The sequence below is a fragment of the Triticum aestivum genome, chromosome 4D (assembly GCF_018294505.1).
Source record: "Triticum aestivum cultivar Chinese Spring chromosome 4D, IWGSC CS RefSeq v2.1, whole genome shotgun sequence".
NCBI classification, from domain to species: domain Eukaryota; kingdom Viridiplantae; phylum Streptophyta; class Magnoliopsida; order Poales; family Poaceae; genus Triticum; species Triticum aestivum.
This window is the reverse complement of record NC_057805.1, coordinates 103,156,591-103,228,679: the sequence shown is the minus strand read 5'-3', so window position 1 is coordinate 103,228,679 and position 72,089 is coordinate 103,156,591. Positions and strand designations below refer to the sequence as shown.

At 45.1% G+C, this 72,089-nt stretch overlaps 1 protein-coding gene across 1 annotated transcript; it reads left to right on the top strand.

Annotated features, from left to right (window-relative positions):
- Nucleotides 1-40,932: 40,932 nt before the first annotated feature.
- LOC123096753 (probable protein S-acyltransferase 6) lies at nt 40,933-44,598 on the top strand. The gene is made up of 4 exons (XM_044518522.1): nt 40,933-41,202; nt 41,289-41,471; nt 41,567-41,869; nt 43,495-44,598. The coding sequence occupies exons 1-4, from the start codon at nt 40,933-40,935 to the stop codon at nt 44,215-44,217; spliced, it is 1,479 nt and encodes a 492-aa protein (XP_044374457.1). The 3' UTR covers nt 44,218-44,598.
- Nucleotides 44,599-72,089: the final 27,491 nt, after the last annotated feature.

The window sequence follows — 72,089 nt, the reverse complement described above, 5'->3', positions numbered from 1 at the left end:
CTTTCCTGTACGTCCTGTATAGCCCTTCTGTTAAGTTGCTTACAGAGGAAGACTTGGCTGTCCCAGACCCGGAGGCACGACCGGTGGCGGCTCTCCACATCATACCGGACTGGACAGTACCTTATTTGGCTTAGATGACCCGGGGAGAACTGCCTGAGGATGAAACTTTGGCCAGACAAATAACCCGGCGGGCTAAGTCAATGATTGTTATCAATGGCGAGTTGCATCACCGCAGTGTTAGGGAACATTCCAGCGTTGTGTCTCCCCTGAGGAAGGTCGAGAGATCTTGCGTGAGATTCATGAAGGGGATTGTGGCCATCACGCCGGCTCAAAGTATATTGTGGCCAAGGCCTTTCGCCATGGTTTTTATTGGCTGACGGCTCATGCTGATGCGGAGGACTTGGTCAGTAAATGTGATGGTTGCCAAAGGTTCTCGCGACGGGCTCATGTGCCGGCTCAGGAGCTGAGGATGATCCCAATTACTTGGCCCTTTGCGGTCTGGGGGCTTGATATGGTGGGGCCTTTTAAGAGGTCCAAGGATAAGAAGACCCACCTCTTGGTGGCAGTTGACAAATTCACAAAGTGGGTGGAAGCTGAACCAGTTAGCAAGTGTGATGCAGCCACGGCGGTTCAATTTATGAAAAAGGTGATTTTTCGCTTTGGCTTTCCGCACAGCATTATAACTGACAATGGCACTAATCTATCCAAAGGCTCCATGGAAGAGTTTTGTCAACAAGAGCATATCCGACTTGATGTTTCCTCAGTTGCTCATCCTCAATCCAATGGTCAAGCTGAGAGAGCTAATCAGGAGATTCTGAAGGGCATCAAGCCCCGGCTTTTGGTCCCTTTGCAATGGACGCCGGGTTGTTGGGTGGAGGAGTTGCCCTCCGTGTTATGGAGCATCAACACTACTCCTAACAGGTCTACAGGGTTCACGCCTTTCTTCATGGTTTATGGGGCAGAAGCAGTCCTCCCCAGTGACATCCGTCATGACTCACCTCGAGTGGTGGCTTATGTTGAGGCGGACAATGAACAGGTGCGCCAAGATGCTCTTGACTTGTTGGACGAACAGCGTGATGTGGCAGCGGCTCGCTCAGCGATTTACCAACAAGACCTGCGCCGTTATCATAGTCGCCGGGTTAAAACCCGGGTCTTCCAGGAAGGCGATCTGGTTCTCCGGCTCATCCAAGATCAAACTGATGCGCACAAGTTATCCCCGCCTTGGGAAGGGCCCTTTGTGGTCAGCAAGAATTTGCACAACGGGTCATATTACCTCATTGACATTCGGGAGCATAAAGATTCACGTAAGTCGGAGGAAGAGACCCGTCGGCCGTGGAACATAGCTCAGCTTCGGCCTTACTACACTTGAGCCACCGGCTCTCCCAATGTACATATTTCTCTACGCCATGTATATATTATGATAAGCAATAAAGCAGGACCTCTATCCTTTTTTCTCCTCCAAAAGTGCATGTGTTGTTTTCATTGCAAGATTACATGATAACTTGAAGGAGGATCCGGCTTATGATCGTATTCGAATCTAGCCGTAAGCAATGAAGTCACTTGGGGGCTTCCTGTTCAAACATAGGTCGTATTCAAACCAAAGAGAACATAGCTTTCGATACCCATTTGATTGGCAAAGTGCCGAGCTCATTGGGGGGTTTTCTTTGATCATATTTGAATCTTAGTTTAACCCCTTTGAGAACCGACGTGGATCGTATTCGAATCAGCGTCGTTAAACAATTCTTAAAATCACTTGGGGGCTTCCTGTTCAAACATGGGTCGTATTCGAACCAAAGAGAACATAGCTGTCAGTACCCTCTTGATTGGCATCGCCACACCCACTGGGGAGCTATATGATCGTATTCGAATCCTAGCATAACCCCTTTGGGCCGGGTCTCTGATCGTATTCGAACGGGAAGCCCCTAAGTTCTTCTGCTTCATAGTAAGTTTCTTCTGATCATTTCAAAGTGTGTACGGCCGGGTCTCACTTTGCTGGCTTAACTTTGGTTTACAGTATTAGTTGAACACAATGGGTGTTATTAAGACAGGTAAACCGGAATTGAGGTACCAACCTTATTACCCGGGTTATCTAAACCGGAAGTATGCTTGCAGGCTGCTAAGTGTGTTATTACGACTGTATTAAGGATATAATTGAGGACCAGTCTTTTTTGATTCATATTCCGGGTTATATATCTAAAACATATGATTCTCAGGGCCGTAAGCCGCCTAGAGACTTGTGATTTGTCCTTTTATGCAGGATAGTTAAAGGCAATTATTTTGAGCTTAAGGAAAATGAATGATCAATTATGACCCGGAGACATATAAAGGAGACAACTTCAATAGACTTCAAGCATTCAAGGCGTGCACGATGGCACGGCAAAGATAAAGTGTTGGTCCTACTCTATTACAAGACTCGTTGAGTCCAAAAGGGTGAGGCATTGTTTGATAAACCGCCAGCAGAGTCACGACGCTTGCTGGGTTGAAGTCTCCGGCTCGTCCCTCTCTTCTCCTCCGACTGTTCCCAAGGTCTGGAAAGTCGACGACTTCCAATCGATGCCGCTCAGAGCTTCGAATTGAGCTTCCTCGTCAATTAACCCGGCCGGGTCAATCTCCGGGGCGAAGGTGTGCTGACGAGCCGGCGGAATTAAGCTGAGGGCTTCATAGCGCGGGGTCGGGATCCTCTGATTTTCCGCATTGTAACCCGGCTGGTACTTGGTCAGATCTGTGTCGTTTCCAATGAGAGTGGCCACCGGGCGCACGACCTTCACGCAGGCAGCAAAGTCCCTTTGGTCGAAGGCTGTGCCGTCTTCCTTCAAACTTGGATAGCCGAGGGTGGTGTCCGCCGGGTCTAACTCTGGAAGGAACGCCTTGGCCCGGCTCAGCGCGGCGATCGCTCCGGCTCTTGCGGAGGCCCGTCGCAGCTCTTGGATCCGTTGAGGCAGAACGGCGAGCCGGCAAAGAACTTCCGCCAGGTGAGTCGGCACCTTGTTGGATAAGGCCACCACAGCCAAGGCACGCTGTGACCCGGTGTAGAGCTGCTCCACCAGGGTGTACACGGCCTTTAGCTTGGTTACCACACTCTGGTTGAGGTTGGCACTTCTGGGACCTATTTAACAGAGTCAGATAAGCCGCCGGCAAGGATGAGTTAGGAGATATAAAAATTCTAAACTTGATGAAAGCCGGTGAGATGACTTACCGAAGATTGCGGCAACCATCTGGGACACCTGGCGTTTTAAGCCGGAGAGTTCGGTGGTCTTCTCTGAGAGAGCCTTCTCTGCCTGTTCGGCCCGGTTCACCAGAGTGGCCTTCTCTTCGGCCCAGGCTCTCCGTTCAGCATCAAAGTTTGTCTTCAGCTGTTCTTGTGCAGCAATACTGGACACAAACTTAGCATTTGCTTTCCGGGTCTCCATTTCTTGCATCTTCAGCCGGTTCTTGAGATCAGAGATGTCAGCCTCAAACTTCTTGCCAGCAGCCTGCATAAATTTCCGGGTTATGGCATGAACAGTTAGTATGCAAATTTAAAGTCCCAAGCGTTTTCCAAGCAAAGACACTTGGCACTTGGGGGCTAATGCATATCGAACGTTCCTATCTACAAACTACTGGCTCATGGAAATAAGCCGGAACCTAAGTCTACAACATACTCAATCATAAGTCGTCGACTTGGGGGCTAGCATGGTAAAGGTAACTATACAGTAAGTAAGAGGACAGAAGAATAATACCTCAGATTTCTGCTGGATCTGGTTCACCATGGCAATCTCTGCGTCCCGGCTCTTGTGCACTTGGCTGACGAAGCCGGAGACGATCTCTCCAATGTTCAAATTGGTGTATTCGGTGAGGTCCAGGTTAACCCGGCGGGACTCTAGCAGCTCCCCTTTGGCGGAGCACTTGGCCAGCACAGTAGGTCTACCCGGCTCAACAAACTCCGTCCGGGTGATTACCACGTCCGGGTCATCTGTTGGTTGAGCCGAGCTGGAGGCCTCCGGGTTAACAGAAGCTTCTGTTACGGGCTTGTTGGTTGGAGCAGCGGCCTCAGGAGCAGAGGCAGCTGGCGGTTCTTGAGCGGCTGCCTCTGTCTCAGGCAAGTCCGGCTCTTCGACCGGCTTGGTCTTCTTCGCCCTCTTGGTGAGCTTGGCCTGGGCACTGAAAGGACAGAAAGGTTAAGCACAATAGTGTAAGTAAAGACAAAGTACAGCATGAGATGATTATCGTTACCCGGGCATGGTCTTGAAGGCCGGCAGGCTTGACTGCATAGAGTCGCCAGAAGAGGGGGAAGTTTCCTGATAATTTGAGTCAGAAGAGTTGAGCGGTTGACGTATAACACCTGCCAAAGGATGAAAAGGGTACAATTTTGAGATCACCTCGGTCCGGCGTTTCCTCGATGCGTCAGGTAACCCGGAGGATAGGTCAGTGCTTTTGTCGGTCCGGGTGTGCCGCCGGCTCTCATGCACCTGTCGCTTCAAAATAAATTGAGGGTCTTGATAAGCTAAAGGATGTGAAAAGCTTACTTTCCGGGTTACCCTTCGGATTTTCAGCCTTGGCAAGGGCTCCGAGTCGGAGGAAAGTATCGTTACCTCTTCAACCACCGGGTTACTTGCTCCGGTGTCGTCCTATTGATGAACAAGTATTGATAAGGCGGCCAAAAATAAACAACAAATACAACAAGGACTTACAGGTTCAGGGGTTACCTCTGACTCGGAGCTGTCGCTTAGTTGCATCAGCTCTGAAGCAGTAGGCCTACTTCCTTTCTTGCGAGGGGCGGCTTTCTTGGCGGCTTTCTTCGCCTTTCTGGCCTTCTTGGCCGCCTCATGGTCATATTTGACCCGCCAGAACTTATCATCAGCCTGAAAAATACAATGATGATTTCTTAAAACGATTCAGATGAAAGTTATATACAGAAGAAGATGTTCAGATCAGCGGCTTACCGCTGGGGCTGGGTTGGTCTTGCAAAAGGGGGCTAACCCGGTCCTCCCGCAGTCTGCCAGGCTCTCGTTCAAAAGAGCCTTGGTCATATCCTCTGCAACATCTTCAGGAAGATCGTTGCGGCTGTGTCTCTGGGGGTCATCCTTTCAGCCCGTGTACTCGCACATTAAGCCGGGGCGGCGGCTCAATGGGATCACCCGCCAGGAGATCCAGACCCGGACCAGATCGATTCCGTTGAGACCATTGCCCAGGAGAGGTTTGATCTTGTTGATGGTGGGGAGCAGAGGTTGGTGTTCCGCCTGGGTTAACTTGTCAGACAGCGGGTGAGTCGGCTCCAGACGCGAGGGGCGAAAGCCGGGCAACGGACTCTCATCAGCCGGCGACGTGTCTTGGCAATAGAACCACGTCAGATTCCAGTCTTTGGGGTGGCTTGGCGGCTCTGCGTAAGGGAAAAGGCAGTCCCTCCGCCGCTGAATGGAGATGCCACCTAGCTCCAGACTTGGCCCATTGGCGCACTCATTCTGACGGTTCAGGTAGAAGAGCTCTCTGAGGAGCAGCAGACTGGGTTCTTCTCCAAGGTAAACCTCGCAGAACACTTGGAAGTTGCAGATATTGGACACTGAGTTGGGTCCTATGTCCTGAGGCCGCAGATCGAAGAAATTCAGAACGTCTCTGAAAAACTTTGAGCCGGGCGGTGCGAAGCCCCGGCTCATGTGATCTGCAAAAATGACCACCTCCCCGTCCTTTGGCTGTGGTCTCTCTTCTGATGGGTCGGGGGCACGGTAGGACATGACGTCCTTCTTAGGCAGGTAGCCTGACTTGACAAAATCTACTAACGTTTCGTTGGTGACATTGGACCTTATACAATTGCAAGTGATGGAGGCTTTAGGAGCCTTGGGAGGCATGGTGAAGGTCGGCAGCCTATGATAAAAGGAAATATCCGGTTTAATTATAAGCCGGAGGAAATTTACAGTTCAATGTTAAGGTGGCGGCTTATGAAGGGGACTAATGACATATATCTAAGTGCACCGGGTTATTTAAGCCGCCCGAGGTATCAAGAGTAATTTGATTGTCTACGGCCTTATCACAGATGAGCCGGAAAATTCTATGGCGCATGATCTCTTTTGAACCGGGAGGGCCTACGGCGCGTGGTCTCTTTAAACCGGAATTGTAAACCGCCATGACTCAACAACTGCAGTTTTTTACTAAGTGTGGTGAAAACAGGTTTCACACATGGCAGTAAATAATTTGGATCAAAATAATCGGTCAAAAAGAAAGTTTCTAGACCTAAAAATAGATGCAGGAGAAGTTCTTGGGCTTGAACAAGGCTCTTATGCAGTAAAAAGAGGGCTGCTTGCATGTGAAATGGGTGCTAAACAGTTACCGCATTGGTTCTACACAAGGCTACGATCAAAAACGGGCAGTAAAAATGAAAACTACCAAGGGGTCGTAGGCGACGGCGAAGAACACGGACGAACTGCTCGAGCCCTACCGCAGATCTGTTCTATAAGGCAGCTAGGACTTACAGGGGCTGGGGAGTCGCGGAGATCGTCGCGTTTCTCTGGTCAAATCAGGGTGATGCAGCGGCCTGAGATGGTGACGACGAGAAGACCCGCGGCGGCGACGGCGGCGGAGCTCGAGCAGCACGGGAACAGTGAGAGGAAAGAGACGACAGAGGAAGGAGAGTGAGAAAGGCCCGTCGGACCGTCCTATTTATAAGGGCGAGCTCATAAGTGGGCACGAGAAACGAGGAGACCGCGGCGTGGTTATCTCCCCACGAAAAGCCTCGATTTTCGGGATGGCAGTAAAGATAAGATCCGTTGCGGATCTGGTGGAGTGAAAAACGGGCTTAATGGAAGATTATGTCACGGCGGATTACCCGGAGTCCAGAGAATGACGTCACGCCGGGTTATGGCCTTCACACAAATGGTAAGCCGGAGATTTTTTCTGACGAAAGAATTGAAGATTGACATGAGCCGGCTCAAATCAATCTGGGGCCTAATGTTGAGGATATAGACCTTAGAGTCACCCGCCAGGAGGGGCCGGGTTACTCATATGGTCATTGCCAGAAGCCCGGTGCCAAGCTTGAAGACGGTGGGCCAAAGATGGGCTTAAGACCCGGATATGGCTTAAGGCCCGTAGTTACAATCATTATCATGGTAGAACTTGTAGTGTAAGGCAAGAATAGTTGAGAGTCCGAGCCGGACACTCTTATGAGCCGGCCGGGACTCCGAGAGCTACTGGGCGTCAGCCTCCCCATATAAAGGGACGACCCGACAGTGGTTTGGGGACAAGAAAGATCTCATCGAGAGCCAGGCATAGCAGTTAAGCTCCCTGGTCATCGAAACCCTAATCAATACCACCTCAAACTGGATGTAGGCTTTTACCTTCACCGTAAGGGGCCGAACCAGTATAAACCCTCGTGTTCCTTGTCCCACTTAACCCCTTCAAGCTTCCTAGTTGCGATGGCTCCACGACTAAGTCCTAGTTCGAGGGCATCTGCCGTGACAATTCCACGACACGTACACAATCAGGAGATTATTGTACGTGGAGAGGATGACAGCAGGGACCCACCAAGGTCATGGCAGTACGCAAGCAAGTGCCTCCTTATTTCAAGCCAATAAAAAATGGCCCCCTCCTAATGGATTTCCGACATCTGGGTCCCATGCCATTTTTAACATAGTCAATAAACAAGAGAATTGCACAACGAACGGCTGACACCAGGGACCCAGTAGCTCGCCTAGTTATTTTTGTTTTGCAAAAATTGCAGTGGCGTTTTTTGAAGTTTGCAAAAATTGGAGTGGCATTTTTCAAAGTTTGGAAATTGCAGTGTCATTTTTATGAATTGCCATAATTGGAGTGGCATTTATTAATTTGTTTTTGAGACGGAAGCAGGGTGTCAACTGGGTTGTGCGGGGCACTCTGGCCTGTCTAGACCAGCCCAGTAGTTTTTTTTTCTGAAAATGGCTAGCCCAGTTTTTTTGTGCTTTGTCAAATAAGTAGCTTTGTCAGGCCTGTTGGGCTGCAAATCTTTCAAGACGAGGAGAGCTTCATTCGGCTGGCCCAGAAAATGGCCTATCAATAATGAGAAATGGGCTATACATTTTTCAAACACATCAAATCGGCAATTAGTTTCAAATTTCTTTTTTTATGCGTGGACAATTTGTTGGATTTTACATTGATATACATTAAATTTTAAAATCAGTTTGAATGTGACTCGAAATTTCGGGATTAAAAACAGTTCGGACCGCACCGAAATATGCAAAATTTCACATAATTTTTTAACCATGGCCACAATATGGGTTGTAATGCTAACAAAAAGAATATGGGCTCCACCTTAAGAATTAGCAAATGGGCTGTAAATTATTAGAAATAATGGCAGATGGGCTGTATGCTGTTTTCCACAGATTTGAGGCTTTCCTAAAGAAAAGGTTGACGCACAAGCAGTGATTGTTGGATGTCCATCCAACGGCCGGCGTGCTTCTTCAATCTCTGCTCTTCCTGCTCTAGCCGCTCAAACAAGCGCCGGCGGGAGTTCCTGCTCCCTCGTCCCGCGGCCGGCTGTGCTGTCGTGCAGGCCTCACCGCCCCACCGTACTCCCATCGCTGGCCTAGCCATCCTTCTACTCACCCACACATGCTGTTATTCTCCGGCAACGGCAGATGGACCAGTAAACCCTCCTACACCTCTCCGTCTGCGACTCCACTCCCGCGTCTTCCCATCTTCGTGTCGTTCCCTTCCTAGGGCTCACCATCATTCACCTCCATGGTGCTCTCGGCGTGGCGTGGTCAACGTGGTCAACGAACAACATCCATCGGAAGTGGACTGTACGTGGAGAGGCTGACAGCTGGGTCCACGGCCGCACGCAAGGAAATGCCTCCTTATTACGCGCAAAATAATGATTCTTCCACCTGACAGCTGGGACCCACCTGAACGGCCTTTGTATTTCGTGAAAAAAACTTTCCCCCGCTGACAGGTCGGACCCACCAGCTATATTTTCGCACGCAAGGAAGTGCCTCCTTATTACGCACAAAAAAAATGAATACTCCCCTGCTAGCTGGGACCCACCATAGTGGGAGGCTGACTTGTGGGCCTACTAAGATGACGGGGTCGGAGGGCTTTGTCAACTAAGTCAATATGAACGATTCTAGCTCCAGTGACCCTACGATGTCCATCCAACGGCCGTAGTGCTTCTTCAACCTCTTGTCTTCTTGCTCCAGCTGCCCAAACCAGCGCTGGTCGTGCCGCGTGCTCCTGCGTCCCGTGGCCGGCTGTGGTGCCGCGGAGGCCTCATCGCCCCCTACTACTCCCACCGCTGGCCAGGCCCTGCGGCGACGGCAGCCTCACATCAAAGCCGAACCAGTGAACCCTCCTACTCCTCTCTGTGTGGGCATCCACTGCCGCGTCTTCCCTGGCTCCGCGTCGTCCCCTTCCTAGGCCTCGCCGTCGTCCACCGCCCTAGTGCTCTCGGCGCGGCATGGTCAACGTGGTCAAGGAACGACTTCTATCGGAAGAGTACTGTACGTGGAGAGGCTGACAGCTGGATCCACGGCTGCAACAAGGAAGTGCCTCCTTATTATGCGGAAAATAATGATTCCTCCACCTGACAGCAGGGACCCATCGGACGGGCCACCGTATTTCGCAAAAAAAATGTTTTCCCCCTGACTGCTGGGATCCACCACCTACATCTTCGCACGCAAGGAAGTGTGTCCATATTACGGGCAAAAAAATGATTCGCCCCCTAACTGCTGGGACCCACCAGCTACATCTTCACACGCAAGGAAGTGCCTGACAGTCAGGACCCACCTGGTTGAAGCATACGTAGCGTTGTCATTCTAGTCGCGAACGTGTACGTACATACTGGTCGATCAGTTTCTCTGCAAATATGAACCGTGGCTGTGTAAGTAGCGACACGTGTCGTTGTAGAGCACCCGACATAGCAGTTCACGCAGTCCCGTCTAAGTCCTGTACACGTACGTACATCCACAGGGCAAAAAATACGGCCACGTACGTACATACGGGCGGGGTCTCGAGCGCGTACTCGCGCATATATATACAGACGGCTAGGGCTTGTGTACATGGAGAGGCAACGGACGGCAGCAACGGCGTCCTGTGCATCAGGCAGCGAACCGGCTGGGTAGGAACGGAGAAACAACGTCCTGTTCATCGGGAGGCAACCGAATGGGTCGGAATACGTCGTGTTCATCGGGAGCCAACCGGCTTGGATGGAATAGCCGATCGAAATGAGGCCTGGCGTACCATAGAAAAGAGGAAACAGCCTTGTGTTCGATCGCCCACGGTCGAAATGGAATCCTGTTCATTGGGAGGGGTCTGGCGTACCACAAAACGGAGGAAACAGACTTCTCTTGGACCTCCTACAGTCGAAACGGGGTCCTGTTGATCGGGAGGGGTGTGGCGTACCGCAAAACAGAGGAAACGGACTTGTGTTGGAGCGCTACGGTCGAAACAGGGGTCCTGTTCATCGGGAGGGGTGTGGCGTACCGCAAAACGGGACTCCACGGGATACCGTTCATCTCCACCGTCGACCTCCTCCAACCTCCACGGGCTACTATTCATCTACCGTCGACCTCCTCCAGCCTCCACCTGCGACTGTTCATCCATGGGCTCTTTTTCATCCAACCTCCACTGCTCCTCCACCGGCTACTGTTCAACCAGCCCTCTCCACGGAGTCTTGTTCAACCACCCCTCCACGGGATAATGTTCATCCAGCCCTCCACCGACTACTGTTCAACCAGCCCTCCACGGGGTCGTCCTGTTCATCCAGCCCTCCACGTGGTCCTGTTCATCCACCCCCCAACCAGCTCGATCGATCGTTGTCCTGTTCATCCAGCGGCAACCAACTCTACTACCACCGGATCCTGTTCATCCAACCCCCACCGGGAACTATTCATCCAAACCCCCCCAACAATGCTCACTGTTCGTCCAGAGGCAGCATCGATCGGCTTCAGTTAGCAGCAGTAGCGAAGGAACCACTCGCTCGGGTTCAGTAACGCGTAGCCTGCAGTGCAATCGCTCGGGTTCAGTTAGAGCCGAACGCCTCGCTCGGGTTCAGTTAGAGCCCAACGCCTCGCACCCACACGCGTACATGTATGAGAGAAACACGCATCGCTCGGCGCCCGACAACCCACCGTAACCGAGAACTCCCTGATATTTTCCTCGCCCTTGCTTCTACCACGGTTTTTCCATCATGGACGGCACAAAGAATGTCATGCAGCTGTGTCTCCGGCCCGCCTAGGACGAAAAGCCCATTTTCTGTCATGATTTTTTGTCATAGAAGTAGGATCCCACCACATCTATGATGATACCGGCTTTTGTCACAATTATCGTCATAGAAGTGTCATAAGCATGATAGGAAAAAAATTCATTCGGCCCAAAATGTCACGGATGTGTCTTTTTTGTGTAGTGCATCTAGTTCGTCGTGATCAGAATTATATATATAATTGTTGGCCTCGTGAAGGAGAAAGTATCGCTCTAGCTTGGGGGAGGCTTAAGTCAATGTTATATTCATGCCCCAATCATGAGCTCTCAAGAGAAATCATTATCCAAAAATTTTATGCTCGGCTTTCTCATAATGGTCGATCCATGCTTGATACTTCTTGTGCTAGTTCTTTTATGAAGAAGACTATTGAATTCTGGGGGGATCTTTTGGAAAGAATTAAATGCAACTCTGAAGATTAAGAACTCGACGAAGGTAAAGAGTGAGGTATTAAGATTAAATATGATTGTGTTAAATCTTTTATCAATACCGATGCTTTTCAAAAGTTTAGCACTAATTATGGACTTGACTCCAAGATAGTAGCCTCCTTTTGTGAATCATTTGCTACTCATGTTGATCTCCCTAAGGAGAAGTGGTTTAAATATCGCCCACCTATTAAAGAAGTTATTAAAGAACTGGTACCAGCTAAAGAGGAAAGTATTATTTATAATGTTGATCCAGTTATTCCTACTGCTTATATTGAGAAACCACCTTTCCCTGTTAGGATAAAGGAACATGCTAAAGTTTCAACTGGGGTCAACAAAAGTTATATTAGAACACCTAAACCTGATGAACAAATCAAAGTAGAACCTAGTGTTGCTATGGTTAAGGATCTCCTGGAAGAAAATATAGATGGGCATGTTATTTACTTATGTAATGAAGCTACTAGAATTGTCAAACCTGATAAACAGATAATCATAGACCCGTTGTTGGCATGCCCGTTGTCTCAGTTAAAATAGGAGATCACTGTTATCATGGGTTATGTGACATAGGTGCTAGCGTAAGTGCTATTCCCTTTACCTTATATCAAGAAATTATGACATAGCACCCGCAGAGATAGAAGACATATATGTTACTATTAAACTTGATAATAGAGATACCATATCACCAATTGGGATTGTTAGAGATGTTGAAATCTTGTGTAGGAAAATAAAATATCCTACTGATTTTCTTGTTCTTGGTTCCCCATAAGATGATTTTTGTCCCATTATCTTTGGTAGACCTTTCTTGAACACCGTTAATGCTAAAATAGATTGTGAGAAACAAACTATCTATGTTAGCTTTGGTGATGAGTCTCATGAATTTAATTTTTCCAAGTTTAGTAGAAAACCTCATAGAAAAGAATTGCCTAGTAAGGATGAAATAATTGTTCTTGCTTCTATTGTTGTGCCTCCTGATGATCCTTTAGAGCAATATCTGCTAGACCATGAAAATGACTTACATATGCATGAAAGAACTGAAATAGATAAGATTTTCCTTGAACAACGTCCTCTACTTAAACACAATTTGCCTATTGAAACTCTGGGAGGTCCTCCTCCACCTAAAGGTGATCCTTTGTTTGAATTAAAACAATTGCCAGACACTTTGAAATATGCTTATCTTGATGAGAAGAAGATATATCCTGTTATTATTAGTTCTAACCTTTGAGAACATGATGAAGAAAGATTATTGAAAGTTCTAAGGAAGCACCGAGCTGCTATTGGATATACTCTTGATGATTTAAAGGGCATTAGTCCCACTCTATGTCAGCATAAAATTAATATGGAACCTGATGCTAAACCCATTGTTGATCACCAACGTCGGTTAAACCCGAAGATGAAAGAAGTGGTAAGAACGGAAATATTAAAACTTCTGGAAGCAAGTATAATCTCCTATAGCTGATAGTAGATGGGCAAGTCTTGTTCATTGTGTCCCTAAGAACGGAGGTATTACTGTTGTTCCTAATGATAAGAACGAACTTATTCCATAAAGAATTGTTACATGCTATAGAATGGTAATTGATTTTAGAAAACTAAACAAGGCAACTAGAAAATATCATTACCTCTACCTTTTATTGATCAAATGCTAGAAAGATTATCTAAGCACACACATTTTTGCTTCCTTGATGGATATTCTGGTTTTTCACAAATACCTGTTTCTCAACCTGATCAAGAAAATACCACTTTCACTTGTCCCTTTGGAACTTATGCTTATAGACGTATGCCTTTTGGTTTATGCAATGCACCTGCTACCTTTCAAAGATGTATGACTGCTATATTCTCTGACTTATGTGAAAAGATTGTTGAGGTTTTTATGGATGACATTTCTGTTTATGGGAAGTCTTTTGATGATTGTTTAAGCAATCTTGATCGAGTTTTGCAGAGATGCGAGCAAACAAATCTTGTCTTGAATTGGGAGAAGTGTAATTTATGGTTAATGAAGGTATTCTTGGCCATAAAATTTCTGAAAGATGTATTGAAGTGGACAAAGCTAAGGTTGATGCAATCGAGAAAATGCCATGTCCTAAAGATATCAAAGGTATTCGTAGTTTCTCAGGTCATGCTGGTTTCTATAGGAGATTTATCAAAGACTTTTCTAAAAATTCTAGCCCACTTACAAATCTTTTGCAAAAGGATGTTCCTTTTGTTTTTGATGATGATTGTTTTGAAGCCTTCGAAACACTCAAGAAAGCCTTAATTTCTGCACCTATTGTTCAACCACCTGACTGGAACTTGCCTTTTGAAATTATGTGTGATGCTAGTGATTATGTTGTTGGTGCTGTTCTAGGACAAAGAGTTGATAAGAAACTAAATGTTATTCATTATTCTAGTAAAACTCTAGACAGTGCTCAAAGAAATTATGCTACTACTGAAAAAGAATTTCTAGCAGTGGTGTTTGCTTGTGATAAGCTTAGATCTTACATTGTTGATTCTAAAGTAATTGTTCACACCGACCATGCTGCTATTAAATATCTTATCAAAAAGAAAGATGCTAAACCTAGGCTTATTCGATGGGTTCTCTTACTACAAGAATTTGATTTACATATTACTGATAGAAAAGGAGCAGAGAACCCCGTAGCTGATAACTTGTCTAGGTTGGAAAATGTCCTTGATGACCCACTACCTATTGATGAGTAGTTAGCTACAATAAATGTTTCTCATAACACTCCTTGGTATGCTGACTATTCTAATTACATTGTTGCTAAATATTTACCACCTAGTTTCACATACCAACAAAAGAAAAAATTCTTCTATGATTTAAGACATTACTTCTGGGATGACCCACATCTTTATAAGGAAGGAGTAGATTGTATTATTAGACATTGTGTACCTGAGCACGAACAGGGACAAATCCTACGGAAATGTCACTCTGAAGCTTATGGAGGGCATCATGCGGGGGACAGAACTGCTCACAAGGTATTGCAGTATGGATTTTATTGGCCTACTCTCTTCAAGGACGCTCTTAAGTTTGTCTGATCTTGTGATGAATGTCAAATAATAGGTAATATCGGTAAGCGTCAAGAAATGCCTATGAATTATTCACTTGCTGTTGAACCATTTGATGTTTGGGGATTTGTACATGGGACCTTTTCCTTCCTCTAATGGGTATACTCATATTTTGGTTGCTCTTGATTATGTTACTAAGTGGGTAGAAGCTATTCCAACTAGTAGTGTTGATCACGACACCTCTATTAAAATGCTTAAGGAAGTTATTTTCCCAAGGTTTGGAGTCCCTAGATATTTAATGACTGATGGTGGTTCACACTTTATCCATGGTGGTTTTCGTAAAATGCTTGCTAAATATGTTGTTAACAATATAATTGCATCACCTTATCATCCTCAGTCTAGTGGTCAAGTTGAACTTAGCAATAGAGAAATAAAATTAATTTTGCAAAAGAATATCAGTAGGTCTCAGAAGAATTGGTCCAAGAAATTAGATGATGCACTTTGGGCTTATAGAACGGCATATAAAACTCCTATGGGTATGTCTCCTTATAAAATGGTTTATGGAAAAGCTTGTCATTTGCCTCTTGAGTTAGAACATAAAGCATATTGGGCAATCAAAGAACTCAACTATGATTTTAAACTTGCCGGTGAAAAGCAGTTATTTCATATTAGCTCACTAGATGAATGGAGAACCCAAGCTTATGAAAATGCCAAGTTGTTTAAAGAAAAAGTTAAAAGATGGCATGATAAAAGAATCCAAAAGCGTGAGTTCAAAGTTGGAGAATATGTTCTTTTGTACAACTCTCGTTTCAGATTCTTTGCAGGAAAACTCCTCTCCAAATGGGAAGGACCCTATGTTATCGAGGAGGTTTATCGGTCTGGAGCTATCAAAATAACTAATTCTGAAGGTACTAACCCGAAGGTTGTTAATGGGCAACGAATAAAGCACTATATCTCAGGTACGCCCATTAATGTTGAAAGTAATATTATCCAAACAATGACACCCGAAGAACACATAAAAGAAACCTTCCGGAACACTCCAAAATCGTGAAAAAGAGGAGGTACGTGATACGGTAAGTAAACGGACTCCGAAAATCCTCAAAAATATTTTTTGTTAGTTTTGGAATATAACAAAAATTAGGAAAATAAGCAACAACCAGGAAGGTCACCCTGGTGGGCACAAGACACCAGGGTGCACCTGGCTTGCCAGGCGCGCCAAGGTGGGTTGTGCCCACCTCGGGTACCTTCCGGACTCTGTTTTTCTCCCGTTTGCTTGTTTCCCAAGATAAAAAATCTTTATATACCCCGAACCTATTGACCACCGTATCGCGGAGAAATCTTCTGTTTTCTTTTCTTGCTGCTTACCTGATAGATCTAAAAATATGTCATCCCAAGTCTCGAAGGGTGAGAGCTATGTTGCTGATTTTGTCGCAAACCCCAAGTCTTATGGGGATGTGGAGCATTATGGCTGGACCTTGGAGGAAGAGGAAGACTATTATCCTAGGGAGAAGGAGGTGACGAGCTCAGACAAGGACGAAGCCCCATTGCCTCAACCTGGGGACATGCATGTGGAGTTCAAGAAGTCAAGCCTCCCCAACAAAGCAAAGAGGCCTAAGGTTCAGTTTATACCCTTCCGCCTTTTGTAGGAAACAACCAAGATTTATGCAAAAGGTACTAGAGCTTGAGCAGGAGATCGGTGAATTGAAGGAGGAAAATCCCATCCTCAAGCGTAAGCTGAGGAAGAAGGACAAACCCTCTACTTCATCATCACCACCACCTTCTTCATCACCAAAAGAAAACTGAGTATCGGGTATGGGCACTCCCCTTGGCGTCCGCCAAGCTTGGGGGAGGTGCCCCGGTTGTAACGCCCGGATAATCATGCTACAGTAATCTCACGTTAATGATGGCACGTCACCTCTGTCACTGTAATTAATCTCGGGTTAAATCAAAACCGTTTCAAATTTAAAATCCTAGATAAGTCAAACGACAAAAGTTTTCAAATATTAAAATAAAAATGTTCGGACTATGTCAATTATTGCAACGGTAATTATGGTGAAGTAAACACATTTTTATAAAATGCCTAAATACTTTTAAATGAATTAAAACAGAAAAGAAATAATGAAAGAAAATACAAAAGAGAAAACAAACAGAAAGAAAAAAAAGGTAGAAGAATAGAACCCCCCCCCCACTGGGCCAACCGGCCCAGTTCCTAGCCAGGCCGCCCACCAGGCCGGCCCACCCCTGCCCTACACCTAACCACCCCACACCCGAAACCCTAGCCCCCGCACCCACTCTCCACTCCCCACTCGCCCTCCCCCACGTTCACTCCCCTCTCCCCTCGATCTGGATCGGGGAGGGCTCGACCCCGCCGCCGCTGCCTCACCTCGCCCCCGAATCGCCCCCGTCGCCGCGACGACCGCGTCGCCCGTCGCCACCACCACCTCGCTGAAGCCCCTTGCCTCCTCACCTCCTCGTCGTCCCGAGCCGAGGCCGCCGTTCCGGCGCCGCGCCCTCGACCCCGTCACCCCGCCGCACTCGTCGCCGACGACCCGAACGCTGCCCCTTCCTCGTCCCCCTCTCCGAGCCCGCTGCCCAGACCCCACGAACGCTGGTGAGGCCCCGGGCCTCTTCTCTCCCCTCGTCCCCGTACGCGCTCGCACGCCCTTGACCATCGCCTGTACGCGCACCGACCGCGCTCACCGCGGCCTCGCCTTGCCCGGCGTGCCGTCGCGTGCGCCCACAGCCGCCTGCCCGCGGTGGCCTCGCACGCCGTCCGTTCGCCCCGCACCCTCGCCCCCGCACGCGCCCGTGGCCGCGCGATGCCGCCGCTGCCCGTCCCCTGCTGCGGCTCTCCTCCGGCCAAGCCGCCGCACGCCGTCGCTCACCCCCCCCCCCCCGCTTCCGCCTGCCGCGGCCGGCCGGCGAGCCTCGCCCCGCCATGCCGGGCTACGCCCTCTGCCGGTGCTGGCGCCCACGCGCCCTGCGCCCGTTAACCACTAGCACCCGCCCCGCGGTGGCCCTCTGGGCCACTGACTAAGGGCCCCACACCCCCTGAGAACGTTAAAAAAATAACAATAATAAAAATAATAAAAATTAATACATAAATAAATAAATAAAATAAAAATAAAAATAAATTTAATTAATTAACTAAATTAATTAAGTTAATTAATCCTGTTTAAAATAATCTAATTAGTTAATTAATTTAACTAAACAGTAGTTTATTAACTAACAGTCACTAACAGGTGGGACCCACCTGTCAGGTTGACCAGGTCAACGGTCAACGTTGACTGCTGACGTCAGCATGACATCATGCTGATGTCATAAATCCATTTTCGAATTAAATTAAATAATTAATTAAATTCCAGAAATTAATAAAATCTTTAGAAAATCATATCTTTTAATCCGTAACTCGGATTAAAATATTTTCAACATGAAAGTTGCTCAGAACGACGAGACGAATCCGGATACGCAGTCAGTTCGTCCACCACACCTCCCTAACCTATCGAACTCGCAACTTTCCCCCTCCGGTCCGTTTGTCTGAAAACGCGAAACATCGGGAATACTTTCCCGGATGTTTCCCCTTCGCCGGTACCACCTACTGTCGCGTTAGGACACACCTCGCACTGTTCATTGTCATGTCACGCATCGTCATGCTTATGTTTGCATTGTATTTACTGTTTCTTCCCCCCTCTTCTCTCCGGTAGACTACGAGACCGACACTGGTGCTGCCCAGTTCGACTACGGAGTTGACGACCCCTCCTACTTGCCAGAGCAACCAGGCAAGCCCTCCCCCCCTTGATCACCAGATATCGCCCATTCTTCTCTATACTGCTTCCATTAGAGTAGTGTAGCATGTTACTGCTTTCCGATATCCTATCATGATGCATAGCCTATCCTTGCTACTATTGTTGTTACCTTTACCTGCAATCCTACATGCTTAGTATAGGATGCTAGTTTTTCATCAGTGGCCCTACATTCTTGTCCGTCTGCTGTGCTATACTATCGGGCCGTGATCACCTGGGCGGTGATCACGGGTATATACTTATATACTATATACATGACACATGTGATGACTAAAGTCGGGTCGGCTCGTAGGAGTACCCGCAAGTGGATCTTTGTGGCGGAGCGACAGGGCAGGTTGAGACCGCCTAGGTGAGAGGTGGGCCTGGCCCTGGACGGCGTCCATGGTTACTTCGACATAACACGCTTAACGAGTTCTTGGTATTTGATCTGAGTCTGGCCATTTGGTCTATACGCACTAACCATCTACGCGGGAGTAGTTATGGGTATCCCGGCGTCGTGGTATCAGCCGAAGCCTTCGTGACGTCAGCGACTGAGTGGCGCGCGCCGGATTGGACTGGAACGCCACTAGGCTAGGTCTGCTTCCGGCCGCGTACGCAACGTGCAGGTGTGCATGGGGCGATGGGCCCAGACCCCTGCGCGCATAGGGTTAGACCGGCGTGCTGACCTCTCTGTTGTGCCTAGGTGGGGCTGCGACGCATTGATCTTACGAGGCCGGGCATGACCCAGAAAAGTGTGTCCGGCCAAATGGGATCGAGCATGTTGGGTTATGTGGTGCACCCCTGCAGGGAAGTTTATCTATTCGAATAGCCGTGTCCCTCGGTAAAAGGACGACCCGGAGTTGTACCTTGACCTTATGACAACTAGAACCGGATACTGAATAAAATACACCCTTCCAAGTGCCAGATACAACCCGGTGATCGCTCTCTAACAGGGCGATGAGGAGGGGATCGCCGGGTAGGATTATGCTATGCGATGCTACTTGGAGGACTTCAATCTACTCTCTTCTACATACTGCAAGATGGAGATGGCCAGAAGCGTAGTCTTCGACAGGACTAGCTATCCCCCTTTTATTCTGGCATTCTGCAGTTCAGTCCACTGATATGCCCCTTTACACATATACCCATGCATATGTAGTGTAGCTCCTTGCTTGCGAGTACTTTGGATGAGTACTCACGGTTGCTTCTCTCCCTCTTTTCCCCCTTTCCTTTCTATCTGGTTGTCGCAACCAGATGTTGGAGTCCAGGAGCAAGACGCCACCGTCGACGACGACACCTACGACACTGGAGGTGCCTACTACTACGTGCAGCCTGCTGACGACGACCAGGAGTAGTTAGGAGGATCCCAGGCAGGAGGCCTGCGCCTCGTTTGATCTGTATCCCAGTTTGTGCTAGCCTTCTTAAGGCAAACTTGTTTAACTTATGTCTGTACTCAGATATTGTTGCTTCCGCTGACTCGTCTGTGATCGAGCACTTGTATTCAAGCCCTCGAGGCCCCTGGCTTGTACTATGATGCTTGTATGACTTATTTATGTTTTAGAGTTGTGTTGTGATATCTTCCCGTGAGTCCCTGACCTTGATCGTACACATTTGCGTGCATGATTAGTGTACGGTCAAATCGGGAGCGTCACAAGTTGGTATCAGAGCCGACTGCCTGTAGGAACCCCCCTTTCCACACTACTTGGCCGAAGTCGAGTCTAGACATTACAAAAACTTTTACTAACATGGCTGTGTGTCTTACGGGCCCACATCGCATTTGGGTGGTACTAGGATCTTTTACTCCTCGACCTTTACTCTGGGACTCTGAACTCTCTTCTACTCGGGTTAAACGAATTTACTAACTCTAACACTAGGATCCCGTGACCGCATTCACCCCAAAGTTGGATAAGCCATAGTTGTTTCTTGGAATAGTATTTTGAACAATTCACACACTGTCATTTGACTCCTTTGAAACGTCTTTGCTTTCAGATGGAACCCACGAGGCAGGTCGTGCGCCACACGACGGCCATTGGTGCCTCGGGATCACCTGCGGTGCTAGCTGAGATGATGACCTATCTGGGTTATCGCTGGCACCCTGAGTACACCGTCTACGAGGAGTACCAGGACTTTAACCAGGAGCAGTACTGTGCCATCGTCCACCTCTACTCGCGGGAGTATGACTCCACTACTGTGCTGCACACCACACATGGTGTTGGTGTGACCATCGATATGGCTGTCCACGATGCTGCCTATGCTGCTCTGACACGTCTTCGTGGAGAGTATCGGGAGTTGGACACCTCCCCTTTCAGGCACATTGCTATCGCATCTGATGTTGGTGCGGAGGGATACTATACTGCTGCCTACTCCACGGTCACCCGAGAGCCCTTCTACCATCAGAACCTGGTTCTGCATGCTGATGGGCTAGATCGAGCTAACCGAGCTCTTCGCCACGAGATGTACACCACCCGTCAGCACCTTTACCGTGCTCTGACGCTGCTGCACCTCTTTGTCCGATCTGGACAGCTACCGCGTACTGCGATCTACCCAGCCAGGACCGTGATGCCCCACGGTGTCGGTTGGCCAAAGGTGGGAGGCTACTCTCCCGCACTTAGTCCTCTTCTGCCACCTGAGCGTCGGGCTCTACACCTGAGTATCCGCGGCCCCCAGTCTGCTGACGTGGAGGGCTATCCGTTGCCTCACTACCAGCTGTCGGGCTACGATTACCTCCACAGTACCTCTTGGGACTGATGTAGGCTTGCTTGTAGTGTTAGATGCATTCGTCGCGAGCCTGTGTGCCGCCTATGATGTTTTAGTCTATGTACTGAACTCTATGTACTGAACTCTATGCATGACCCCTTTTGTAAGTTATGCCGACTACTATGTAGTAGCTATCGTGCTCCTTTCATTATGCATGTTTCATCATGAATGATTCTTGTCTTTGCAAATTTCTCAATGCTGAACTACCCCTGTTATATATTAGCAGGATGGTTAGACCAGGTGGTCGTGGTCGTGGTGGCAATGGCCCACCACCACCTGAGTACATGGCTGGTATGATCCAACAGTTTGAACTGAACCGCCAATTCATGGAAAATATGATGGCTCAGTTTCCTCACCCCAATATGGACCAGCAACCAACCCCAGTAACTCTGCAGGATTTCATGCGCCTGAATCCAACTGTGTACCGCAGCTCAACTCAGCCTCTGGATGCTGATGACTAGCTCCGTGACATCACCTATGAGATGGAGTCTGTCAATGTAGCCCCTGCCAGCTACGTCAACTTTGCTTCCTTCTTTCTGAAGGGACCCGCAGCTCAATGGTGGGACAGCCACAGGCGTACTCTGCCAGCTGGGACAATCATCACCTGGCCAGACTTCCAAGCTGCTTTCCGTGCCCGCTTCATTCCTCAAGGAGTCATGGACCGGAAGAAGCGTGAGTTCCGCAACCTCACCCAAGGCAACAAAACTGTTGAAGCTTATCAGCGGGAGTTTCTGGACTTGTCTCGCTATGCTGAGGAGGACATTGCAACTGATGCACGCAGACAGGAGAAGTTCCGTGATGGCCTTCAAGCTGACATCAAGCTCGCACTTCTAGTGCATGACTTTGCTGATTTCGCCACCTTGGTGAACAAGGCCATCAATGTCGAAACTGGTCTGCAGGAATACCAGAGCTCTCACAGGCGCAACCGTGACACGGGCTCATCTTCGGGCTCGCCCTCACAGAAGCGTAAGATATGGATCCCGAACAGCATGTACCGTCCAAATGCATCTGCCCCAAGGCAGACCTATGCTGCACCTCGTCTGCCTCCACCACCATCTAGGCAGTCAAGACTTCCAACTCCACCATCCCAAGCCCCTGTTCCCACTCCCAATAATGGCTTGTGCTTCCAGTGTGGTCAACCAGGACACCGTGCTAGAGAATGCAACCAGAACCAAAATCAACTGGCCCTTCCAGCAACTGGCCGTGGTAACAACCAGCCCCGCAACAACAATGCTAAGTCTTATGGTCGTGCTCATGCCAACCACGTTGATCTCAACGAAGCTCAAGACCAGCCTGCTACTGTGATGGGTACACTCCTCGTAAATTCAGTACCAGCATCCGTTTTATTTGATACAGGTGCATCGCATTCATTCATGTCAGAAGATTTTGCATACAAGCACGACGTTAAATGTGAGGAGATGAACACCTCGGTACTGGTCAAAAACCCCGTGGGACAGTGTCAAACCTCCTTGGTTGGCATCGATGTCCCCGTGGAAATCGAAGGGCTGGAATTCTATGCCTCTCCCATTATCCTGAAGTCGTCTAACATCGACCTCATTTTGGGTATGGATTGGTTGAAAGCGCATTCTGCTTCTATAGTTTGCGGCACTAAGACCGTCCATCTGCTACACCCTTCAGATGAAATAGTTGCTTACCAAGCTCATCTGGTGCAAAATGCCGAGGCCAGGCTCTATGCATTGAATGCATTGAATGCTGCACCACTCGAGGGCATTGAAAACATTCCCGTCATGCGTGAATTCCTCGACGTGTTTCCTGAAGAACTTCCAGGGATTCCCCCTGCTAGAGCTGTCGAATTCATCATCGACTTGAAACCAGGCACCACTCCTATAGCCAAGCGACCCTACAAAATGCCGCCGCATGAACTCCTTGAGCTTAAGGAGGAAATCAACAAATCTCTTCGCAAAGGATTCATTCGCCCAAGTTGCTCTCCTTGGGGAGCACCTTCTCTCTTTGTCAAGAAGAAGGATGGGACAAACCGATTAGTTCAAGACTACCGTCCTATAAACCAAGCTACCATTCAGAATAAATACCCTCTTCCTCGGATCAATGATCTGTATGATCAACTGGCGGGTTCGTCAGTGTTCTCTAAGCTCGACTTGAGGTTGGGTTACAACCAGATCCGTGTTCGTGAAGAGGATATACCAAAGACCACCTTCGTGACTCGCTATGGTTCATACGAGTACACCGTCATGTCTTTCGGTTTAACCAATGCCCCAGCCACCTTCTCTCATCTGATGAACTATATATTCATGGATTACCTCGACAAGTTCGTCGTGGTTTATCTGGATGATATCCTGGTATTTTCGAAGAACGAAGAAGAACATGCTGAACATCTTCGACTTGTGCTGGAAAAGCTACGAGAGCATCAACTATATGCCAAGTTCTCCAAATGTGAATTCTGGCTACCGGAAGTAACCTATCTTGGGCATGTCATCTCTAAGGATGGTATTGCCGTCAACCCTGATCGAGTCCAGGCTATCCTTGATTGGACTCCTCCCAAGAACGTTAAGCAAGTCAGAAGTTTTCTCGGTCTCGCCAGCTATTGCCGTCGATTCGTCGAGAACTTATCCAAGATCGCCAGGCCTCTGACTAACCTATTGCATAAGGGCGTCAAGTTCCAATGGACAGAAAAATGTCAGGAAAGTTTCCAGGCACTCAAAGACAAGTTGACTTCTGCCCCAGTTCTAGCTCCACCTGATACTAAGAAGGACTTCGTCATTTACTGCGACGCTTCCCGTCACGGCAATTGCGCCCTCACGAAGAGAACTACCCAGTTCACGACCTCGAACTGGCTGCTGTCATTCATGCGCTGAAGCAGTGGCGACATTACCTTCTCGGTAATCGTTGCGAGATCTTCACTGACCACCAAAGTCTGAAGTATCTGTTTACTCAGCCAGACCTGAACCTCCATCAGCAGAGATGGATGGATCTTGTTGCAGACTTTGACTTGGGTATTTCCTATACGCCAGGCAAGGCTAATGTAATGGCTGATGCCTTGAGCCGCAAGTCTTACTGCAACCACCTCCAGGTTCACAAAGTTCAGCCCTCGCTTGTTGAAGAATTTAGGAAGCTGAACCTCCATATTGTTCCTCCGGGTGCACTCGCTCCCCCTCCTAAGGAGTTTGGCAAGGTGAACCTCCACGTTGTTACCAGGGTTCCCTCAATACCCTAGTTGCTAAACCAGATCTTGTGGACAGCATCAAAAGGCTACAGAAGTATGACTCTGAAGCCCACAAGATTAAGCGCTACCTCGCAGAAGGAAAGCCCTCATTCTTCACCATTGCTGAAGATGGCACCTTATACTTCAAGGGCCGCCTAGTGGTGCCATGTGCAGAGAAAAACCTGGATATGACACAGGAGGTTATGAAAGAAGCTCATGATACGCCTCTATGTATCCACCCTGGTAGTACAAAGATGTACCAAGACATCCGTCAGAGATTCTGGTGGTCTAATATGAAACAAGACGTTGCTCGTTATGTTGCTGAGTGTGACGTTTGCTGTCGTATCAAAGCAGAACATCAAAGGCCTGCTGGAACTCTGCAACCTATCTCTATTCCTGAATGGAAATGGGACCATGTTGAGATGGACTTCGTCACTGGATTTCCCAAATCACAGAAAGGTAATGATGCTATTCTTGTCGTCATTGACCGGCTTTCCAAAGTTGCACATTTTCTGGCGGTCAAAGAAACGATCACTGCTAGCCAGTTGGCAACGCTCTATATGTCCAGGATTGTTTCACTCCATGGTATTCCATTGGTTATCAGCTCAGACCGTGGCAGCTTATTCACTTCAAGATTCTGGGCAAGTTTCCAAGAAGCTATGGGAACTCATCTGTCATTCAGTACTGCGTTTCATCCTCAATCGCAATGGCAAGTTGAGCGCGTCAACCAAGTTCTCGAAGACATGCTTCGAGCTTGTGTTATTTCCTTCAGCAAGAAATGGGAGGAATCTCTCCCGTATGCTGAGTTCTCTTATAATAATAGCTATCAAGCTAGTCTGAAGATGGCCCCCTTCGAAGTGTTATATGGACGAAAGTGCCGAACCCCTCTGAATTGGTCAGAAACTGGGGAACGTCCACTCTTTGGTCCGGATATTATCCAACATGCCGAAGAACAAGTCTGCATTATTCGCGAGAATCTCAAGACTGCTCAGTCACGTCAGAAGAGCCAGTATGACCGTCATCATAAAGACATGGTCTATCAACCTGGCGAAAAGGCTTATCTTCGAGTCACACCTATGAAGGGTGCTCACCGCTTCGGAATCAAGGGCAAACTAGCTCCTCGATATATTGGCCCATTCACTATTCTCGAAAGGCGTGGAAAAGTGGCATACCAACTGGAGCTTCCGCCGAACCTTTCTCAGGTTCACGATGTGTTCCATGTGTCACAGCTCCGCCGTTGCTTCAAGGACCCAATCCGAGCAGTGGATCATGAAGTGCTCGAATTGCAGCATGACCTCTCCTATAAGGAGCATCCGGTCCGCATTCTCGACCAAGCTGAACGCCGCACACGTCAGAAGGCGATCAAGTTTCTCAAAGTCCAGTGGTCGCACCATTCTGAAGATGAGGCCACTTGGGAACGAGAGGATCGTCTGCGCGAAGAATACCCCGCACTGTTTCCTTCTACCTCCTAAATCTCGGGACGAGATTTCTTGTAGTGGAGGAGATTTGTAACGCCCGGATAATCATGCTACAGTAATCTCACGTTATTGATGGCACGTCACCTCTGTCACTGTAATTAATCTCGGGTTAAATCAAAACCGTTTCAAATTTAAATCCTAGATAAGTCAAACGACAAAAGTTTTCAAATATTAAAATAAAAATGTTCGGACTATGTCAATTATTGCATCGGTAATGGTGAAGTAAACACATTTTTATAAGTGCCTAAATACTTTTAAATGAATTAAAACAGAAAAGAAATAATGAAAGAAAATACAAAAGAGAAAACAAACAGAAAGAAAAAAAAGGTAGAAGAATAGAACCCCCCCCACTGGGCCAACCGGCCCAGCTGCTAGCCAGGCTGCCCACCAGGCCGGCCCACCCCTGCCCTACACCTAACCACCCCACACCCGAAACCCTAGCCCCCGCACCCACTCTCCACTCCCCACTCGCCCTCCCTCACGTTCACTCCCCTCTCCCCTCGATCTGGATCGGGGAGGGCTCGACCCCGCCGCCGCTGCCTCACCTCGCCCCCGAATCGCCCCCGTCGCCGCGACGACCACGTCGCCCGTCGCCACCACCACCTCGCTGAAGCCCCTCGCCTCCTCACCTCCTCGTCGTCCCGAGCCGAGGCCGCCGTTCCGGCGCCGCGCCCTCGACCCCTTCACCCCGCCGCACTCGTCGCCGGCGACCCGAACGCCGCCCCTTCCTCGTCCCCCTCTCCGAGCCCGCTGCCCAGACCCCACGAACGTCGGTGAGGCCCCCGGCCTCTTCTCTCCCCTCGTCCCCGTACGCGCTCGCACGCCCCTGACCATCGCCTGTACGCGCACCGACCGCGCTCACCGCGGCCTCGCCTCGCCCGGCGTGCCGTCGCGTGCGCCCACAGCCGCCCGCCCGCGGTGGCCTCGCACGCCGTCCGTTCGCCCCGCACCCTCGCCCCCGCACGCGCCCGTGGCCGCCGCTGCCCGTCCCCTGCTGCGGCTCTGCTCCGGCCAAGCCGCTGCACGCCGTCGCTCGCCCCCCCCCCCCCCCCCCCCCCGCCTCCGCCTGCCGCGGCCGGCCGGCGAGCCTCGCCCCGCCATGCCGGGCTACGCCCTCTGCCGGCGCTGGCGCCCACGCGCCCTGCGCCCGTTACCCACTAGCACCCGCCCCATAGTGGCCCTCTGGGCCACTGACTAAGGGCCCCACACCCCCTGAGAACGTTAAAAAATAACAATAATAATAATAATAATAATAATAAATTAATTAATAAAAATAAATAAATAAATAAAAATAAATTTAATTAATTAAGTTAATTAATCCTGTTTAAACTAATCTAATTAGTTAATTAATTTAACTAAACAGTAGTTAATTAACTAACAGTCACTCACAGGTGGGACCCACCTGTCAGGTTGACCAGGTCAACGGTCAACGTTGACTGCTGACGTCAGCATGACATCATGCTGATGTCATAAATCCATTTTCGAATTAAATTAAATAATTAATTAAATTCCAGAAATTAATAAAATCTTTAGAAAATCATATCTTTTAATCCGTAACTCGGATTAAAATATTTTCAACATGAAAGTTGCTCAGAACGACGAGACGAATTCGGATACGTAGTCCGTTCGTCCACCACACCTCCCTAACCTATGGAACTCGCAACTTTCCCCCTCCGGTCCGTCTGTCCGAAAACACGAAACATCGGGAATACTTTCTCGGATGTTTCCCCCTTCGCCGGTACCACCTACTGTCGCGTTAGGACACACCTCGCACTGTTCATTGTCATGTCACGCATCATCATGCTTATGTTTGCATTGTATTTACTGTTTCTTCCCCCCTCTTCTCTCCGGTAGACTACGAGACCGACACTGCTGCTGCCCAGTTCGACTACGGAGTTGACGACCCCTCCTACTTGCTAGAGCAACCAGGCAAGCCCCCCCCCCCTTGATCACCAGATATCGCCTATTCTTCTCTATACTGCTTGCATTAAAGTAGTGTAGCATGTTACTGCTTTCCGATATCCTATCCTGATGCATAGCCTGTCCTTGCTACTATTGTTGTTACCTTTACCTGCAATCCTACATGCTTAGTATAGGATGCTAGTTTTTCATCAGTGGCCCTACATTCTTGTCCGTCTGCTGTGCTATACTATCGGGCCGTGATCACCTGGGCGGTGATCACGGGTATATACTTATATACTATATACATGACACATGTGATGACTAAAGTCGGGTCGGCTCGTAGGAGTACCCGCAAGTGGATCTTTGTGGCGAAGTGACAGGGCAGGTTGAGACTGCCTAGGTGAGAGGTGGGCCTGGCCCTGGATGGCGTCCGCGGTTACTTCGACATAACACGCTTAACGAGTTCTTGGTATTTGATCTGAGTCTGGCCATTTGGTCTATACGCACTAACCATCTACGCGGGAGTAGTTATGGGTATCCCGGCGTCGTGGTATCAGCCAAAGCCTTCGTGACGTCAGCGACTGAGTGGCGCGCGCCGGATTGGACTGGAATGCCACTAGGCTAGGTCTGCTTCCGGCCGCGTACGCAACGTGCAGGTGTGCATAGGGCGATGGGCCCAGACCCCTGCGCGCATAGGGTTAGACCGGCGTGCTGACCTCTCTGTTGTGCCTAGGTGGGGCTGCCACGCGTTGATCTTACGAGGCCGGGCATGACCCAGAAAAGTGTGTCCGGCCAAATGGGATCGAGCGTGTTGGGTTATGTGGTGCACCCCTGCAGGGAAGTTTATCTATTCGAATAGCCGTGTCCCTCGGTAAAAGGACGACCCGGAGTTGTACCTTGACCTTATGACAACTAGAACCGGATACTGAATAAAATACACCCTTCCAAGTGCCAGATACAACCCGGTGATCGCTCTCTAACAGGGCGACGAGGAGCGGATCGCCGGGTAGGATTATGCTATGCGATGCTACTTGGAGGACTTCAATCTACTCTCTTCTACATGCTGCAAGATGGAGATGGCCAGAAGCGTAGTCTTCGACAGGACTAGCTATCCCCCTTTTATTCTGGCATTCTGCAGTTCAGTCCACTTATATGCCCCTTTACACATATACCCATGCATATGTAGTGTAGCTCCTTGCTTGCGAGTACTTTGGATGAGTACTCACGGTTGCTTCTCTCCCTCTTTTCCCCTTTCCTTTCTATCTGGTTGTTGCAACCAGATGTTGGAGTCCAGGAGCCAGACGCCACCGTCGACGACGACACCTACGACACTGGAGGTGCCTACTACTACGTGCAGCCTGCTGACGACGACCAGGAGTAGTTAGGAGGATCCCAGGCAGGAGGCCTGCGCCTCGTTCGATCTGTATCCCAGTTTGTCGTAGCCTTCTTAAGGCAAACTTGTTTAACTTATGTCTGTACCCGCTGACTCGTCTGTGATCGAGCACTTGTATTCGAGCCCTCGAGGCCCCTGGCTTGTACTATGATGCTTGTATGACTTATTTATGTTTTAGAGTTGTGTTGTGATATCTTCCCGTGAGTCCCTGACCTTGATCGTACACATTTGCGTGCATGATTAGTGTACGGTCAAATCGGGGGCGTCACACCGGTATCGTATCACCCCCACTATCTTTAGCCTTTACTTATCTTAGTTTGATCTATAGTTATCTCTTGCTTTAGATGAATAAAAGTTTAGTTCGATCCTTTCTTTTTGAGAGTTTGCTTAGTGATCTATCCTTGTAATCGTGTGCGAGATATATAATAAAGTTTAGTTTGAGTTTTTTACTTTCTTGACTTTCATGTTCCAATAAAAAGAAAGGAAATAAATGAAAAGGATCATATGCTAATCTTATGGTAGGTAGTGACACCACATAAGGAGAAGTATAAGTAGAAAATTTTATTAGAGATTGACAAACATAGCATTGGTCAATGATGCAACTCATGAAAGAATTAATAAGGGAAGAGAAGATTCACATACAAATATACTATCCTGGAAATATTTTGTGATTGTGAGCCCCCATCAAAATATTATATGCCAAAATTGTTGATGTTGGACAAGGAAGACAACTTAATGATTTATGTTTGTTCATATTCACATAGAAGTTATATTGTCATAGATCCTTCAACATGTGGTGCTTGCCCCCCATCTTTGCTAGCCAAAAATTCCGCACTAAGTAGAGATACTACTTGTGCATCCAAAAACCCTTAAACCCAAATCTTATTTTCAAGAGTCCACCATACCTACCTATGGATTGAGTAAGATCCTTCAAGTAAGTTGTCATCGGTGCAATAAGGCAATAAAAATTGCTTCTAAAAGTGTGAGATCATTTAGTGTAAGAGAAAATTGAGCGTTGTACGAACTTGTGATGGTGAAGAATAAAAGAGACAGACTGCATAATAAAGGTTGCCATCACAAGGGGCAATATAACGTGACGTTCTTTTGCACTAAGGGGTTGGGCATCCAAACATATAAGCGCATGGCAACCTCTGCTTCCCTCTGCGAAGGGACCATCTTTTACTTTTATGTATTTACTTTTATGCAAGAGTCAAAGTTTTTCTCTCTATTTCCTTTTTATTTTTCTCCTTTGGTAAGCATCATGTGGTGAGGAAAGATCTAGGCACATATGTCCAGTTGAAAATGGGTAGCATGAGTTATTATTGTTGACATCACCCTTGAGGTGAATACGTTGGGAGGCGAAATTATAAGCCCCTATCTTTCTATGCGTCCGGTTGAAATGTTTTGCTCATGTGTATGTGGTGAGTGTTAGCAATCATAGAAGACTATATGATGGTTGAGTATGTGGACTTGCCTAAAGGCTCCAATACGTGACCCTTCCTGAAAAGATGATGAATTGTAGTTGCAAAGTTGACCGAGAACATAGTTTGTTGGTTTCTAATAGAGTTTATGGTTTATACTTCGATAGTGTGATGAATTGTTACTTATTTGTGAGAAGTCTATGATAAAAGATCTATGATAAAAGTTTTATGTTTAAGCTTGTTGTTGTTATAATAACTCACATGATGCTTCTATGTCCGTATTTTGTTTTTATCGACACCTCTCTCTAAGCATGTGGACATGTTTTTCGATTTCGGTTTTCGCTTGAGGACAAGTGAGGTCTAAGCTTGGGGGAGTTGATACGTCCATTTTGCATCATGTTTACCTACTATTATTTATAATGTTTTTATGCATAATAATGCTTTTGGAAGTAATTCTAATGCCTTTTCTCTCATAATATCCAAGGTACACACAAAGAGGTAGAATTCCGGCAGCTGGAAATCTGGACCTGGAAAAGCTACATCAGGCCACCTATTCTGCACAACTCCAAATGAGCTGAAACTTCACAAGGATGTTTTATGGAATAAATAAGAAATACTAGAGCAAATAACCACCGGAGGGGGGCCACCTGGTGAGCACAAGAAACCAGGGCGCGCCGTGGTGGGTTGTGCTCAGCCCAGCCCACCTCCGGTGCCCATCTTCTGGTATATAAGTCATCTTGACCTAGAAAAATTAAGGAGAGGACTTTCGGGATGGAGCGCCACCGTCTCGAGGCGGAACTTGGGCAGGAGCAATTTTGCCCTCCGGTGGAGCGATTCCGCCGGGGGAACTTCCCTCCTGGAGGGGGAAATTATCTTCATAGTCATCACCAACAACTCTCCCATCTTGGGGAGTGAAATCTCCATCAACATCTTCAACAGCACCATCTCCTCTCAAACTCTAGTTTATCTCTTGTGTTCAATCTGTGTATCAGACCTATAGATTGGTGCTTGTGGGTGACTAGTAGTGTTGATTACATCTTGTAGTTGATTACTATATGGTTTATTTGGTGGAATATTATATGTTCAGATTCAATATGCTATTTAATACCCCTCTGATCTTGAGCATGATTATCATTTGTGATTAGTTACTTTTGTTCTTGAGGTCACGGGAGAAATCATGTTGCAAGTAATCATGTGAACTTGATATGTGTTCGATATTTTGATAGTATGTATGTTGTGATTCCCTTAGTGGTGTCATGTGAACGTCGACAAACCCACTACTACGTCACCACCACCTCCTTCTTCATCACCAAAGGAGACTTGAGTATTGGGTATGGGCACTCCCCTTGGCTTGTGCCAAGCTTGGGGGAGGTGCCTCGTTATCGTATCACCTCCACTATCTTTTGCCTTTACTTATCTTAGTTCGATTCTTAGTTATCTTTCGATTTAGTTGAATAAAAGTTTAGTTTGATCCTTTATTTTCAAGTTCTTGATTAGTGATCTATCCTTGTAATCGTGTGCGATATATATATAATAAAGTTTAGTTTGAATTTTTTTTCTTTACTTGCATGCTCAATAAAAAGAAAGGAAATAAATGAAAAAGGTCATATGCTAATCTTATGGTAAGTAACATCACATAAGGAAGAGTATAAGTAGAAAATTTTATTGGACATTTACAAACATAACATTGGTCAGTGATGCAATTCATGAAAGAATTAAATAAGGGAAGAGAAGATTCACATGCAAATAAACTATCATGGACATCTTTTATGATTGTCAGCCCCCATCAAAATATTATATGCCAAAATTGTTGACGTTGGACAAGGAAGACAACATAATGATTTGTGTTTGTTCATATTCACATAGAAGTTGTATTGTCATAGATCCTTTAACATGTGGTGCTTGCCCCCATCTTTGCTAGCCAAAAATTCCACACTAAGTAGAGATACTACTTGTGCATCCAAAACCCTCAACCCAAATATTGTTTTCAGAGTCCACTATACCTACCTACGGATTGAGTAAGATCCTTCAAGTAAGTCGTCATCGGTGCAATAAGGCAATAAAAATTGCTTCTAAATGTGTTAGATCATTTAGTGTAAGAGAAAATTGAGCATTGTACAAACTTGTGATGGCAAAATAATCAAGGCGACACACTGCATAATAAAGGTTGCTATCATAAGGGGCAATATAACATGATGTTGTTTTGCACTAAGAGATTGAGAATACAACCAAAAATGCCCATGACAACCTCTGCTTCCCTCTGTGCAGGGCCTATCTTTTACTTTTATGCAAGAGTCAAAGTATCTCTCTCTATTCCTTTTTATTTTCTCTTTTGGCAAGCACCACGTGGTGAGGAAAGATCTAAGCACATATATAAAAGTTGGATATGGGTGGGCATGAGTTATTATTGTTGACATCACCCTTGAGGTGAATACATTGGGAGGCGAAACTATAAGCCCCTATTTTTCTTTGCGTCCGGTTGAAACTTTTTGCTCATGTGTATGCGGTGAGTGTTAGCAATCATAGAAGACTATATGATGGTTGAGTATGTGGACTTTCCAAAAGGCTCCGATACGCGACCCTTCCTGAAAAGATGATGAATTGTAGTTGCAAAGTTGACTGAGAACATAGTTTGTTGGTTTTCAATAGAGTTTATGCGTTATACTTCGATGTTGTGATGAATTCTTACTTGTTCATGAGAAGTTTATGATAAAAGTTATGTGATAAAAGATCTATAATAAAGTTTGTTCTTGTTATAATAATATACATGATGCTTCTATGTATGTATTTTGTTTTATCGACACCTCTCTCTCTCTAAGCATGTGGACATGTTATTCAATTTCGGTTTTTCGCTTGAGGACAAGTGAGGTCTAAGCTTGGGGGAGTTGATACGTCCATTTTGCATCATGTTTTCCTACTGTTATTTATCATGTTTTTATGCATAATAATGCTTTTTGGAGTAATTCTAATGCCTTTTCTCTTAATATGCAAGGTTCACACAAAAATGGAGAATACCGGCAGCTTGAATTCTGGACCTGAAAAAGCTACATCAGGCCACCAATTCTGTACAACTCCAAATGAGCTGAAACTTCACAGAGAATTTTTATGGAATTTTTAAGAATTATTGAAGCAAATAACTACCAGAGGGGACCCACCGAGTGAGCACAATCCACCTGGGCGCGCCAGGGAGCCCAGGCGCGCCCTGGTGGGTTGTACCTCCTCGGCCCACCTCCGGTGCCCCTCTTCTGGTATATAAGTCATTTTGACCTACAAAAAATACGGGGAGGACTTTCGGGACGAAGCTTCGACGTCTCGAGGCGGAACTTGGGCAGGGGCACCTTTGCCCTCCGGCGGAGCGATTCCGCCGGGGGAACTTCCCTCCCGGAGGGAATGCATTGTGGAGTAGTTATTAGATGATGGGTTGCGAGAGTGACAGAAGTTTAAGCCCTAGTTTATGCGCTACTTCGTAAGGGACTGATTTGGATCCAAAAGTTTAATGCTATGGTTAGATTTTATCTTAATACTTTTCTCGTATTTTGCGGATGCTTGCGAGGGGGTTAATCATAAGTAGGAGGTTTGTTCAAGTAAGAATAACACCTAAGCACCGGTCCACCCACATATCAAATTATCAAAGTAGCGAACACGAATCAAACCAACATGATGAAAGTGACTAGATGGAATTCCCGTGTACCCTCAAGAACGCTTTGCTTATCATAAGAGACCGTTTTGGCATGTCCTTTGCCACAAAAGGATTGGGCTACCTTGCTGCATATTATTTGTCATTACTTTTACTTGCTCGTTACAAATTATCTTGCTATCAAACTACTCGTTACTTACAATTTCAATGCTTGTAGAGAATACCTTGCTAAAAACCACTTGTCATTTCCTTCTGCTCCTCATTGGGTTCGACACTCTTACTTATCGAAAGGATTACGATTGATCCCCTATACTTGTGGGTCATCATTCACGTTAAATAGGGCACCGTCTAAATCCATTGAGACGACGCTGTATGAAGTATGGTTTGGCAAGAAACCTAAGTAGTTGTTTCTTAAAGTTTGGGGTTGCGACACTTATGTCAAAAGGCTTCAGCCTGATAAGATCGAACCCAAATCGGAGAAGTGCGTCTTCATAGGATAACCTAAGGAAACAATTGGGTACACCTTCTACCACAGATCTGAAGGCAAGCTCTTTGTTGTGAAGAATGGATCCTTTCTAGAGAAGGAGTTTCTCTCGAAAGAAGTGAGTGGGAGGAAAGTAGAACTTGATGAGGTAATTGTACCTTCTCTCGAATTGGAAAGTAGCACATCAGAGAAATCCGTTCCCGCGATGCCTACACCAACTAAAGAGGAAGCTGAGGATGATTATCATGAAACTTTGGGTCAAGTTACTACTGGACCTCGTAGGTCGAACACAGCACCTTCCGCACCAGAGTGGTACAGTAATCCTATCCTGGAAGTCATCTTATTATACCATGGCAAACCTACGAACTATGAAGAAGCTATGATGAACACAGATTCAGATAAATGACTTGAGGCCATGAAATCTGAGATAGGATCCATGTATGAGAACAAAGTGTGGACTTTGGTGGACTTGCCCGATGATCGGCAAGCCATTGAGAATAAATGGACCTTCGAGAAGAAGACAGACGCTCATGGTAATGTCACCTTCTACAAAGCCCGACTTGTCGTGAAAGGTTTTTGACAATATCAAGGGGTTGACTACGATGAGACCTTCTCACCCGTAGCGATGCTTAAGTCAGTCCGAATCATGTTAGCAATTGCCGCATTTTATAATTATGAAATCTGGCAAATGGACGTCAAAACTGCATTCCTTAATGGATTTCTTAAAGAAGAGTTGTATATGATGCAACTAGAAGATTTTTTCGATCCTAAAGGTGCTAACAAAGTGTGCAAGCTCTAGCTATCCATCTATGGGCTGGTGCAAGCATCTCAGAGTTGGAATATATGCTTTGATGAGGTGATCAAAGCATATGGTTTTATACAGACTTATGGTGAAGCCTGTATTTACAAGAAAGCAAGTGGGAGCTTTGTAGCATTTCTAATATTATATGTGGATGGCATATTAATGATCAAAAATGATATAGAATTTCTGGATAGCACAAAAGGATACTTGAATAAGAAATTTTCAATGAAAGACCTCAGTGAAGCTGCTTATATACTGGGCATCAAGATCTATAGGGATAGATCGAGACGCTTAATAGGACTTTCACAAAGCACATACCTTGATAAAGTTTTGAAGAAGTTCAAAATGGATCAGTCAAAGAAAGGGTTCTTGCCTGTATTACAAGGTGTGAAATTGAGTCAGACTCAAAGCCCGACCACTGCAGAAGATAGAGAGAAAATGAAAGTCATTCCCTATGCATCAACAATAGGTTCTATCATGTATGCTATGCTGTGTACCAGACCCGATGTGTGCCTTGCCATAAGTTTGGCATGGAGGTACCAAAATAGTCTAGGAGTGGATCATTGGATAGCGGTCAAGAACATCCTGAAATACCTGAAGAGGACTAAGGATATGTTTCTCGTTTATGGAGGTGACGAAGGGCTCGTCGTAAATGGTTACGTCGATGCTATCTTTGACACTGATCCGGATGACTCTAAGTCACAAACCGGATACATATTTATACTGAATGGTGGAGTTGTCAGTTGGTGCAGTTCCAAGCAGGGCATCATGGCGGGATCTATGTGTGAAGCGGAGTACATAGCTACTTTGGAAGCAGCACATGAAGGAGTCTGTATGAAGGATTTCATATCCGATCTGGGTGTAATACCCAGTGCATCGGGTCCAATGAAAATCTTTTGTGACAACAGTGGAGAAATTGCCTTGGTGAAGGAATCCAGGTTTGACAAGAGAACCAAACACATCAAGATACGCTTCAACTCCATTCGTGAAAAGGTCAAGGATGGAGACATAGAGATTTGCAAAATATACACGGATCTGAATGTAGCAAACCCGTTGACTAAGCCTCTTCCGCGAGCAAAACATGATCAACACCAAGACTCCAGGGGTGTTAGATTCATTACAATTAATCTAGATTATTGACTCTAGTGCAAGTGGGAGACCGACGGATATATGCCCTAGAGGCAATAATAAAGTTATTATTTTATATTTCCTTATTCATGATAAAGGTTTATTATTCATGCTAGAATTGTATTGATCAGAAACTTAAATACATGTGTGAATACATAAACAAATACCGTGTCCCTAGTAAGCCTCTACTAGACTAGCTCTTTGATCAAAGATAGTTAAGGTTTCCTAACCATAGACATGCGTTGTCATTTGATAACAGGATCACATCATTAGGAGAATGATGTGATGGAAAAGACCCATCTGTTAGCTTAGCATATTGATCGTTCAGTTTATTGCTATTGCTTTCTTAATGTCAAATACATATTCCTTCGACTATGAGATTATGCAACTCCCAAATACCGGAGGAATACCTTTTGTGCTATCAAACGTCACAACATAACTGGGTGGTCATAAAGATGCACTACAGGTATCTCTGAAGGTGTTTGTTAAGTTGGCATAGATCGAGATTAGGATTTGTCACTCTAAGTATTGGAAAGGTATCTCTGGGCCCTCTCGGTAATACACATCATAAGAAGCCTTGCAAGCAAAGTAACTAATGTTTTAGTTGCAAGATGATGTATTACGGAACGAGTAAAGAGACTGGCCGGTAATGAGATTGAACTAGGTAGGAAGATACCGACGATCGAACCTCGGGCAAGTAACATACCGATGGACAAAAGGAATTATGTATGTTGTCATAAGGTTCGACCGATAAAGATCTTCGTAGAATATGTAGGAGCCAATATGGGCATCCAAGTTCCACTATTGGTTATTGACCGGAGAGGTGTCTCGGTCATGTCTACATAGTTCTCAAACCCGCAGGGTCCGTACGCTTAACGTTCATTGATGATATAGTGTTATATGAGTTATATGGATTTGGTGACCAAATGTTGTTCGGAGTCCCGGATGAGATCAAGGAAATGACGAGGAGCTTCGGAATGATCCGGAGGTAAAGATTGATATATAGGACGATGATATTCGGACACTGGAAGAGTTTTGGAGTGCACCAGGTAGTCATCGGGTCACCGAAAGGGGTCCCAGACACCCCCGGTAGGTGTATGGACCTAATGGGCCAAGGGGGGGACAGATCAACCCACAAGGGGGCTGGTGCACCCCTTCCCTGGCTGGCCGGCCCTAGGGGAAGGAAAGGGGAGGGGTGTCCCCTCCTGCCTTTCCCTCCTCATGTGAGAAAGGAAAGGGGGGGGGGCACCCTCCCCTGCCTTCCTCCCGCACCTATACAAGGCAGGGGGCGCGGCTTAGGTCAGGACCCCAAGTGGGATTCGACCCCACTTGGGTGCCTCCAGGCTGCCTCCTCCCTCCCCCACCCATATATATGTGGGACGGGGTGCCACACATAACCACAACAATTGCTTAGCCGTGTGCGGCGCCCCCTTCCACAGTTTTTCGTAGTGCTTAGGCGAAGCCCTGCGGAGATAATTCACCATCACCGTCACCACGCCGTCGTGCTTCCGGAACTTATCCACTACTTCGTCGTCTTGCTGGATCAAGAAGGCGAGGACGTCACCGAGCTGAACGTGTGCTGAATGCGGAGGTGTTGTACATTCGGTACTCGATCGGTTGGATCGCGAAGAAGTCGACTACATCAACCGCGTTACTAAACGCTACCGCTTACGGTCTACGAGGGTACGTAGGCACAGTCTCCCCTCTCGTCGCTATGCATCTTTATGGATAGATCTTGCGTGTGCATATAATTTTTTTGTTTTCCATGCAACGTTTCCCAACAGTTTCCAAGATGTGGCAGAAAAATTATCGATAGTTATCTGTCCCTCATCCCCACAGTTCCCTTAAACAGAAGGTCAACTGTGAGGTCACTTGCTAGGGCATTGGGTGTCAACCCTACAACACTCTACAAATAAATACAAACTTGGCAAGATAAGAAGGCATTCTAATTGCTTGAAGCCCGCACTAAAAGAAAAACGTAAGAGAGACAAATTGCAATTTTGCATCTCCATGTTGAACGAGACACCAGTAGCAGATGCAAGACATAGCTTCAGTTGTATGCACAATATTATGCATATTGACAAAAAATGGTATAATATGACAAAAACATGAAATACTACTTGCTACCTGAGGAGAGGATCATCTGAGAACTGTTCAAAACAATAACTCCATTGGAAAAGTTATGTTCCTCACAACAGTTGCTAGACCCAGGTATCATGCTGAAGAGGATGTGGCATTTTCACGAAAAAATGGTGTGTGGCCTTCTGTGAAAGAAATTGCAGTAGTTATAATAAGTGAGAATAGAGAAAGTGTGACCTTGGAAATGAAGTCCATCATAGTGAATAGGGAAGTGATGAGGGTGTATGTTACAGAAAAAGTTATTCCAACAATACAAGTAGTCTGAACTATAGATGGTGTTGGACAACCAATTTTTATCCAGCAAGACAATGCCAGGACACACATTCTACCTAATGATTCAATATTCAATGAAGTTCTGGCGGATACTGGCCTAGACATTAGACTAATGCAACAACCAGCAAATTCTCCAGATATGAAGGCTTTTGATGTTGGGTTTTTCAGCTCTGTACAGTCTCTAAGTAATTGCAGAGTTCCTAAAACTATTAAAAAACTAATTGAAGGTGTGCATGAAGAGTTTGATGGCTATGAAAATTTAAAATTGAACATAACATTCCTAACACTACATACTTGTATTGTCGAAGTAATGAACAATACAGGAGGAAATGGATACAAAATTCCTCATCTGAACAAATAAAGATTGGAAAGGGAAGGACCGCTACCTCCTAGGATTTTATTTGATCATGCAGTTTATAAAAATGCCCTACAGATTCTAGGACAAGATGTCCATTGATTACAATCCTAGGATTATTCTGTGGAAAGGTAAGGACTGAAGTACTTTTTGTGTTTATTGCTATAGATTATATATTATGTATTTGTTGCTACAGATGATATATATTGCGTGTTTATTTTGTGTTTTGTTGAGTACTCACATGATATATTGTGTGTACAATAATGCACACTCAATTTAAATGCACACACCGGTTAAATGGACAATTTGCTAGGAAACTAGTAGTATAATCAGTTTTGGACATCAATTTTCACACTACAAGCAGTACAATCTGGCAGTTCAATTTGAAGGAATGGCAGTACATATCTGGACTCACCATGTTCTAGGTGGGGGCTAGATCATCGTCGTTGTCGAGGATGTTGTAGATGACGGTGGCGACGTCCTGGTCCTTCCGCTGCTCCTCGACGCCACTACAGATCCAACACCACCGCTACAGATCCAACCGTCGGAGAACAAAATTTCATTTTGAACTCGACCTCCCTGGCGCAGACAGTGGTAGCTACGAAAACGAGGGAGAGGTGACAACGTAAGAGGAAGAGGGCGACGACAAAGCGAGTGGGGAAGAGGTGGCAACGATGCGGGCTAGGAGAGGTAGCCGCACAAGCGTTGGGCTAGGGATTTGGAATGAGGGAGTGGAATGAGTGAGCGACCGAGAGAACATGAGCAAGTCAGTGACCGACAGAGCAAGGGGTATATTTGGAAAGCAAGGTAATTTCGTAAACGTGACAAAAAGTGAATGTCAATATCTAAAACATTTTATAATAATGAGCGGAGGGAGTAGCTGTTTGTTTCAGCTTTTAATCTTTTTCTTTGGTAATTTGCTCCCTAGAGCCGTATAACAAATAGGGTCATAGGATCCTCTTGCCAAGCTCCAGCAATAAAGAACTCACTAGCGATGTCCTTCGCCCCTAGAGCATCTCCGATAGCTTTTGTAAAAAACTTTCTAAATGCTTTTTACGAGTGTCCGTAAAATTTAGGGAAGTTAACAGGTGAGGTGTTTTCTCAGTTCCTATAAAAGCTTCCCTCAAAAATGGTTTTGGGCGGTGGTGCGACGACGGCGGCGGCGGTGGTCAGTGGAGCGGCATGGCAGTCGGTAGCGGTGGCGGTGCAGGGTGGTTAGATGACAAGGCACTTTTACGGGAAGAGTCATCTTCCCGTAGAGGGAGGGAAAATTTTAGAGAATTTACAGAATCCCCTACAAAATTTGCGTCCTTATAGGACTGTTGGAGAGTTTTTTTTTTCAACTTCCCCTGAACAACGATTACCGAAACAATTGAAGATACTCTGACATCAACAGATCTCTTGTTCAGATCTTATTTGATGAATCAAATAATTAAGCAAGAAAATTTGAGTGGGACGAACTGAAAGACACAGTCGACTCAAGATGCTTTGGAACAGAAAGTCTCGATTTTGTTCTATTTTTAGCCATGCTCAGCTATCCTTTTCCTACAACCTCAATGTGCCATAGGTCTTCCCTCTTCTATGTATAGCACACAATGTCTCAAGAGAAAAGAAGAGAAAAGCTTTGTATTGTTGACCTTCCTCCATCTCTCACCTCACCCCAATTCTGGCCCTTTGGCAAGAGGCCATGCGGCCGAGGTGACTTCGCGCGCGGAGATCACATGCGCATCGGAGATGAAGGGGAGGACGCTTTTCAAGAGCCCTCTCCCCAGCAACCACGTCTCCGACGCCTCCAGCTCGGCCGGCGCCGGCGCCACCCACCGCCTGTACCAAGTTTGGAGGGGAAGGAATGTATGTCAATGCTCATTGATTAGTTCTGGTGTTCCAAAGGGAGGGCGGCCTCCATTAGTTGATTCGATCAATCTTGTACCTGGCAGAAATTTCTTTGTGGCGGGCGGTGCATCTTTGGCCCTGACGCCAACTCCATCTATCTATCTGTGTCTCTCATCATGACGCCGCTCGCGCTCTTCGTGGCCTTCGTCTCGTTCCGCCTCGCCGAGCTCATGGGGAAGCCGCTCGGCCCCTTCATTCCAAGGACAGCCATGGCCGTGGGCGCATTCGTGAGTCAAATTAACAACGATGTCCATTGATTCCTTGAGTAAAGTTATTAAGCAACGCAATATTGACCGATCGTTAAGTACCATGTGATGTGCAGGATCTTATAGTGTTGGTGCTCACGTCAGGGCGAGATCCTGGGATCGTCCCGCGGAACACGAAGCCGCCGGATCCCGAAGACCTCCAGCTAGACGGCATGGCGTCCCCAATGGCCGGAGCGCCATCGTCGGGGACACTTCCGCCGACGCGTGACGTGTACGTGAACGGCATGGTGGTGAAGGTGAAGTACTGCCACACGTGCATGCTGTACAGGCCGCCGCGCTGCTCTCACTGCTCTGTCTGCAACAATTGCGTGGAGCGCTTCGACCACCACTGCCCCTGGGTCGGCCAGTGCATCGGCAAGGTACACCTCGACCTCGTAGCAGCTAGTATAGCTCTAAGGCACACACATGCACTATTCATAAGTTGCCTGAATTTTGTTTTCTGGCAAGTCAAATTTTCGGATTGCTGGATTAAGATCCAACAGTCGTCCTTGTTTCTTCTTCCTCTAGCCTTCTTCCTTTAGTACTCGTCTTCTTCTCGCGTCCTTACCTTTCCTTCAGCGGCGATGATGCTGCTCACTGCACCCTCCCTGCCTGGGAGCTGTCTAATTAGAGCAGGAATATGAGGTTTGACTTTTCAAAATTTTGGTCAAAGGATGTAAAAATCTTTCTTCACAAACTTGGTCAAAGCTTATGAGGTTTGACTTTAAAAAGAAAAACTAGATGCACTACATTATAGAACATAGAGGGTATTTTAATATAGCAAGCTGGTTTAAAAAGTTTTTTCTTTGCGAGGGGGGCGACGTAATCCAATTAGGCGACAAGAGCAACTTCAATGGGGCGACCCATTTTGTCCGTTTGGGTCAACCGGACACAAAAGTTGGTCCAACGGGGCGACCCAAATGGACGCGCGTGTCCGCCTGCTATCCGTTTGTCATCCGTCCCGACCCAATCTCCAAGGCAACACCGCTAGCCTTCATCTTCCTGCGGCGGTGCCGCACTTCCGTCAGCTCGTCTCCATGAGTGTCTTTTCCCCTTGGGGAATCCTTTCGCGAGCAGACCTTGAGGGGCTAGATCGAATCGACAGGTTGTGTCGATCGGGACTAGAGAAAAACTTAGTTCGAGAGATTGAGGAGCACGCCCGGCTCAGGAGAGCCAAGGACCAGCTAACCGGGCCTAATTTTGTGCTAGGCCTGAAAAAGAGCCCAAAACAAAAACATCACATCAAAATCAGGGGCCCTGGAATTTTTGGGCTCTGTGCGGTTACACAGCCTGCACAGGCCCAAGGACGGCCCTGGTCCGATTAGGTTGGTGCTGTTGCAAAAAGACTACCGTAATATTTTATCTATGCCGAATCAGGTTGGTGCTGTTGCAAAAGGACCCCTCTAATTTCCCCCCATATATCACATCAGGTCGGCATTGTCGTAGAAAGACCCCTTTAAAAATTAGTTGATTTCTTAGGGCATCTTCAGCCGTTGGCACCCCCAAAAACATCACCGAACCAAAAAAGTTGGTGTCTTGGGGGTCATCCGGCGAAATAAAGAGAGCATCTTCCCAGTCACACCTCATCCCAAGCAAAAGTTTGTGAGGAGAATGATTAAGTGGGCCAAGAAAAAGGACATGTGGTGAGACACGATTCGCCGAAACTTCCGCCGGCGCCCCCAAGAGACCCCAGCGCGGGTTTTCCGGCGCTATTTTGACGTCCTGGGGGGCGTGGCTGGGCCTTTTTCGACGAAAAGTGCCGTCCGAGCCTAAAACCGGGCCTAAAAAGGTGTCCTGGGGGGCCGTCCTGGGGAGGCTAGTGGAGATGCTCTTACCGGTCAAAGGTAGGTTGAAGTGCTAGCCATGTGGCCGTTTCCCCCCTCCAAATCGGTTTTAGCCTTATTTGATAAAATTAGCGAGTTTTTGGCCGTGTTCATGGACCAATGATGCATTTCACTCTTAACTTGATTTTGTGTATGTGTGTATTGATGCAACAAGCGTGCAGAGAAATTACAGGTTCTTCTTCATGTTCATCTCGTCGACGACGTTTCTTTGCCTCTACGTGTTCGTGTTCTGCTGGGTGAACCTGATCCTCATCACGCGGAAGTACGGGTGCAGCCTGGGCGGCGCCATCGTGGAGTCGCCGGTTTCGGGATTCCTCATCTTCTACACCTTCATCACGTCCTGGTTCGTGGGCGGGCTCACGGCGTTCCACACCTACCTCGCCAGCACCAACCAGACCACGTACGAGAACTTCCGGTACCGGTACGAGGGAAAGTCCAACCCGTACGACCGCGGCGCGGCGCGGAACCTCGTCGAGATCTTCCTGTCGCCGATCCCCGCGAGCAAGAATGACTTCCGGCAGATGGTCGTCGTCGACCCCGACACGCTCTTGTACGGCCCGCCCTCGATGGCCTACTCCTACTCCTTCGGCATGCTGTCGTCGTCCAAGAAGAGCTTCAACACCCAAGCCAGCCTCAGCTTCGACATGGGCAAGCCGAGCTTTGACCTCGGAGCTGGATACAGCGTCAAGCGCACCAGCATCGGCTCCTCCAACTTCGGCGACATATACAATCCTACCGCCGATGGCGTGGATGGCGCGGCGCACCAGCAGCCGCGGCACAACATCTTCGGTGGCGGGAGGTTTCAGGGAAGCAAGAAGGTGGCGGAAGACTCGGAGTCGGTCGTGACCGACGTCACCACGGCGCGCTACAGCGTTGCCGGCTGACCTCATGGGAGGGAGTTCGAGGCCGTGTGACGGATGATCGACCCGAGCGCATGCAGGTGATGCCCGTTCGATCTTGGTTTGGGTAGGGTCGTAGGGAGGGAGCGCGGTTCAGACTGTGCGATGCGGCGCGAGTTTCAAACTTTGGTCGCTCTCGCTCGCGGGTGTTGTGTTGGACCGGCCGGCGTGCGGTGGTAGCTTGATCTCAGCTTCCCCTCCCCATGTCTGCGCTCAGATGTGATCGATGGACGTTTCTAGAACAGTATCCTGCTACATTGACTGTAGTGAGGGTGATGTATATATAAATGCACATACACGTATTCACGCGCGCAACTTGAGTTTTGGTGTCAGGGCTCTGGAAATGAAATCCGTGCACCGGCGGCAGCATGTATTTAGGGGTTCTATTTCTTGACGGGTAAATTATTTTTTTGACGGGTTGTATTTAGGGGTTCTATACGTGACACCTTTTCCTTTTTGGGTGACCCGTCGACCGGATGATAATCACATCATGGACCGTCTGAACAGCCGTTGGATGGCCCGTGGAACAGCCGTTCGATCTTTCCCAGCGCCAGTTGTGCGCCTCGCCCGTTCGTAACATGGCATGTGTTGTGTTCAAGGCTTTGTAACACGAGCCGTGTTTTGCTCCATCGAACCGTTTTCTACTGGTCATATAAAAAATATTTCTATTGCAACGTGGTTTATGTGCCGACTATGATGTTGCCACCTGTCCTTTGCTACATGGCTCATGTTGCGACTGCAAAATGGGTTATGTTGCAATCCCAAGCTGAACTCTCACACAAGTCCCACACCTCGTCGCTGTCATGTCCTTTGTGACATGGGCCATGCTGCAATTCCACGCTGAGCTCCCACACAAACAAGCACGCCTCAAGCTGCCCCCGTCTTTTGAAGTATGGTTTGTGTTGTGCTTGCAACATGGGTCATGTTGCAAATCTTAGCCGAGACATGTCTCAGGCGCGCGAGGAATCGGATGGTGGGATGCAAATCATTCAATTGAGCACTAGTCTTTTCCTTTTCTATGTACATGAGGGGGGGGGGGTTGTTTTTAGAACTTAGTGGGTCACATGTAAAAGTCCAGCTTTACACGTGGTTTAAGGCATGGAACTCATTAGACTTTTGCCCGTGCTCCAAAGTGTACGGGTGTTAAGGGTGCCATATAAGCAAAAAAATAATGTGGCAAAGTAATTAAAGAGGAAAGAGAGTATTATGTGACCCTAGAAAGAAATGATGCTAAGCGCGTGGACCTATATAAAATGCCTACCAACCAATGCATGCAGTAGTTTAATTGTTAAATAATTCAACAAGGGAGGCTTAGCTACAAAAGCTAAGCACCAACTCATTATGGAGATTAGTTGCTAAGGTTTTTAATGTACTCACAACCTCACATAAGCACCAATGCATTGGAAGAGACCTTGTGTGTAAGGGCATCTTCAATGCACATCACCAAACAAACGTCACCAACTGTCCGCGGACACGTCTAGATGTGTCCGCTGATAGTTAGCAGGGCGGAGGTCACCTGATCATGATCAGCAAATGCTCAGCCCATTTAAAACGGGTCGAGAAAACACAGACGGAATTTAAGCAAAATAGACAAAATTAACAAAGTTTGATATATTTACAACCAAACGAATGGAATTTAACAAGTCCAACTAAACTTAAACAAAAAATAACTAAACTACGATAGTGTTGGAAATATGCCCTAGAGAAAATAATAAAGTGCTAATTATTATATTTCCTTAATCATGATAAAGGTTTATTATTCATGCTATAATTGTATTGATTGGAAACTTAAATACATGTGTGAATACATAAGCAAATACCAAGTCCCTAGTAAACCTCTACTAGACTAGCTCCTTGATCAAAAGATGGTTAAGGTTTCCTGGCCATAGACATGAGTTGTCATTTGATAACGGGATCACATCATTAGGATAATGATGTGATAGACAAGACCCATTCGTTAGCTTAGCATATGACCGTTCAGTTTATTGCTACTGCTTTCTTAGTCAAATACATATTCCTTAGACCATGAGATTATGTAACTCCCGGATAGCGGAGGAATACCTTGTGTGCTATCAAACGTCACTTGGTAACTGGGTGATCATAAAGGTGCTCTACGGGTATCCACAAAGGTGTCTGTTGAGTTGGCATGAATCAATATTGGGATTTGTCACTCCGTATGACGGAGAAGTATCTTTGGGCCCTCTCAGTAATATAGCATCACAATAAGCTTGCAAGCAAAGTTACTAAGGAGTTAGTCACAAGATGATGTATTACGAAACGAGTAAAGAGACTTGCAGGTAACGAGATTGAACTAGGTATGGAGATACCGACGATCGAATCTCGGGCAAGTAACATACCGACAAACAAAGGGAAATATGTATGTTGTCATAAAGGTTCAACCGATAAAGATCTTCATAGAATATGTAGGAACCAATATGGGTATCCAGGTCCCGCTATTGGTTATTGACCAGAGAAGCATCTCGGTGATGTCTACATCATTCTCGAACCCGTAGGGTCTGCACGCTTAACGTTTGTTGATGATATAGTATAATATGAGTTATGTATGTTGGTGACCGAATGTTGTTCGGAATCCCGGATGAGATCACGGACATGACGAGGAGCTCCGGAGATAAAGATTGATATATAGGATGATAGTATTTGGCCTCCGGAAGGGTTTCAGAATGCACCGGATAATTATCGGATCGCCGAAGGGGTTCCGGGAGGCCACGGGAGCATATTGGGCCAAAAGGGCCAACGAGGGAGAGCACACCAGCCCACATGGGGTTGGCGCGCCCCCACCTCATGGCAGTCGTCCCTAGGGAAGGAAGGAAGAGGGCCAACCCCCTCTTTACTTCTCTTCCACATGCTGGGAAAGGAAAAGGGGGGGTGCCTCCCCTCCTGCCTTCCCCCCCCCCCCACGCGCTAAGAAGGAAAGGGGGGCGCGGCGAGGGCAGGCACCTAGGGCGACCGCCGCCCCCCTTGGGGCGCGCCCTAGGCAGCCTTCCCCCTCCACCTATATATATGAGAGGAGCGGAGGGGGAAACACACACCACAATTCCAAGCCGTGTGCGGCGCCCCCTCTCCCTCTAGTTCCTTCTCCATCCAAATCCGCTGGGCTTGGTGAAGCCGTGTGGAAAAGTTACACCACCACCGTCAGCATGATGTCGTGCTGCCGGAACTCATCTACTACTTTGCCCCTCTTGATGGATCGAGAAGGCGAGGATGTCATCGGCCTGAATGTGTGCTGAACGCGGAGGTGTCGTGCGTTCGGTGCTTGATCGGTACTGATCGTGAAGGTGTACGACTACATCAACCGTGTTGATAAACGTTTCTGCTTGGCGATCTACAAGGGTATGTAGATGCTCTCCCCCTCACGTAGCTATGCATCTCCATGGATAGATCTTTCGTGTGCGTAGAAATCTTTTTGTTTTCCATGCAACGTTCCCCAACAGTGGTATCAGAGTCAGGTCTATGCGTAGATGATATGTACGAGTAGAACACAAAGGATTTGTGGGCGGTGTTGTTCATATTGCTTCCCACCAATGTCTTATTTTGATTCGGCGACATTGTGGGATGAAGCGGCTCGGACCAACCTTACATATCCACGTACATGAGACCGGTTCCACCGACTGACATGCAACTTGTTTTGCATAAAGGTGGCTAGCGAGTGTTCGTTTCTCCCACTTTAGTTGAATCTGATTTGACTACGGCGGTTCTTGCAGAAGGTCAAATAGCAACTTGATAATCACCGTTGTGGTTTTGCGTAGGTAAGAACGGTTCTTGCTAGTTGCATGTAGCAGCCACGTAAAACTTGCAACAACAAAGTAGAGGACGTCTAACTTGTTTTTGCAGGGCATGTTGTGATGTGATATGGTCAAGATGTGATGTGATATATGTTGATGTATGAGATGATCATGTTTTGTAATAAGTTCATGACTTGCATGTCGATGAGTACGACAACTGACAGGAGGCTTAGGGTTGTCTTTAATTATTGTATGACATGCGTGTCAATCACTTAGCGCCATGTAATTGCTTTACTTTATCTCTATGCATTAGCAATAGTTGTAGAAGCTATAGTTAGCGAGACTACCCTGACACAACGATGGAGATCAAGGTGTCGTGCTGGTCACAATGGAGATCATGCCCTTGCTTTGGAGATGGAGATCAAAAGCACAAGATGATGATAGCCATATCATGTCATATATTTTGATTGCATGTGATGTTTATACTTTATGCATCTTATTTTGCTTAGAACGACGGTAGCATTATAAGATGATCCCTTCACTTAATTTCAAGATAAAAGTGTTCTCCTTGAGTATGCACCATTGCTAAAGTTCATCGTTTCGAAGCACCTCGTGATGATCGGGTGTGATAGACTCTGTGTTCGCATACAACAGGTGTAAGCCAGTTTTGCACATGCAGAGTACTTTGGTTAAACTTCACGAGCCTAACATATACATACATGGTCTCGGAACACTGGAGACCGAAAGGTCGAACGTTAGTCATATAGTAGATATGATCAACATGGAGATGTTCACTGTTGAAGACTACCCCATATCACGTGATGATCAGACATGGGTTAGTTGATTTGGATAATGTATCACTTAGACAACTTGAGGGATGTTGATTTAAGTGGGAGTTATTTAACAATTTGATTATTTGAACTAAAATTTAACATGAACTTAGTCCTAATAGTTTTTACAAATCTATGTTGTAGATCAATGGCCTATGCTACCGTTCCCTTGAATTTTAATGCGTTCCTAGAGAAAGCTAAGTTGAAAGATTATGGTAGCAACTACACGGACTGGTCCGTAACTTGAGGATTATCCTCATTGCTGCACAGAAGAATTATGTCCTTGATGCACCGCTAGGTGACAGACCTGCTACACGAGCTGATGCAGATGTTATGAATGTCTGGCAGGCTCGATCTGATGACTACTCGATAGTTCAGTGTGCCATGCTTTATGGCTTAGAACCGGGACTTTAAAAGCGTTTTGAACGCCACAGAGCATATGAGATGTTCCAAGAGCTGAAGTTGATATTTCAAGCAAATGCCCGGGTTGAGAGATATGAAGTCTCCAACAAGTTCTTTAGCTGTAAGATGGAGGAGAGCAGTTATGTCAGTGAACACATACTCAAAATGTCTGGGTATCATAACCACTTGACTCAGCTGGGAATTGATCTTCCAGTTGACAGTGTTATTGACAGAGTTCTTCAGTCACTGCAACCAAGCTGCAGAGGCTTCATGATGAACTATAATATGCAAGGGATGACGAATATGATTCTCGAGCTCTTCGTGATGCTGAAATCGGCGGGTGTAGAAATCAAGAAGGAGCATCAAGTGTTGATGTTTAACAAGACCACTAGTTTCAAGAAAAAGGGCAAGGGAAGGAAGGGAACTTCAAGAAGAATTGCAAGCAAGTTGCTGCTCCCGTGAAGAAGCCCAAAGCTGGAACCAAGCCTGAAACTGAGTGCTTCTACAGCAAGGTAAATGGTCACTGGAAGCGGAACTACCCCAAATACTTGGCAGATAAGAAGGATGGCAAAGTGAACAAAGGTATATTTGATATACATGTTATTGATGTGTTCCTTACTAATGATCGTAGTAGCGCCTGGGTATTTGATACTGGTTCTGTTGCTCATATTTGTAACTCGAAACAGGAGGTGCAGAATAAACGAAGATTGGCTAAGGACGAGGTGACGATGCATGTCGGGAATGGTCCCAAGGTTGATGTGATAGCCGTCGGCACGCTACTGATACGTCTCCAACGTATCTATAATTTTCGATTGTTCCATGCTATTATATTATCCATCTAGGATGTTTTATATGCATTTATATGCTATTTTATATGATTTTTGGGACTAACCTATTGACCTAGAGCCCAGTGCCAATTTTCTGTTTTTTCCTTGTTTTCGAGTTTTGCAGAAAAGGAAAACCAAACAGAGTCCAATTGACCTGAAAATCGACGGAGCTTATTTTTGGAACAGAAGAAGCCCACGGAGCACCGGAGATGGGCCAGAAGGTTCCTGAGGCACCCACAAGGGTGGGGGGCGCACCCCACCCCCTGGGCGCGCCCCCTGCCTCGTAGTCGCCTCGGGGACCCCCCTGGCTTGTTCCCGACTCCAACACCTCTTATATAATCCAAAACTTCCAGAAAGAAACCTAGATCGGGAGTTCCGCCGCCGCATGCCTCTGTAGCCACCGAAAACCAATATAGACCCGTTCCGGCACCCTGCCGGAGGGGGGTCCCTCTCCGGTGGCCATCTTCATCATCCCGAAGCTCTTCATGACGAGGAGGGAGTAGTTCACACTCGGGGCTGAGGGTATGTACCAGTAGCTATGTGTTTGATCTCTCTCTCTCTCTCTCGTGTTCTTGAGGTGGTACGATCTTGATGTATCGCGAGCTTTGCTATTATAGTTGGATCTTATGATGTTTCTCCCCCTCTACTCTCTTGTAATGGATTGAGTTTTCCCTTTGAAGTTATCTTATCGGATTGAGTCTTTAAGGATTTGAGAACACTTGATGTATGTCTTGCATGTGCTTATCTGTGGTGACAATGGGATTTTCACGTCATCTACTTGATGTATGTTTTGGTGATCAACTTGCGGGTTCCGTAACATTGTGAACTTATGCATAGGGGTTGGCACACGTTTTCGTCTTGACTCTCCGGTAGAAACTTTGGGGCACTCTTTGAAGTTCTTTGTGTTTGTTGAATAGATGAATCTGAGATTGTGTGATGCATATCGTATAATCATACCCACGGATACTTGAGGTGACATTGGAGTATGTAGGTGACATTAGGGTTTTGGTTGATATGTGTCTTAAGGTGTTATTCTAGTACGTACTCTTGAATAGATCGATCCGGAAGAATAACTTTGAGGTGGTTTCGTACCCTACAATAATCTCTTCGTTTGTTCTCCGCTATTAGTGACTTTGGAGTGACTCTTTGTTACATGTTGAGGGATAGTTATATGATACAATTATGTTATTATTTTTGAGAGAACTTGCACTGGTGAAAGTATGAACCCTAGGCCTTGTTTCCTAGCATTGCAATACCGTTTGTGCTCACTTTTATTGCTTGTTACCTTGCTGTTTTTATATTTTCAGATTACAAATACTCATATCTATCATCCATATAGCACTTGTATCACCATCTCTTTGCCGAACTAGTGCACCTATACAATTTACCATTGTATTGGGTGTGTTGGGGACACAAGAGACTGTTTGTTATTTGGTTGCAGGGTTGCTTGAGAGAGACCATCTTCATCCTACGCCTCCCACGGATTGATAAACCTTAGTTCATCCACTTGAGGGAAGTTTGCTACTGTCCTACAAACCTCTGCACTTGGAGGCCCAACAACGTCTACAAGAAGAAGGTTGTGTAGTAGACATCAAGCTCTTTTTTGGCGCCGTTGCCGGGGAGGTGAGTGCTTGAAGGTATATCTTTAGATCTTGCAATCGAATCTTTTTGTTTCTTGTTTTATCACTAGTTTAGTTTATCAAAGAAAACTACAAAAAATGGAATTGAGGGTGCCTCATATGCTTCATCTTTTTAATATCTTTCATGAGAATAAGGATTCCGATAATTGTGCTCAATTGCTAGAGGAAGAATGCATTAGAATGTTTGGCACTAAATCTTTGAATGATGAGCATGATTGCAATGTTGTTAGTATGAACTCTTTGAATATCCATAGTACTAATGATGATTGCACTAGTCATGATGAAAATGTCTCTTATAAGCATGTCAATTTTTGTGGAGTACATAGAGTTTGCAAGTACACACCAAATAGGAAAGATAGATTTTGCAAGAGGCATAAGTATTTAGAAACTAAATGGTTGCAAGAAAGGCTAGATGTTTGTGCTGAAAGATTCAATATTTATCGCCATCCTTGTGAACTTTGCAATGAACATGGTCATTTAAAGATCTAATGCTATTTGTTTCATGAGCAAATCGTGTCCAAAAATTGTCATAAAGAGCTTAGTCTTCGTTTGGGGTATGAAGAAATGAAACGTATAACTGAGGGTATTCCAAAATTTAATATTGATAGATTTCTTGATTTTGATCTAGAAGAAATTTTTATGTATTGTGCGGTGAATTGCATTGAAAATCCTTATATTGCCAATTACATAAAGAAAAGAAAACAAATAGAAGATGAGGAGAATACTAATAAAAGGGAAGAGACTTCCCAATATCCTCCTATTATTTCTTATGATGAATCAAGTAACGAGGAGGACCCTTCTATTCAACCAATCTCATTAATAAGGAGCTCCAAAAAGAGGATTAAACCCACACATGATGTGAAGAAGAAAAAGAAAATACGGAGAAGCAAAGGTGAAAAGGTATCCCTCCCATATGATGTTGCTCCTATTACTCATTGTGATGATGATAATTGCTATACTATTGATGCTATCCATACTATTAATGATTATGCTTATGATATGAAAAGGCCCAAGCTTGGGGATTCTATGTTTGATGAGAATGACATGTTTGAGAATATATTTGCTGCAATTAATGTTTGTCCCAAGCTTGGGGATGCTATGTTTAATGAAGATGACATTTTTAGCCTCCCAAGTTTTGATATGCAATTTTTTATGATGATAGCATGCCTCCTATTTATGATGATTATATTGATGAAAGTGGGTTTGGAAGAGTGTCAACTTTAGGAAGTAATGATCCCACTATTTTGGAGGGTGTTGAATCTTATTGTGACAATTATGAAAGTGGATTTGGAGATGTCATGACTTTATTTAGTAATGATTCCACTATCTTGGAAGAGGTTTCAATTGATTATGATGAGAACAAAGTTGCTACTTATGATGATTATTGTGATGACACTTATGCTATAAAAAGTAGTGATGATTATATTTATAAAACTTGTCATGATTATGATTACCCTTTTCTGAACATTACTCTTTTAATATGGAAAAAAATTTTATAGTATTTGAGTTTCTTATGATGCTCCCACTATTCCGAATGAGAAGAATTTTGCTTGTGTGGAGAGTAGTAAATTTTCTATGCTTGTAGATCATGAAAAGAATGCTTTATGTGATGGTTATATGGTTGAATTCATTCATGATGCTACTGAAAATTATTATTAGAGAGAATCATATGCTTCTACATATTGCAATAATATCAAGTTTCCTCTCTATGTGTTGAAATTTTTGAAGTCATGCTTGTTTTGCCTTCCTATGCTAGTTGATTATTGTTCACATAAGTTGTTTGCTCACAAAATACCTATGCATAGGAAGTGGGTTAAACTTCAATGTGCTAGTCATATTCTTCATGATGCTCCCTTTATGTTTCAATTCTTATCTTTTATGTGAGCATCATTGAAATCATCATGCCTAGCTAGGGGCGTTAAACGTTAGCGCTTGTTGGGAGGCAACCCAATTTTATTTTTGTTCCTTGCCTTTTGTTCCTGTTTAGTAATAAATAAATCATCTAGCCTCTGGTTATATGTGGTTTCATGTTTTAATTAGTGTTTGTGCCAAGTAAAACCTATAGGATCTTCTTGGGTGATAATTATTTGATCTTGCTGAAAAAGACAGAAACTTTCTGCTCACGAAAACAATTGTTACAAATCACCATAAAGTGATAAAATACTGATTCCAATTGAAGTAGATCAATAATCAAATTATCTAGGTCTTCCTATTTTGGCAGATTTTTCTGAGTTCCAGAAGTTTGCGTTTGATACAGATTACTACAGACTATTCTGTTTTTTGATAGATTCTGTTTTCTATGTGTTTGCTTATTTTGATGAATCTATGAGTAGTATCTGTAAGTGCATCTAGTGCCCCTTAGTGATTTTGGTGTATTGAAGACTTATAGGTTAAGGGACTAATGCGTTTATGAGTGTACACAGGTCTATAAGTCTATGAGGAGTTTGATATTTACAAAGAAAGTCGACCCCTAAAAATGAAGTTCTTCGACTGAAGACTTTGGATTTCTGAAGACTTTCTGAAGACTTTGAAAGTGAAGAAATTGGTGTGACCTTGAAGACTTGGTATTCATTTGAGGAACATGAAGCATGAAGACTTTTGTTTTTGTAGTTTCATTTTCTCTTTCTTGAGTCATAGGAAACACCGTACTGTTAAAGGGGGTCGAGGAAATACTAAGGAAAAATTTCCATGTGATGCTCAATTCAAAATCCTACACCTACCAATCCCTTCGAGTGAAGCCATTGGAAATCTCATACAGTTCAGTCATATTCTTCAGTGACAGAGATGAAGTTCTTCTGGTCTCTGAGGAATTTGTTCTGACTGAGGAGTTAGGAATTCGCCAGTGCGGATTGCCTACACAGTGAGGAACATGATAGCCCTGAGGAATTTGAGCCTCAAATTTCCGACCGTTGTTGTGCTACGCGCCAGCTGTCCCAAAATATCTTATCCACCTAACGGTCATATCATTGAAGGGCATTTATGTCTTATCATGTCGGGCTGCTCCCTAGGCTATAAATAGCCGCCCCCTACAACCACTAGCTGGTTGGCTGCTCCGAGAGAAACTGACACTTGTCATTTGAGAGCATCCCATCCTCCGAGGACTTTGAGCGAAAATCATCAAGTGAGGAAAAACCCCAAACCCAAACACCTACAAACCCCAAGTGATTGAGCATCACTGAAGAGATTGATCCTGCGTGGATCCGACGCTTGTTACCTTTGAAGACTGTGCTTCTTCCAGACGGTTAGGCGTCATGGTCTAGAGCATCCAAGAGGAAATTGTGGATCGCCAAGTGACTGAGTTTGTGAAGGTTTGGAAGTCACCTGAAGACTTACCACGAGTGATTGGGCGAGGTTTGTGTGACCTTAGCTCAAGGAAAATACGGTGAGGACTGTGTGTCCGGGACTGGGTGTCCTCAGGTTTAAATACCTAGCCGCTCCAACCAGACGTACAACTGAGACAACAGTTGGAACTGGTCTACCAAATCATTGTCTTCACCAAGCCAACTGGTTCTATTTCCTCAACTCTTTCATTTCCTCATTACTGTGTTGTATGCTTGTTCATATCTGTGTTTGAATACTTTGACTGAAGACTTTCTCAACTTCCTCAGTTCAATTTCTTCAGTCTGTTTGTCTTCATCCTGTGTTATCCTGTGTTTATGTTTTATGTACTCTGTGCTTGTTTTCATTTCATCATGATGACTATGCTTGTGTTCTGCTATGCATACTTTTGAGTACTTATTCCGCTGCAAGTAGTTCTTCGCTAAGGAATTTCCTCACCCACAAATTCGTAAGTGAAGAATTTATAAAAATCGCCTATTCACCCCCTCTAGTCGATATAACGCACTTTCAGTATCGGAGGGTATGAACCATAGGTAAGTTGGAATACAGTATATATTACACCAATATGAATTTAGAATGAGTTCACAACAGTACCTAAGTGGTGATCTATTTTCTTATACTAACGGAGCTTACGAGTTTCTGTTGAGTTTTGTGTTGTGAATTTTTCAAGTTTTGGGTAAATATTCGATGGACTATGGAATAAGGAGTGGCAAGAGCCTAAGCTTGGAGATGCCCAAGGCACCCCAAGGTAATATTCAAGGACAACCAAGAGCCTAAGCTTGGGGATGCCCCGGAAGGCATCCCCTCTTTCGTCTTCGTTCATCGGTAACTTTACTTGGAGCTATATTTTTATTCACCACATGATATGTGCTTTGCTTGGAGCGCCATTTTATTTACTTTTGTTTTTCTTCCTGTTTGAATAAAATACCAAGATCTGAAATTCTTAAATGTTAGAGAGTCTTCACATACTTACATAATTATTCGACTACTCATTGATCTTATATTACAGTAGTTTTATTTTGAAGAAATAGACGAACTCTCATGCTTCACTTATATTACTTTGAGAGTCTTAAACAGCATGATACTTTGCTTTGGTTATGAAACTAGTCCTTATATGATAGGCATTCAAGATGGGTATAATAAAAACTATCATATAAAGTGCATTGAATACTATGAGAAGTTTGATTCTTTATGATTGTTTTGAGATATGAAGATGGTGATATTAGAGTCATGCTAGTTGAGTAGTTGTGAATTTGAGAAATACTTTTGTTAAAGTTTCTGATTCCCGTAGCATGCACGTATGGTGAACCGTTATGTGATGAAGTCGGAGCATGATTTATTTATTGATTGTCTTCCTTATGAGTGGCGGTCGGGGACGAGCGATGGTATTTTCCTACCAATCTATCCCCCTAGGAGCATGTGCGTAGTACTTCGTTTCGATAACTAATAGATTTTTGCAATAAGTATGTGAGTTCTTTATGACTAATGTTGAGTCCATGGATTATACGCACTCTCACCCTTCCACCATTGCTAGCCTCTCTAATACCGCCCACCTTTCGCCGGTATCATACACCCACCATATACCTTCCTCAAAACATCCACCATACCTACCTATTATGGCATTTCCATAGCTATTCCGAGATATATTGCCATGCAACTTTCCACCGTTCCGTTTATTATGACACGCTCCATCATTGTCATATTGCTTTGCATGATCATGTAGTTGACATCGTATTTGTGGCAAAGCCACCGTTCATAATGAAGGAAATATGCCCTAGAGGCAATAATAAAGTTATTATTTATTTCCTTATTTCATGATAAATGTTTATTATTCATGCTAGAATTGTATTAACCGGAAACATAATACTTGTGTGAATACATAGACAAACAGAGTGTCACTAGTATGCCTATCCTTGACTAGCTCGTTGATCAAAGATGGTTATGTTTCCTAGCCATAGACATGAGTTGTCATTTGATTAACGGGATCACATCATTAGGAGAATGATGTGATTGACTTGACCCATTCCGTTCGCTTAGCACTTGATCATTTAGTATGTTGCTATTGCTTTCTTCATGACTTATACATGTTCCTATGACTATGAGATTATGCAACTCCCGTTTACCGAAGGAACACTTTGTGTGCTACCAAACGTCACAACGTAACTGGGTGATTATAAAGGTGCTCTACAGGTGTCTCCGAAGGTACTTGTTGGGTTGGCGTATTTCGAGATTAGGATTTGTCACTCCGATTGTCGGAGAGGTATCTCTGGGCCCACTCGGTAATGCACATCACTTAAGCCTTGCAAGCATTGCAACTAATGAGTTAGTTGCGGGATGATGTATTACGGAACGAGTAGAGAGACTTGCCGTTAACGAGATTGAACTAGGTATTGAGATACTGACGATCGAATCTCGGGCAAGTAACATACCGATGACAAAGGGAACAACGTATGTTGTTATGCGGTCTGACCGATAAAGATCTTCGTAGAATATGTGGGAGCCAATATGAGCATCCAGGTTCCGCTATTGGTTATTGACCGGAGACGTGTCTCGGTCATGTCTACATAGTTCTCAAACCCGTAGGGTCCGCACGCTTAACGTTTTGATGACAGTTATATTATGAGTTTATATGTTTTGATGTACCGAAGGTTGTTCGGAGTCCCGGATGTGATCACGGACAAGACGAGGAGTCTCGAAATGGTCGAGACATGAAGATTGATATATTGGAAGCCTATATTTGGATATCGGAAGTGTTCCGGGTGAAATCGGGATTTTACCGGAGTACCGGAGGGGTTACTGGAACCCCCCGGGGGTTAATGGGCCATAGTGGGCCTTTGTGGAGAAGAGGAGAGGCGGCCAGGGCAGGGCCGCGTGCCCCTCCCCCCTAGTCCGAATAGGACAGGGAGAGGGGGCGGCGCCCCCCTTTCCTTCCTCTCTCCCTCCTCTTTCCCACTCCACTCCTAATCCAACTGGGAAAAAGGGAGGGAGTCCTACTCCCGGTGGGAGTAGGACTCCACCTGGCGCGTCCCTCCTGGCCGGCCGCACCTCCCCCCTTTCTCCTTTATATACGGGGGCAGGGGGGCACCCTAGAGATGCAACAATTGATCATTTGATCTTTTAGCCATGTGCGGTGCCCCCCTCCACCATAGTCCACCTCGATAATACTGTAGCGGTGCTTAGGCGAAGCCCTGCGTCGGTAGAACATCATCATCGTCACCACGCCGTCGTGCTGACGTAACTCTCCCTCAACACTCGGCTGGATCGGAGTTCGAGGGACGTCATCGGGCTGAACGTGTGCTGAACTCGGAGGTGTAGTGCGTTCGGTACTTGATCGGTCGGATCGTGAAGACGTACGACTACATCAACCGTGTTGTGCTAATGCTTCCGCTTTCGGTCTACGAGGGTACGTGGACAACACTCTCCCCTCTCGTTGCTATGCATCACCATGATCCTGCGTGTGCGTAGGAATTTTTTTGAAATTACTGCGTTCCCCAATAGTGGCATCCGAGCCAGGTTTTATGCGTTGATGTTATGTGCACGAGTAGAACACAAGTGAGTTGTGGGCGATACAAGTCATACTGCTTACCAGCATGTCATACTGCTTACCAGCATGTCATACTTTGGTTCAGCGGTATTGTTGGATGAAGCGGCCCGGACCGACATTACGCGTACGCTTACGCGAGACTGGTTTTACCGCAGTGCTTTGCACACAGCTGACTAGCGGGTGTCAGTTTCTCCAACTTTAGTTGAACCGAGTGTGGCTATGCCCGGTCCTTGAGAAGGTTAAAACAGCACTAACTTGACGAACTATCGTTGTGGTTTTGATGCGGAGGTAAGAACGGTTCTTGCTCAGCCCATAGCAGCCACGTAAAACTTGCAACAACAAAGTAGAGGACGTCTAACTTGTTTTTGCAGGGCATGTTGTGATGTGATATGGTCAAGACATGATGGGATATAAGTTGTTGTATGAGATGATCATGTTTTGTTGAAGTTATCGGCAACTGGCAAAAGCTTTATGGTTGTCTCTTTATTGCATAAGATGCAAGCGCCAAATAATTGCTTTACTTTATCGCTATGTGATAGCAATAGTTGCAAGAGCAATAGTTGGCGAGACGACCATGTGACGACACATTGATATAGATCAAGATGATGGAGATCATGGTGCCATGCCGGTGACGATGGAGATCATGACGATGCTTTGGAGATGGAGATCAAAGACACAAGATGATGATGGCCATATCATGTCACATATTATGATTGCATGTGATGTTTATCTTTTATACATCTTATTTTGCTTAGTTCGGCAGTAGCATTATAAGATGATCTCTCACTAAATTATCAAGGTATAAGTGTTCTCCCTAAGTATGCACCATTGCGAAAGTTCTTCGCGCTGAGACACCACGTGATGATCGGGTGTGATAGGCTCTACGTTCAAATACAACGGGTGCAAAAGAGTTGCACACGCGGAATACTCAGGTTAAACTTGACGAGCCTAGCATATAACAAATATGGCCTCGGAACACTGAGACCGAAAGGTCGAGCGTGAATCATATAGTAGATATGATCAACATAGTGATGTTCACCATTGTAACTACTCCATCTCACGTGATGATCGGACATGGTTTAGTTGATTTGGATCACGTGATCACTTAGAGGATTAGAGGGATGCCTATCTAAGTGGGAGTTCTTAAGTAATATGATTAATTGAACTTAAATTTATCATGAACTTAGTCCTGGTAGTATTAGCATATCTATGTTGTAGGTCAATAGCTCGCGTTTTGCTCCCCTGCTTTATTTTGATATGTTCCTAGAGAAAACTAAGTTGAAAGATGTTAGTAGCAATGATGCGGACTTGGTCCGTGATCTGAGGATTAACCTTATTGCTGCACACAAGTATTATGTCCTTGATGCACCGCTAGGTGACAGACCTATTGCAGGAGCAGATGCAGACGTTATGAACGTTTGACAAAAGCTCGGTATGATGACTACTTGATAGTTTAGTGCACCATGCTTTACGGCTTAGAACCGGGACTTCAAAAATGTTTTGAACGCCACAGAGCATATAAGATGTTCTAAGAGTTGAAATTGGTATTTCATACTCATGCCCGTGTCGAGAGGTATGAGACCTCTGACAGTACTTTGCCTACAAGATGGAGGAGAATTGCTCAGCTAGTGAGCATGTGCTCAGAATGTCTGAGTACTACAATCACTTGAATCAAGTGGGAGTTAATCTTCCAGATAAGATAGTGATTGACAGAGTTCTCTAGTCACTATCACCAAGTTACTAGAACTTCGTGATGAACTATAATATGCAAGGGATAACGGAAACGATTCCCAAGCTCTTCGTGATGCTGAAATCGACGAAGGTAGAAATCAAGAAAAACATCAAGTGTTGATGGTTGACAAGACCACTAGTTTCAAGAAAAGGGCAAAGGGAAGAAGGGGAACTTCAAGAAGAATGGCAAGCGAGTTGCTGCTCAAGTGAAGAAGCCCAAGTCTGGACCTAAGCCTGAGACTGAGTGCTTCTACTGCAAAGGAACTGGTCACTGGAAGCGGAACTGCCCCAAGTATTTGGCGGATAAGAAGGATGGCAAAGTGAACAAAGGTATATTTGATATACATGTTATTGATGTGTACTTTACTAGTGTTTATAGCAACCCCTCAGTATTTGATACTAGTTCAGTTGCTAAGATTAGTAACTCGAAACGGGAGTTGCAGAATAAACAGAGACTAGTTAAGGGTGAAGTGACGATGTGTGTTGGAAGTGGTTCCAAGATTGATATGATCATCATCGCAGACTCCCTATACTTTCGGGATTAGTATTGAACCTAAATAAGTGTTATTTGGTGTTTGCGTTGAGCATGAATATGATTTGATCATGTTTATTGCAATACGGTTATTCATTTAAGTTAGAGAATAATTGTTGTTCTGTTTACATGAATAAAACCTTATATGGTTACACACCCAATGAAAATGGTTTGTTGGATCTCGATCGTAGTGATACACATATTCATAATATTGAAGCCAAAAGATGCAAAGTTAATAATGATAGTGCAACTTATTTGTGGCACTGCCGTTTAGGTCATATTGGTGTAAAGCGCATGAAGAAACTCCATGCTGATGGGATTTTGGAATCACTTGATTATGAATCACTTGATGCTTGCGAACCATGCCTTATGGGCAAGATGACTAAAACTCCGTTCTCCGGAACAGTGGAGCAAGCAACTGACTTTTTGGAAATAATACATACTGATGTATGCGATCCGATGAGTGTTGAGGCTCGCGGCGGGTATCGTTATTTTCTGACCTTCACAGATGATTTGAGCAGATATGGGTATATCTACTTGATGAAACATAAGTCTGAAACATTTGAAAAGTTCAAAGAATTTCAGAGTGAAGTGGAAAATCATCGTGACAAGAAAATAAAGTTTCTACGATCTGATCGCGGAGACAAATATTTGAGTTACGAGTTTGGTCTTCAATTAAAACAATGTAGAATAGTTTCACAAATTCGTGCCACCTGGAACACCACAGCATAATGGTGTGTCCGAACGTCATAACCGTACTTTATTGGATATAGTGCAATCTATGATGTCTCTTACCGATTTACCACTATCGTTCTGGGGTTATGCATTAGAGACAGCTGCATTCACATTAAATAGGGCACCGTCTAATCCGTTGAGACGACACCGTATGAACTATGGTTTGGCAAGAAACCTAAGCTGTCGTTTCTTAAAGTTTGGGGTTGCGATGCTTATGTGAAAAAGTTTCATCCTGATAAGCTCAAACCCAAATCGGAAAAGTGCGTCTTCATAGGATACCCAAAAGTTACTGTTGGGTACACCTTCTATCACAGATCCAAAGGCAAGATATTCGTTGCTAAAGAATGGATCCTTTCTAGAGAAGGAGTTTCTCTCGAAAGAAGTGAGTGGGAGGAAAGTAGAACTTGATGAGTTAACTGTACCTGCTCCCTTATTGGAAAGTAGTTCATCACAGAAATCTGTTCCTGTGACTCCTACACCAATTAGTGAGGAAGCTAATGATGATGATCATGTAACTTCAGATCAAGTTACTACCGAACCTCGTAGGTCAACCAGAGTGAGATCCGCACCAGAGTGGTACGGTAATCCTGTTCTGGAGGTCATGTTACTAGACCATGACGAACCTACGAACTATGAGGAAGCGATGGTGAGCCTAGATTCCGCAAAATGGCTTGAGGCCATGAAATCTGAGATGGGATCCATGTATGAGAACAAAGTATGGACTTTGATTGACCTGCCCAAATGATCGGCGAGCCATTGAGATTAAATGGATCTTCAAGAGGAAGACGGACGCTGATAGTAGTGTTACTATCTACAAAGCTAGAATTGTCGCAAAAGGTTTTCGACAAGTTCAAGGTGTTGACTACGATGAGAGTTTCTCACTCGTATCTATGCTTAAGTCTGTCCAAATCATGTTAGCAATTGCCGCATTTTATGAAATCTGGCAAATGGATAAACAAAACTGCATTCCTTAATGGATTTATTAAAGAAGAGTTGTATATGATGCAACCAGAAGGTTTTGTCGATCCTAAAGGTGTTAACAAAATGTGCAAGCTCCAGCGATCCATCTATGGACTGGTGCAAGCATCTCGGAGTTGGAATATACGCTTTGATGAGTTGATCAAAGCATATAGTTTTATACAGACTTGCGGTGAAGCCTGTATTTACAAGAAAGTGAGTGGGAGCACTACAACATTTCTGATAAGTATATGTGAATGACATATTGTTGATCGGAAATAATGTAGAATTATTCTGCAAAGCATAAAGGAGTGTTTGGAAGGAGTTTTTTTAAAGAAAGGCCTCGGTGAAGCTGCTTACATATTGAGCATCAAGACCTATAGAGATAGATCAAAACGCTTGATAAGTTTTTTCAATGAGTACATACCTTGACAAGATTTTGAAGTAGTTCAAAATGGAACAGTCAAAGAAAGAGTTCTTGCCTGTGTTACAAGGTGTGAAATTGAGTAAGACTCAAAGCCCGACCACGGCAAAAGATAGAAAGAGAATGAAAGTCATTCCCTATGCCTCAGCCATAGGTTCTATAAAGTATGCCATGCTATGTACCAGATCTATTGTATACCCTACACTGATTTTGGCAAGGGAGTACAATAGTGATCTAGGAGTAGATCACTAAAAGGTCAAAATTATCCTTAGTGGAATAAGGATATGTTTCTCGATTATGGAGGTGACAAAAGGTTCGTCGTAAAAGGGTTACATCGATACAAGTTTTGGCACTGATCCGGATGACTCTAAGTCTTCATCTAGATACATATTGAAAGTGGGAGCAATTAGCTAAAGTAGCTCCGTGCAGAGCATTGTAGACATAGAAATTTGCAAAATACATACGGATCTGAATATGGCAGACCCGTTGACTAAACTTCTCTCATAAGCAAAACATGATCACACCTTAGTACTCTTTGGGTGTTAATCACATAGCGATGTGAACTAGATTATTGACTCTAGTAAACCCTTTGGGTGTTGGTCACATGACGATGTGAACTATGGGTGTTAATCACATGTGATGTGAACTATTGATGTTAAATCACATGGCGATGTGATCTAGATTATTGACTCTAGTGCAAGTGGGAGACTGAAGGAAATATGCCCTAGAGGCAATAATAAAGTTATAATTTATTTCCTTATTACATGATAAATGTTTATTATTCATGCTAGAATTGTATTAACCGGAAACATAATACATTGTGTGAATACATAGACAAACAGAGTGTCACTAGTATGCGTCTACTTGACTAGCTCATTGATCAAAGATGGTTATGTTTCCTAGCCATAGACATGAGTTGTCATTTGATTAACGGGATCACATCATTAGGAGAATGATGTGATTGACTTCACCCATTCCGTTAGCTTAGCACTTGATCGTTTAGTATGTTGCTATTGCTTTCTTCATGACTTATACATGTTCCTATGACTATGAGATTATGCAACTCCCGTTTACCGGAGGAACACTTTGTGTGCTACCAAACGTCACAACATAACTGGGTGATTATAAAGGTGCTCTACAAGTGTCTCCGAAGGTACTTGTTGGGTTGGCGTATTTCGAGATTAGGATTTGTCACTCCGATTGTCGGAGAGGTATCTCTGGGCCCACTCGGTAATGCACATCACTTAAGCCTTGCAAGCATTGCAACTAATGAGTTAGTTGCGGGATGATGTATTACGTAACGTGTAAAGAGACTTGCCGGTAACGAGATTGAACTAGGTATTGAGATACCGACGATCGAATCTCGGGCAAGTAACATACCGATGACAAAGGGAACAACGTATGTTGTTATGCAGTCTGAACGATAAAGATCTTCGTAGAATATGTGGGAGCCAATATGAGCATCCAGGTTCCGCTATTGGTTATTGACCGAAGACGTGTCTTGGTCATGTCTACATAGTTCTCGAACCCGTAGGGTCCGCACGCGTAACGTTTCGATGACAGTTATATTATGAGTTTATATGTTTTGATGTACCGAAGGTTGTTCGGAGTCCCGGATGTGATCACGGACAAGACGAGGAGTCTCGAAATGGTCGAGACATGAAGATTGATATATTAGAAGCTTATATTTTGATATCGGAAGTGTTCCGGGTGAAATCGGGATTTTACCGGAGTAGCGGAGGGGTTACCGGAACCCCCCGGGGGTTAATGGGCCATAGTGGGCCTTTGTGGAGAAGAGGAGAGGCGGCCAGGGTAGGGCCGCGCGCCCCTCCCCCTAGTCCGAATAGGACAAGGAGAGGGGGCGGCGCCCCCCCTTTCCTTCCTCTCTCCCTCCTCTTTCCCCCTCCACTCCTAATCCAACTAGGAAAAAGGGAGGGAGTCCTACTCCCGGTGGGAGTAGGACTCCACCTGGTGCGCCCCTCCTGGCCGGCCGCACCTCCCCCCTTTATCCTTTATACATGGGGGCAGGGGGCACCCTAGAGACACAACAACTGATCGTTTGATCTTTTAGCCGTGTGCGGTGCCCCCCTCCACCATAGTCCACCTCGATAATACTGTAGCGGTGCTTAGGCGAAGCCCTGTGTTGGTAGAACATCATCATCGTCACCACGCCGTCGTGCTGACGTAACTCTCCCTCAACACTCGGCTGGATCGGAGTTCGAGGGACGTCATCGGGCCGAACGTGTGCTGAACTCGGAGGTGCCATGCGGTCGGTACTTGATCGATCGGATCGTGAAGACGTACGACTACATCAACCGCGTTGTGCTAACGCTTCCGCTTTCGGTCTACGAGGGTACGTGGACAACACTCTCCCCTCTCGTTGCTATGCATCACCAAGATCCTGCGTATGCGTAGGATTTTTTTTGAAATTACTGCATTCCCCAACACATAATTCTTTCATACATGTCACTCTTGATTCATTGCACATCCCGGTACACCGCCGGAGGCATTCATATAGAGTCATATTTTGTTCTAAGTATCGAGTTGTATTTCTTGAGTTGTAAGTAAATAAAAGTGTGATGATCTTCATTATTAGAGCATTGTCCCAGTGAGGAAAGGATGATGGAGACTATGATTCCCCCACAAGTCGGGATGAGACTCCGGACGAAAAATAAAAAGAGAAAAAAGAGGCCATAAAAAAGAGAAGGCCCAAAAAAACAAAAAAACAAAAAAATGAGAGAAAAAGAGAGAAGGGGAAATGCTACTATCCTTTTACCACACTTGTGCTTCAAAGTAGCACCATGATCTTCATGATAGAGAGTCTCCTATGTTGTCACTTTCATATACTAGTGGGAATTTTTCATTATAGAACTTGGCTTGTATATTCCAATGATGGGCTTCCTCAAAGTGCCCTAGGTCTTCATGATCAAGCAAGTTGGATGCACACCAACTTAGTTTCTTTTTGAGCTTTCATACACTTATAGCTCTAGTGGATCCGTTGCATGGCAATCCCTACTCACTCACATTGATATCTATTGATGGGCATCTCCATAGCCCGTTGATACGCCTAGTTGATGTGAGACTATCTTCTCCTTTTTGTCTTCTCCACAACCACCATTCTAATCCACTTATAGTGCTATTTCCATGGCTCACGCTCATGTATTGCGTGAAGATTGAAAAAGTTTGAGAACATCAAAAGTATGAAACAATTGCTTGGCTTGTCACCAGGGTTGTGCATGATTTAAATATTCTGTGTGATGAAGATAGAGCATAGCCAGACTATATGATTTTGTAGGGATAGCTTTCTTTGGCCATGTTATTTTGAGAAGACATGACTGCTTTGTTAGTATGCTTGAAGTATTATTTTTTCATGTCAATATTAAACTTTTGTTTTGAATCTTATGGATCTAAATATTCTTGCCACAATAAAGAAGATTACATTGATAAATATGTTAGGTAGCATTCCACATCAAAAATTCTGTTTTTATCATTTACCTACTCGAGGACGAGCATGAATTAAGCTTGGGGATGCTAATACGTCTCCAACGTATCTAAATTTTTTGATTGTTCCATGCTATTATATTATCCATCTAGGATGTTTTATATGCTATTTTATATGATTTTTGGGACTAACCTATTGACCTAGAGCCCAGTGCCAGTTTATGTTTTTTTCCTTGTTTTTGAGTTTTGCAGAAAAGGAAAACCAAACGGAGTCCAATTGACCTGAAAATTGACGGAGCTTATTTTTGGAACAGAAGAAGCCCACGGAGCACCGGAGATGGGCCATAAGGTTCCCGAGGCACCCACGAGGGTGGGGAGCGCGCCCCCTGCCTTGTGGCCACCTCGGGGACCCCCCTGACTTGTTCCCGACTCCAACACCTCTTATATAACCCAAAACTTCCAGAAAGAAACCTAGATCGGGAGTTCCACCGCTGCAAGCCTCTGTAGCCACCGAAAACCAATCTAGACCCGTTCTGGCACCCTGCCGGAGGGGGGATCCCTCTCCGGTGGCCATCTTCATCATCCCGGCGCTCTCCATGATGAGGAGGGAGTAGTTCACCCTCGGGGCTGAGGGTATGTACCAGTAGCTATGTGTTTGATCTCTCTCTCTCTCTCTCTCGTGTTCTTGAGGTGGTACGATCTTGATGTATCGCGAGCTTTGCTATTATAGTTGGATCTTATGATGTTTCTCCCCCTCTACTCTCTTGTAATGGATTGAGTGTTCCCTTTGAAGTTATCTTGTCGGATTGAGTCTTTAAGGATTTGAGAACACTTGATGTATGTCTTGCATGTGCTTATCTGTGGTGACAATGGGATTTTCCCGTGATCTACTTGATGTATGTTTTGGTGATCAACTTGCGGGTTCCGTAACATTGTGAACTTATGCATAGGGGTTGGCACACGTTTTCGTCTTGACTCTCCGGTAGAAACTTTGGGGCACTCTTTGAAGTTCTTTGTGTTGGATGAATAGATGAATCTGAGATTGTGTGATGCATATCGTATAATCATACCCACGGATACTTGAGGTGACATTGGAGTATCTAGGTGACATTAGGGTTTTGGTTGATATGTTTCTTAAGGTGTTATTCTAGTACAAACTCTTGAATAGATCGATCCGGAAGAATAACTTTGAGGTGGTTTCGTACCCTACAATAATCTCTTCGTTTGTTCTCCGCTATTAGTGACTTTGGAGTGACTCTTTGTTACATGTTGAGGGATAGTTATATGATCCAATTATGTTATTATTGTTGAGAGAACTTGCACTAGTGAAAGTATGAACCCTAGGCCTTGTTTCCTAGCATTGCAATACCGTTTGTGCTCACTTTTATCGCTTGTTACCTTGCTTTTTTATATTTTCAGATTACAAATACTCATATCTATCATCTATATTGCACTTGTATCACCATATCTTTGCTGAACTAGTGCTCCTACACAATTTACCATTGTATTGCGTGTGTTGGGGACACAAGAGACTCTTTGTTATTTGGTTGCAGGGTTGCTTGAGAGAGACCATCTTCATCCTACGCCTCCCATGGATTGATAAACCTTAGGTCATCAACTTGAGGGAAATTTGCTACTATCCTACAAACCTCTGCACTTGGAGGCCCAACAACGTCTACAAGAAGAAGGTTGCGTAGTAGACATCAGCTACCTCTACATCTACCTTCGGGATTAGTTTTAGACATAAATAATTGTTATTTGGTGCCAGAGTTGAGCATGAACATTATATCTGGATCTTGTTTATTATGAGACGATTATTCATTTATGTCGGAGAATAATGGTTGTTCTATTTATACGAGTAATATACTTTATGGTCATGCACCTTTGATGAATGGTCTATTCTTGTTGCATCTCAATCATAGTGATACACATATTCATAACATTGATGCCAAAAGATGCAAAGTTGATAATGATAGTGCCACATACATGTGGCACTGCCTTTTAGGTCATATTGGTGTAAAACACATGAAGAAACTCTATGCGGATGGACTTTTGGAATCACTTGGTTATGAATCATTTGATACTTGTGAACCATGCCTCATGGGTAAGATGACTAAAACTCTGTTCTCCAGAACAATGGAGCGAGCTAATGACTTATTGGAAGTAATACATACCGATGTATGCGGTCCGATGAGTGTTGAAGCACGCGGCGAGTATCATTATTTTCTAACCTTCACAGATGATTTAAGTAGGTATGGGTATATCTACTTGATGAAACACAAGTCTGGAACATTTGAAAAGTTCAAAGAATTTCAGAGTGAAGTGGAGAATCATCGTAACAAGAAAATAAAGTTTCTACGATCTGATCGCAGAGGCGAATATTTGAGTTATGAGTTTGGCCTTCATTTAAAACAATGTAGAATTGTTTCACAACTCACGCCACCTAGAACACCATAATGTAATGGTGTGTCCGAACGTCGTAACCATACTTTATTAGATATGGTGTGTTCTATGATGTTTCTTACCGATTTGCCTTTATCGTTTTGGGGTTATGCATTAGAGACAACCGCATTCACGTTAAATAGGGCACCATCTAAATCCGTTGAGACGACATCGTATGAACTATGGTTTGGCAAGAAACCTAAGATGTCGTTTCTTAAAGTTTGGGGATGCGACGCTTATGTCAAAAGGCTTCAGCCTGATAAGCTGGAACCCAAAGCGGAGAAGTGCGCCTTCATAGGATAACCTAAAGAAACTATTGGGTATACCTTCTACCACAGATCCGAAGGCAAGATCTTTGTTGCTAAGAATGGGTCATTTCTAGAGAAGGAGTTTCTCTCGAAAGAAGTGAGTAGGAGGAAAGTAGAACTTGATGAGGTAATTTTACCTTCTCTTGAATTGGAAAATAGCACATCAGAGAAAACCATTCCCGTGATGCCTACACCAACTAGAGAAGAAGCTAATGATGATGATCATGAAACTTTGGATCAAGTTGCTACTGAACCTCGTAGGTCGACCAGGATACGTACCGCACTAGAGTGGTATGGTAATCTTGTACTGGAAGTCATGTTGTTAGACAACGGCGAACCTGAGAACAATGAAGAAGCTATGATGAGCCCAGATTCTGACAAATGGCTTGAGGCCATGAAATATGAGATATGATCCATCTATAAGAACGAAGTGCGGACTTTCCCGATGATCGGCAAGCCATTGAGAATAAATGGATCTTCAAGAGGAAGACAGACGCTGATGGTAAAATCACTGTCTACAAAGCTCGACTTGTCGCAAAAGGTTTTTGACAAGTTCAAGGGGTTGAGTATGATGAGACTTTCTCACCTGTAGCGATGCTTAAGTCTGTCTGAATCATGTTAGCAATTGCCGCATATTATGATTATGAAATCTGGCAAATGGACATCAAAACTACATTCCTTAACGGGTTTTGTCGATCCCAAATGTGCTAACAAAGTGTGCAAGCTCCAGCGATCCATCTTTGCACTGGTGCAAGCATCTCGGAGTTGGAATATACGCTTTGATGATGTGATCAAAGCATTTGGTTTTATACAGACTTACGATGAAGCCTGTATTTATAAGAAAGTGAGTGGGAGCTCTGTAACATTTCTGATATTATATGTGGATGACATATTGCTAATTGGAAACGATATAGAATTTCTGGATAGCATAAAAGGATATTTGAATAATAATTTTCCAATGGAAGACCTGAGTGAAGCTGCTTACATATTAGGCATCAAGATCTGTAGGGATAGATCGAGACACTTAATAGGACTTTCACAAAGCACATACCTTGACAAAGTCCCGAAGAAGTTCAAAATGGAACAGTCAAAGAAAGGGTTCTTACCTGTGTTGCAAGGTGTGAAATTGAGTAAGATTCAAAGTCCGACCACGGCAGAAGATAGAGAGAGAATGAAAGTCATTCCCTATGCCTCAACCATAGGTTCTATAATGTATGCCATGCTGTGTACCAGACCTGATGTGTGCCTTGCCATAAGTTTGGCAGGGAGGTACCAAAGTAATCCAGGAGTGGATCACTGGACAACGGTCAAGAATATCCTGAATTACCTGAAAAGGACCAAGGATATGTTTCTCGTTTATGGAGGGACGAAGAGCTCGTCGTAAAGGGTTACATCGATGCTTGCTTCGACACAGATCCGGATGAATCTAAGTCACAAACTGGATACGTATTTATATTGAATGGTGGAGCTGTTAGTTGATGCAGTTCTAAGTAGAGCATCGTGGAGGGATCTACATGTGAAGCGGAGTACATGGCTTCTTTGGAGTAGCATATGAAGGAGTCTGGATGAAGGAGTTCATATCCGATCTGGGTGTAATACCCAGTGCATCAGGTCCAATGACAATCTTTTGTGATGACACTAGAGCAATTGCCTTAGCCAAGGAGTTCAGGTTTCACAAGAGAACCAAACACATCAAGCGATACTTCAACTCCATTCGTGAAAAGGTCAAGGATGGAGACATACAAATTTGTAAAATACACACAGATCTGAATGTGGCAGACCCGTTGACTAAACCTCTTCCGTGGGGAAAACATGATCAGCACGAAGACTCCATGGGTGTTAGATTCATTACTATATACTCTAGATTATTGACTATAGTGAAAGTGGGATACTGCTGGAAATATGCCCTAGAGCCAATAATAAAGTGGTTATTATTATATTTCCTTAATCATCATAAAGGTTTATTATTCATGCTATAATTGTATTGATTGGAAACTTAAATAGATGTGTGAATACATAAGCAAATACCAAGTCCCTAGTAAGCCTCTACTAGACTAGCTCGTTGATCAAAAGATGGTTAAGGTTTCCTGAACATAGACATGAGTTGTCATTTGATAATGGGATCACATCATTAGGAGAATGATGTGATGGACAAGACCCATCTGTTAGCTTAGCATATGATCGTTCAGTTTATTGCTACTGCTTTCTTAATGTCAAATACATATTCCTTAGACCATGAGATTATGAAACTCCCGGATACCGGAGGAATACCTTGTGTGCTATCAAACGTCACTTCGTAACTTGGTGGTCATAAAGGTGCTCTACAGGTATATTCGAAGGTGTCTGTTGAGTTGACATGAATCAATATTGGGATTTGTCACTCTGTATGATGGGGAAGTATCTCTGGGCCCTCTCGGTAACACATCATCACAATAAGCTTGAAAGCAAAGTGACTAAGGAGTTAGTTACAAGATGATGTATTACGAAACAAGTAAAGGGACTTGGCGGTAATGAGATTGAACTAGGTATGGAGATACCGATGATCGAATCTCGGGCAAGTAACATACCGACAGACAAAGGGAAATACGTATGTTGTCATAAAGGTTCGACCGATAAAGATCTTTGTAGAATATGTAGGAACCAATATGGGTATTAGGGTTCCGCTATTGGTTATTGATCGAAGAAGCGTCTTGGTCATGTCTACATCATTCTCGAACCCGTAGGGTCTGCCCGCTTGACGTTTGTTGACGATATAGTATAAGATGTGTTATGTATGTTGGTGACCGAATGTTGTTCGGAGTCCCGGATGAGATCATGGACCAGGAGCTCCGAAATGGTCCGGAGGTAAAGATTGATATAGAGGATGATAGTATTTGGTCTCCGGAAGGGTTTTCGAATGCACCGGATAATTATTGCATCGCCGGAAGGGGTTCCAGGAGGCCACGGGAGCATGTTGGGCCAA

What these genes read in the sequence shown, in the direction of transcription:
- LOC123096753 (XM_044518522.1), top strand. Translation starts at nt 40,933, where the DNA reads ATGTATAGCACACAATGTCTCAAGAGAAAAGAAGAGAAAAGCTTTGTA. An exon ending in AAGTTTGGAGGGGAAGGAAT is followed by an intron (nt 41,203 to 41,288) that starts GTATGTCAATGC and finishes TGTACCTGGCAG; the next exon opens with AAATTTCTTTGTGGCGGGCG. An exon ending in CCATGGCCGTGGGCGCATTC is followed by an intron (nt 41,472 to 41,566) that starts GTGAGTCAAATT and finishes TGTGATGTGCAG; the next exon opens with GATCTTATAGTGTTGGTGCT.